The following is a 57962-nucleotide window of genomic DNA, read 5'->3' as shown; positions in this document are numbered from 1 at the left end:
ACAGTTTGTTTTAAGAAGTTTCACAGAGTTAGTAATAGAGTAAAGTAAAAGCTAAAACTTTTTTATTTAAGTAGGCATCTATTTTAGTTTGTGTTGCTTTTAAATTTCAACTTTTAGATATTTTTTCCAAACATGTTTTAATGTCAAATTTAAATAAAATAAAAAATTGGCATTTTTTCCTAGTTATTTTGTATTAATACATAACCTCACTGTATTCATTTATAATGTATCATTATTGCGTGACATTTGTGTCAATAATCGTCAAGCACAGGTGACTTAGTGGGAGGGGGCCCCCAAATCAAATTCTGCTTAGGGCCCCCAAAAGGCTCGGGCCGGCTCTGCCCGAACCGAAGCAAACAGCAGACAGCAGGAGCGGAAGAAGAATCAAGAATGACAGCTCATTAGTTATGCAACATTCAACGATCTAATAGGAAAATTCAACTGCAGTAGCCACTATTCAACCTGAAGAGGGCAGCACTCAAACGTGTTTACAGCATATATTGTAGAATTAAAACACTTTATACCCCAAAATGTTAAAATATACTAGAATCAATGAACAGCACTAATAAACCCCCAGTTTTACAGATCATTAACTAACAAAAAAGTTGTTTTAGGGTTTAGTTGCCCTTTAATAACAAAAAAATATTTTTTGTCTATCTAGTAATTTTTCCACTTATTTCAAATTAAATTCATTTTTATTAAGTTGTATTTTGACAGGATTTGATTTCAGAGGAAGGGTTCTGACTCAAATAAGTGGATAAATTACTTAAAAAATACATTTTTCAAATTAAATTCATGATTTTTATTTAGTTCAGTCAGAACCTCCTCAGAGAAGGGAGAAAATATTGTTTTATTTTTGGGTGAACCATTCCTTCGAAACTTAACACAATTTCCTTCAAAATATTGCTTTGACTTTAATTTTATGAATAAAACAAACACAAAATTAAATAATATTTGCCAGAGTTCTTACATGTACCTTTCTCTGCCTTCAGCATGGCAACTCCAACTCCTCCAATTCCAACTCCTCCAACTCCAACTCCTCCAACTCCTCCAATTCCAACTCCTCCAACTCCAACTCCTCCAACTCCAACTCCTCCAACTCCAACTCCTCCAATTCCAACTCCTCCAATTCCAACTCCTCCAACTCCAACTCCTCCAATTCCTCCAATTCCAACTCCTCCAACTCCTCCAATTCCAACTCCTCCAACTCCAACTCCTCCAATTCCAACTCCTCCAATTCCAACTCCTCCAACTCCAACTCCTCCAATTCCAACTCCTCCAATTCCAACTCCTCCAACTCCTCCAATTCCAACTCCTCCAACTCCTCCAATTCCAACTCCTCCAATTCCAACTCCTCCAATTCCAACTTCTCCAACTCCTCCAACTCCAACTCCTCCAACTCCAACTCCTCCAATTCCAACTCCTCCAACTCCAACTCCTCCAATTCCAACTCCTCCAACTCCAACTCCTCCAACTCCAACTCCTCCAATTCCAACTCCTCCAATTCCAACTTCTCCAACTCCAACTCCTCAAACTCCAACTCCTCCAACTCCTCCAATTCCAACTCCTCCAACTCCAACTCCTCCAACTCCAACTCCTCCAATTCCAACTCCTCCAACTCCAACTCCTCCAATTCCAACTCCTCCAACTCCAACTCCAACTCCAACTCCTCCAATTCCAACTCCTCCAATTCCAACTCCTCCAACTCCAACTCCTCCAATTCCTCCAATTCCAACTCCTCCAACTCCAACTCCTCCAATTCCAACTCCTCCAACTCCAACTCCTCCAATTCCAACTCCTCCAACTCCTCCAATTCCAACTCCTCCAACTCCAACTCCTCCAATTCCAACTCCTCCAATTCCAACTCCTCCAACTCCAACTCCTCCAACTCCAACTCCTCCAATTCCAACTCCTCCAACTCCTCCAATTCCAACTCCTCCAATTCCAACTCCTCCAATTCCAACTCCTCCAACTCCTCCAATTCCAACTCCTCCAATTCCAACTCCTCCAACTCCAACTCCTCCAACTCCTCCAATTCCAACTCCTCCAACTCCAACTCCTCCAATTCCAACTCCTCCAACTCCTCCAATTCCAACTCCTCCAATTCCAACTCCTCCAATTCCAACTCCTCCAATTCCAACTCCTCCAACTCCAACTCCTCCAACTCCTCCAATTCCAACTCCTCCAATTCCAACTTCTCCAATTCCAACTTCTCCAACTCCAACTCCTCCAACTCCAACTCCTCCAACTCCTCCAATTCCAACTCCTCCAACTCCAACTCCTCCAATTCCAACTCCTCCAACTCCAACTCCTCCAACTCCTCCAATTCCAACTCCTCCAACTCCAACTCCAACTCCTCCAATTCCAACTCCTCCAATTCCAACTCCTCCAACTCCAACTCCTCCAATTCCAACTCCTCCAACTCCAACTCCTCCAATTCCAACTCCTCCAACTCCAACTCCTCCAATTCCAACTCCTCCAACTCCAACTCCTCCAACTCCAACTCCTCCAATTCCAACTCCTCCAATTCCAACTCCTCCAACTCCAACTCCTCCAATTCCAACTCCTCCAACTCCAACTCCTCCAATTCCAACTCCTCCAACTCCAACTCCTCCAATTCCAACTCCTCCAACTCCAACTCCAACTCCTCCAATTCCAACTCCTCCAACTCCAACTCCTCCAATTCCTCCAATTCCAACTCCTCCAACTCCAACTCCTCCAATTCCAACTCCTCCAACTCCAACTCCAACTCCTCCAATTCCAACTCCTCCAACTCCTCCAATTCCAACTCCTCCAACTCCAACTCCTCCAATTCCAACTCCTCCAATTCCAACTCCTCCAACTCCAACTCCTCCAACTCCAACTCCTCCAATTCCAACTCCTCCAACTCCTCCAATTCCAACTCCTCCAATTCCAACTCCTCCAATTACAACTCCTCCAATTCCAACTTCTCCAACTCCTCCAACTCCAACTCCTCCAACTCCAACTCCTCCAACTCCTCCAACTCCAACTCCTCCAACTCCAACTCCTCCAACTCCAACTCCTCCAATTCCAACTCCTCCAATTCCAACTCCTCCAATTACAACTCCTCCAATTCCAACTTCTCCAACTCCTCCAACTCCAACTCCTCCAACTCCAACTCCTCCAACTCCTCCAACTCCAACTCCTCCAACTCCAACTCCTCCAACTCCAACTCCTCCAATTCCAACTTCTCCAACTCCTCCAACTCCAACTCCTCCAACTCCAACTCCTCCAACTCCTCCAATTCCAACTCCTCCAACTCCTCCAATTCCAACTCCTCCAAGTCCAACTCCTCCAATTACAACTCCTCCAATTCCAACTTCTCCAACTCCTCCAACTCCAACTCCTCCAACTCCAACTCCTCCAATTCCAACTCCTCCAACTCCAACTCCTCCAACTCCTCCAATTCCAACTCCTCCAATTCCAACTCCTCCAATTCCAACTCCTCCAACTCCAACTCCTCCAATTCCAACTCCTCCAACTCCTCCAATTCCAACTCCTCCAATTCCAACTCCTCCAACTCCTCCAATTCCAACTCCTCCAATTCTAACTCCTCCAAGTCCAACTCCTCCAATTCCAACTCCTCCAATTCCAACTTCTCCAACTCCTCCAACTCCAACTCCTCCAACTCCAACTCCGCCTGCATTTCTGACTTGCAAGTGTGTTGCAACCAAGTTGAGCCAGCGAGCCCAGAGCTTCACCAAGGGACGGAAAATTGACATTGCACGATTCAAAACCCAATGTCTGAGTGCCCTTTCTGACGGGTCAAAAACTTTTTTAAATAAAAAAGATGGATTTACCCCAGAGTTCGAGGAGGGGGTAAGCACGTTCTTCAGAAATACACGATATCCAATTCATACGGACAGATCTATTTGTTTGTTGGCCCTGGGACCTTGAAATTCAAAACCGTTCCACTCGACATCACAGAGGAGGCAGTGATGCAGGCCAAACATGCCCTGTGTCCGGCTTCCCCACTGATGAGTGGTGAAGAAAACGACATTTTTTCACAGGGAGGATACCTCAGCCTCCAGGGGACGATCACAGAAGTGAGTATATTTTCTATCCGTCTAATACATTTTGCAGTATCTAATATAATGTACTAAATTGACATCATTACCTCCTCATCATCCAGTTACAAGTTGCCTAAAACAGGAAATTTAATACAAAATTAACAGTGATAAAGTGATAATGACCGCAATACCTGTGCCAAATTCACTTATATTGCTAATTTTGTATTTGTGAGCTGAATAGTCTCAAAAACATATTAAATCAATTACAACATTGTATTATATAAATTTTGAAATAGTTTGTGCATCTAATGGGTGATTCAAAGTTGTCAAAGTTGTGAAAATGTCCAGAATGTCCAGAACTGTATTATACTCACCCATAAATTTAATTTTTCCAGTTGCGTGGCGTGAGGATGACCCGCACAAACGTCCCCATTCTGGACATGCAGCTCCAGTGTGGAGGGAAGTCCTTAGATGTGTCGCTGTGGAGGGATGAGGCGTTGACTGACCTCTACGTGCGGGATGAGGTCGTGCTCACACACCTTCGTCCCTGCATTTTCACGAACGGCCAGGGAAAACTCCACTCCTCAGCCTACACGTCTGTGCAGGTACATAATGCACAACACTACTGCTGCCATAGTTTACACTGCAACAGAGGATTTACAAACATATTTTGGAGATGTAAATCTACATTTCAATTAATAAATATCACATGAACAAAAGCATAACTGTTCAGAATATCAGCATGACTGTAATCTGATAATAGACTAGAATTGTAAGTGTGTTTTCTAATACAACAGGTCAATAAACAAGAATTTAATATACAGAAAAGCAAAATTGTACAAAAAAGAAATACTTACAGTGAGGTGTTTTTATTACTTATACACTGACATTTCCCACACTGGTTTGTTTCCACAGATCCCTGAGGAGCAGGTCCAGGAAACTGAGGCATCAATTATTGGAATCTCTGAGGTCAACGACACCTGCCACTTCCTCAGCAGTGAGTCAGAGGTCTTCATTGTGCCTTCAGCCATCTTCTCTGGCAACCCAGACGACATACTCCACAAACTGCCAATGAAACTTGTGCTGAAGCACCTAAACAGACGGGTCCTGCAGATCCGCTCTGTTGACGAGATGGAGACCTCATCAGAATAGCCAGCTCCCTCAACCATTTTTCATAATTTATTTAATTTGTTTGTTTTCTAAGAAATGTTGTAATTGTTCTTGTTTAGTTTATATACTTTGTTCTAGAATAAAATATAATTTCACATGTTTCAAAGTGTTGTCTTCTCTATCATCCGTATATTTTTGACACCAATGGATACCCCCTAAAAGTAACACTGTTTTGCTTACCTGTTGTGATGCAATGTAATGAAAGGTTCGCATCTTGGATCTGAGGTGTGGCCAGAAATTCGTGGACCTTTGTTACCCATGTGAATGCAACACTGTGGGAGAATTGAAACAGAAAGTTACAATCTTTAACAAGTGTCAAATTACACAAATATAATGCAAAATACATTAATTGAGATATGTCAACAAACTCATACCTTTGTCATGCATTATATAGGATGTAGTCCCTTTCTTTCCCATTAACTAGACCGTGACGACCCGCCACAGTCGGTCTAAACATATTAATCCTATCCTGATTGTTTAAAACTTGTTTAAAAGTGAAGCTTGCACTGTAAATCACATCGTGTTCCAGTGTTTCCCGTGACTCAGGACAGCGTGGTGCAGGTATGAAATTAAAAACCCCGCCCCTCTGGTTCCCTCGAGATTTTTCTGTGGAGTTTTAGAATGGGGTTTGTCCAATTTAGGAGTAAAATTACATATATTTTTAATAAAATTACATAAATTACACAGACCCATACCAAAAACAGGAATTTTAAAAGCACCGGTTGAATCTCAATGACTCACTCATTAAAAGTGATTTGCTGCCACCTAGTGGCGGTTTTAAAATAACATTTAAATTTTAGTTTAAATTAGAAATTAGTTCACAAGTAAATTATTAAACATTTTATGTTTAAAACGAAGCATGAATAATGTCCTTTACTAATTAAGTGATTACTCATTCCCTGTGAGCTGCATTAAACAATGCTATTTCAGATGCTGCTTCTGTTTTTCCTTAGCATTGCACATTTTAATTTCTACATTGATTTCATCTGCTCTATTGTGTCTTTTCATTGTAATTCAATTTATTGTCGTTTCTTCGTAACTTCATAAAAATCATGAATTTAATTCAGAAAATAAAATTGTCTTTCAGAACCGATCTCAGACCAAATCCTGTAAAAGTAAGCCGTTATTAAACCATTTATCAAAAAATAAAGATCTATTTTTGTATACAATTTTTGATTATTCCAAATAAAGAATGTATGGGGGGTGAAATTGTGTTTATGTATTAAAGCCAATGCCAAAAGTACCTGTTGGTGGAAATTTGAAAGTATGATGGGAATTTTAGATATGTTATAATATACAATAATTGAAAAAGCTTGTTGTGGGAAGATATTCCAGATGGAGTTTTGATTTTTCAAATACAGATGAAGCCAATTTATTTTAAAAGTATAATTTAAAGAGCTAAAATCAATCAAATTTAAACCACCTTTGTTATAATTGTTTAGAATGACCGATTTCTTCATATAGTGGTTTTTATTTTTCCAGACAAAATCTGTCAGATCTCTATCAATCAATTTACATGTGGACTTATCAACATAAAGAGATTGGGCCGCATAGAAGAGACGGGAAAGCCCCTCGGCCTTAGTGAGCAAAATCCTTCCTTTAATAGACAGATCCCTTTGAAGCCAGCAATTAAGTTTTTTCTTTGTTTTTGCAGTAATCGGATTCAAATTTGTTGCACACCTATTTTTAACTTTAGTTATTTCTATGCCAAGATATTTTACAGTGCTTTTAACAGCTATGCCACATATTGAAGAAACATTAAAATTTTTGAGGGGCAATAATTCACATTTATCATTATTCAGACTTAGACCAGATGCTTTAGAGAATGACTGAAGAATATTTAAGGCTACAGGGATTTGAGAGGAGTCTTCTAAAAACAACGCTGTGTCATCGGCTAATTGACTTATGATTAATTTTTTAGTTCCTACAGTGATGCCTTTTAGGTTGCTCCTTGTAATATGCAAATTAAGAAATTGTACTGCAATTAAAAATAAATAAGGAGACACTGGACAACCCTGTCGAACACCACGATTAAGGAAAAATCTGGCGTTTTTTAATTTTATAGAACTATTTCCATTTACATACAACATTTTAACCATCTCACGAAAAAAATCACCAAATCCTATTTTTTTAAGAGCTTGAAATAAAAAAAACGTGTTCTAACGTATCAAAAGCTTTGTAATAATCTAAGGAAAAAAATGAAGCTGTCATTATTAATTATATCAGAATAATCTAAAATATCTAATATTAATCTTATATTGTTAGATATGTGTCTATTTTGCATAAAGCCAGACTGTGCTTCATGAATAATAGAATGTAATACTGCTTTTAATCTTTTGGCTAATACTAAAGCAATTATTTTATAATCATTGTTTAGTAACGTTATAGGACACCAATTATCTATTAAATTAATATTTTTATTTGGTTTGGGAATTAAAGTGATCAGCCCTTGGCATAAAGTAGGAGGGAGAGACGATTTGTTTATGCTTTCCTTAAACAGGGTTCCTGCACACTTTTTAAAGTCAAATTTAAGGCTTTTTAAGACCTTTTTAAGACTTGAAGAATTCAAAATTAAGACCGTACATTAGGGGTGTGCAATATTGACAAAAATATATATCTATATTTTAAACGTTTTGTTGATAATAATTAGATGATATTTTACTGATTGTGTTTTTGTGCTGGTGCAATGGCTGGTTTAGGCCTGTTGTTGACAGCAGACTCACGAAGATATTCATATTTTTAATATTCTATGCAGTGGTCAGTTCACAGCAGTGACAGAAATGATTAATTAACGTGCAATATTTGCCACCTTAAATTGATTTCCAGGGGCATTTTCACCTATATATGGACATTTTTTCTAAACTTATTTAGAGTTCTGCATCACCTTTTATGTCAAATACTAACATACAAATTATTCAAATTAAATTAAACAGTAATTATACTTATTTATACAATAATACTTAATTACACAATAATTATACAGTACCACCGTTACCAGTCAAATTAAATCATTCAATCAAAATCCATCTTTGCACTTCAGAGGTGACACAGAAGCAGCATCAGAAGAGGCATTAATATTTACACTCCATTTACAATTGCATAAATAAAGCTATGAGATAGTTTTAAAAAAAAAATCCATATTCAATATTTAAATATGAAATGATTTCTAATTTTAACGTTTTAATTAAAGGGTACTTTAAATATGAAACTAAAACCGCCAGTAGGCGGCAGCAAGTCACTGTCTTAATACCGTAAGTGAGTTGAGGGAGTCATTCATTCATTCAACCGATTTGTTCAAACGGCTGATTCATTCGGGAAAGAAACAAGTGATTGTTCATTTAATCGTTAAAATGACTCGTTTAAAACGTGGATTTCAGTCAAGAAATCATCGGTGTCTGTTGCATTAGACTCTGCTACGGTTTCATTTTGAAATTCTCATCAGCGAAATAAAGGGAAAACAAATAATTTTGTCAATATGGTGTCTAAAAAGTAACTCACAATGTTAATTTATTTTTAATTTAACTATTGTATAACAAAATATCACACTTGTGCACGGGAAAACGGCACTCTTACTGATGTGATAATCTAATATAAGAACATAATATAAATATAAGACAAAAACTAATTTGGGGACATAGGGCTACCTATAACTGCACTGACACATCACGCAGTGAAAGCACGAGAGACAAATGCGATGTCAGCTCACAGTGCCTCGTACATCGTTAAAACAATGATTACAATATCATAGTAGACAATACACATCGCACACCCCTACGCACAAAGAATGAACTTACTACTGAACTGACATTTGCCAACTTTCTTCTTCCCTCCTCTCTCGCGTGCAGGAGACAGACGTTATTCTGCCGGCCGCGAATGTGATGCGAATTGTCACGTGAACAAGCAAATCCACAAAGATAGAATAATATAGAATAATACTACGCTAATTAGATAGTTTTAATTTGGAAAACATTTAGATATGTCTAAGTCGAAGTGTCATCTAAAATTTAAGACCTTTCATAAGTAAAAATAAGACTTTATAAGACTTTTTATGGCCTTAAATTTTAAAAATCTAATTTAAGACTTTTTAAGACTTTTTAAGGATCCGCGGGAACCCTGTTAAAGACATTTAATAAGAAAGGAGTAATATTTTCACTGAATATGTGATATAATTCTGACGTTAGTCCATCTGTATCAGGTGACTTGTTTGTTTTTAAAGATTTAATTGCTTCATCAATTTCTTTTAAAGTAATGGGAGAATCACAGAAGACTTGATCAGCATTACCTAATTGATTAATGGAAAATAACGAATCAAAAAAATTATGAGCATGTTGCTTGCTAAATTTAGATGTGTAGAAGTCATTCTAGAATTTGGCACAAAAATTAGCAATGACTTTTTGGTCTTCACAAAGAAATCCATCAATCATAAGCTTTTCAATCTGATTTTTTTCCATTTCCGTCTTTCCAATCTAAAGAAATAAGAAGAATTTTGCTCACCTTCCTCAATCCATCTTTTCCCTGATCTAATAAATGCCCCCTCAGCTTTTTGTTTATAAACCTAATCCAACGCATTTTGATGATGAGCAAGCTCAACTTTTTCACCATCAGATAGAACCAATTTAGATAGAAGATTTGAAATTTTACAAATTATAATACTCTCATCATTTTTTTTCTTCATTTTAGCCAATTTGCTACCAAGAGAACGTATGTATTTGCCAATTTCATATTTCACTAATTCCCAATTACTGCAACAATTGTTTTCCTTGTTTGCTTTTTCCCAATAACTAGTGATTATACATTTAATTCTATCTTTTACTTCCTTATATTTAAGCAATGAATTGTTCAGTTTCCAAAAGGAGGTACATCTTTGAAAGTTAGCAGTATCTGAAAGAGGAATGAATATGGATATGCATTTGTGATCAGAGAGAGGCGATGGAGTAATATCAGAGGATACATTATTTACATCTCTAGAGATAAGCCACATATCGATACGAGACTACTTTGAAAGAGAATTGTTGCTCCATGTAAATTGTTTTTGAAAAGGATGAGTTTCTCTCCAATTGTCGAGTAAAGAAAATCTCTGCATAAACCTCTTTAGGTACAGAATCGAGTTATCAGGTGACTTTGGAGGCCGTCTATCTAAAACATTATCCAAAGCCACCTCCAAAAACTAAAAAAGAATTTGGGTATTTAGTTAGTAATTTCAACACATGTTCCTCTACTTGATCAATAACTTTTTCGTTGTCTTTTTGTTGATTAAAACCATAAATATTAACAATAATACCCGTTACATTCGAAATATCCAGTACGAGACAGATATATCGACCATCTGGATCACAGTCAGAGCATACAATCTTCCCATTAAAACGGTTTTTGAGAATACAAACACCAGCTGAGTTACTTGTACCATGAGCCATCAAAAAACATAATCCTCTTTGGTTCAATGGCATTCTTGCACAAAACAAAAGTCAGATTTAAATTGTTTAAGAAACAGAAAAAATGCTTTCCTTTTTATAGTGTTTCTTAACCCTCTAGTATTAAAAGAAATTATAGAAAGAGACCTAAAAAAATTATAAGCTATAACCTGTGTTATACTATAGAGGAAAATTGAACCGGTTTCTGAAAATGTGTTAAAAATACACAGAACGATGAGAACAGCAAACTCTACTAGTACAAATGATATAGTGCAAATCAGAATTCAGATTTCAATATTCATAACATATGAATAATCTCTTCTTGTAGTAAAAATATAATTTCTACAGTGCAAATGCAGAGTCTAGAATAACATAGCTAACAAGAGCTAACTTCCCAGTTTTGTTGTCTTGTCTCTCTCCATAAGGAGCGAGATTGAAAAGAACAAATTCCTGAGATTAGGATGCCTCCCAAAAAATAACTAGCCTAAATTATACTTTTCTTCTTTCCCTTTCCCCTCTTTTCGTAAACAAATTAGATAAAAAATCTTAAGGCAGGCAACAATCTCTCGAGGTTAAACAAACTCTCGTTAACCCATTGTTACAGTGCAAGTTGCAAACAGGCTTCATGTAACGTTGTATCCATATCAACTACATAACGTTTCAGGCTGGAGGGAATATTTCAATTCCATCTACAAACGCCCTACCTCCAATAAAGTAAGCACGTTTGTTGGTTTGTCTTGCTTTTTCAACTACCGGCCGCAGTTTGTTCCTCCTCTCTTTATCTGCTGGAGACAAATCCTCTGATATCTTCAATCCATTTTCCCTGAGAAACGTAGACTCCTTTGCTGCACGCCACACAACGTCGCGATAGAAACGGGAGGCAAATTGAAAAATAATACCTCTGGGTTTATTCGGTTGCTTGCGACCAAGCCGGTGCACAGTATCTATGGCATTCGTAAGTTTGTCCTTGTCCTCTGGCAGGAGTTGCTGACACACCTGGATGACCTGTTGTCTAACATCTTCTCTCTCCTTCTCTGGGACTCCGTAGATTCGTAAATTCCACCGTCTCGAATAACTCTCCAGATGCGCTAGTCTTCTCTCTTGCTCAATGGTAGTCTGATCCACTTTGCCGACCTTGGACTCAACCACGCCATACTTGAGTTTGAGACTGTTAACTTCCTCGCTCATGAATTCTATGGCTTCCTTGACACTCGTGATTTGCTTGGTGTTTTCGTTTATTACTTCCTTCGTGTTGGTAATCGCGCGTGTATTTTCTCCTATCATTTTTTCCAGGGAATCAGACCGAGTATTTATTAATTGCGAGAGTGCTCCAAGTTGTGAGAGAACGTTAGCCATGTCCGAACCCTCAGTCTTCCGTTGTTTGGCGGCAGGAGATTTGCTCGGCGTATTTAAAAGTGCAGGAAATTCCTCCTCGCACAACATGAATTCGTCAGAAATTAAATCCAGGTCTGTCTCGACATAATCATCTAGATTCACTGAAGCGGGAACTCTGGAAACCTAGAGCGTTTCGCTATCGGCAATGTTAGCAGGCTTAGCAATCGCCCGCGAAGCGTTCTTGCTTTTCCTTTTCTCAGTCTTGCCCATTGTGTAACTCTCTAGAAGAGGGATGCTTATCAACTGATAGACGTTAGAAGTTGAAGAAAGTGATAAAGTGTTTTTCTAACTGCACTAAAAGCCAATTATATGTTTTGAGTTTGCAGAGCACATCAACTTACATGTTGTCAGAGCGCCATCTTGAACCGCCCCGTTAATCTTGCATGTCACGTGAGCATCTTTAACTGTAATGACTTTTTTATGTTTTTGTAATGACAACACTTTTTTTTTTTCACATTTCACCTCAATAGTGAGTCGTGATAGATTCATTTTGATTGTGTTGGAGATATTTTTTAAGCATGTCGAATATGCCGTTTTGTCCATTTTAGAGGGAGCAATTGTGTCTCAAAATGTAGCAACTTCATTTCCTCATTTCCTTCACCTGGTTACTGTGACAACGCGCGTCCATCCCCACATTAGTTGTGTGATTTTCGTATTATTACGAGTTGTTGCTATAAAAGTTATGATGAAATTCTATCTATCTATCTATCTATCTATCTATCTATCTATCTATCTATCTATCTACCTATCTATCCTATATTTCTTTCTAACTCTATCTTTCTATCCATCCTATATCTCTTTCTAACTCTATCTATCTATCTATCCTAAATTACTTCAAACTATACTTCAAACTTTAAACTACTTTAAACTTTAAACTATTTAAAACTTTAAAATGCTTTAAACTACTTTAAACTAATTTAAACTTTAAACTAAATTAAACTTTAAACTAATTTAAACTTTAAACTAATTTAAAATTCAAACTAATTTAAACTTTAAACTACTTTAAACTAATTTAAACTTTAAACTAATTTAAACTTTAAACTAATTTAAACTTTAAACTACTTTAAACTTTAAACTAATTTAAAATTCAAACTACTTTAAAATTCAAACTAATTTAAACTTTAAACTACTTTAAACTTCAAACTTCTTCAAACTTATTGGTTAAAACTTTCACAAGCCAACTTAAAGTTTGTCTCGACGAACTTTTTCTAGTTGTGTGTGTTCTTCCTTTCATTACTGGACAGTGGCAAAGTTTGGAATGACACCTGGGAGCCAGCACAACAATATTCATGACTCCATGGCAACAGCAGCACAACAATATTCATGAATCCATGGCAACAGCAGCACAACAATATTCATGAATCCATGGCAACAGCAGCACATGCAGAAACTGGTGGCTCCGACAGTCTTGGCACAGTTTCTTCTTATAAAGAGCATGCTGTCATTTATAAATTGTTTCTTCATCATTTCATTGATGTTCACTTTTGAAATAAAGTTGATTTTTTTCATTAGAGTCGACGTGTGCTGTTTAAGCATTATCAGTTTTGATAAGAATGCCAATCATGATAAAACACTGCCTGCGCTTTTATAAGCAACATGCCTTCACTGCCAGTTTGAAAACAGTCTACAAACACCCTGAAATAAGTTTTAGAAAACATGTTACATCTACCGCATTTCAGAGTTTATTTGTTATGTTTTGTTAATTTGTTGATTTTCGCCACCTTATCGTTATGCACATACATGCAGGTAAATGGCTGGTAAAACTGCCCTTGTTAGAATCACAAATGATTTACTTTTAGCTTCGGACCAAGGCTGTATCTCAGTACTAGTTTTACTTGATCTTAGTGCTGCGTTTGACACTATAGATCACACAATACTCTTAGATCGACTACAAAATTACACTGGTGTTCAAGGAAGAGCATTAAGCTGGTTCAGGTCATACTTATCTGACCGCTACCATTTCGTCTACTTAAATGGAGAAAAATCGATTATAACTTCGGCAAACTATGGAGTGCCGCAGGGATCTGTGTTAGGCCCTTTATTATTCTCAATATATATGCTGCCACTTGGTAATATTCTAAGGAAACATGGAATTAGTTTCCACTGTTATGCTGATGACACTCAAATATATATTTCATCACGGCCAGATGAATACGCTAAATTATCCAAATTGACAGATTGTGTTAATGATATAAAAGATTGGATGACGCGTAATTTTACTTTTATTAAATCCAGACAAGACAGAGGTAATACTTATCGGTTCTAAAAACCGTCCACAAAACCCTTCACAGCACGACTTTAACATAGTAGGATGCCCTATTACTTTATCCGCTACAGTAAAAGACCTGGGTGTTATACTAGAAGAAGAAGAAGAAGAAGAAGAAGTTTTATTTGTATAGCGCCTTTCCAAAGCTCAAGGTCGCTTTACATGGTACCTTTATAATACATTTAACACTGACGCACAACTTTACAATCACAAAGGACACATATAATCACATTTAGGCGAAGTACATGTTAAACAGATATGTTTTTAGCTGTGTCTTGAAAGCAGTCACTGATGAGATATTTCGAAGTGAAAGGGGCAGTGAATTCCATAATGTTGGCGCATTAACACTGAATGACCTTCCACCTACTGTAACCAAGTTCAGTTGATCTGAGAGAGCGTGCAGGACGGTAGGTGAAAAGTAGATCAGACAAATATGGGGGTGCAAGACCGTTTAATGCCTTATATGTTAAAAGCAATACCTTAAAGTGGATACGTGATGAAACAGGCAACCAGTGAAGGTCATGAAGCACCGGAGTAATGTGAGCAGAACGCCTGGTGGAGGTGAGAACTCTTGCTGCTGAGTTTTGGACGTACTGCAATCTTGCAATAAGTTTTTTGGGAAGGCCAAGAAATAAAGCATTGCAATAATCCAGACGTGATGTGATTGATGCATGAATTAAGAGTTCGGCGTCAGCTAAAGTGAGAGATGGTCTTAGACGAGCAATATTTCGAAGATGAAAGAAAGAGTTTTTAACAATGGAAGAAATATGAGAGCCAAAAGACAGAGTTGAGTCAAATAAGACACCGAGGTTGCGAGTCAGTGATGAAGGCTTTATATGGAAACCATCAATATAGAAGGACTAGGCCGCAACCTGTCTTTTGAAAAGCATATTTCATATGTTACAAAAACAGCCTTTTTCCACCTTAGAAACATTGCTAAGCTACGTAATATGCTATCAGTCTCTGATGCAGAAAAGTTAGTTCATGCATTCATGACCTCGAGACTAGATTACTGTAATGCTTTATTAGCTGGTTGTCCTGCATCCTCAATAAACAAGCTACAGTTAGTCCAAAATGCAGCCGCTAAAGTTCTTACTAGATCAAGAAAATATGATCATATAACACCGATTTTATCATCACTTCATTGGTTACCTATAAAGTTCCGTATTAAATACAAGATATTGCTTTTGACTTATAAAGCTCTAAATGGTTTAGCTCCAGTCTATTTAACGGATCTTCTATCGCCTTACAATCCATCGCGCTCTTTAAGATCACTAGATTCGAGGCATCTGGTCATTCCTAGGATATCCAGATCCACCAAAGGAGGCAGAGCATTTTCACATTTAGCTCCGAAGCTCTGGAATAGCCTTCCTGATATTGTTCGCAGCTCAGACTCTCTCTCCCAGTTTAAAACTAGACTGAAGACGCATCTATTTAGCCAGGCATTCATATAAATTTTTATCTTACAGTTACTGTAAATTCGGCCTCTAGTTCATAAACGCCAAAGGAGAACTGGCCCCCGACTGAGCCTGGGTTCTCCCAAGGTTTTTTTTTCTCCATTGGGTCATTTGATGGGGTGTTAGGACACCATTAGGTCACTGGATGGAGTTTTTCGGTTCCTTGCCACTGTTGCCTTTGACTTGCTCAGTTGGGGATATTCAAATTAATTAACCAATCATACCATTGATTAGCTTTACCAAACTTGGATGTCTTTTTTTCCAGTAATAAACAAACATTGTTAAGTTGTTTTGATTGATACTGTGAAGCAGCTTTGATACAATCTGTATTGTGAAAAGCGCTATATAAATATATTTGACTTGACTTGACTTGACTTGATTGGCGTGGGGAGACCGGATAAAAGCCGGGCGGTACGGGAGTTCGAGGAGAGAGAAGGACTGGGGACTTGTACACGAATGGACTGAGTTGCTTCCTGCTAAAAGGACTGTTTATTTTACCTGACGAGTGCTGTAGTTTACCTATGGTGAAGGCGCCCCGCGCAACTTTCTTTCCTTTCTGTTTATTTTTCTAAATAAAGTGTACAAGACCCAGTCACACCGACCCTTGTCTTCTTCCATCCTCACAACACTGAACCTGAATATCGTTACAATGAGTTTTTAAAGGTTTTTGAATTCTTTGCACAGTTATGAATATTGATATTTTATGTGTAACAATAGCATGCTCAGGCCCAGTGGCCTTTCGCCTAATTTTAAATGCTTTTTTCCCCCCAAATTATATGATTTAAATGGTGATGAGTAAGGGTGTCACGATTTCGATTTTAAATCGAAATTGATCGAAATTAATTCACAATCTCAAAAATCTAAATAAAAAATGGAATCGTCGATGCTGCCACGCCCCCATGTCGCGCCCTTGATGGAAAGTTCGGATCGTTTTACTGACTCTATTGTTCAATCTCGAATCAAAATTAACTAAACTTTTTTCTAGTCATTTCAGGGGCTTCAAATTTTATACTTTTAACTGGCAAATTCCCCGAACACATCCACCTACGCAATATTGATAATATTCTGAATTAAGAAATCATTATAATGCAGTCAAAAATAATTTATAGGGAACATTAATAATTGCTTGACCTTCCGAGTCTTTTGTTCATTTGTCGCGTGACCGAGGCAATGGATGGATCGTTAATGAAAGACTCATCAAAGCGCGGAAAAAAAAAACACACTTGTTGAAAGGCTGTGAGTCCTCTAACTTAGATTCTATGCCAGAGCCCGAACTTGGCCCAACCCGGGCCGATATTTCCCGTCACTATCCTCGGGCCGGGCTCTTGATCTATAGACGTGCACTCCAAACGCAATAGAGTGCGGCGCGGGACTAGATTTGATGGCCGAGTGCGAGCGCGGGCGGTAACGGCCGTTTCACACAGCAAGCGTCAGCGGCGCGTGAGCAGCGTGTATTTTTTTTCATTTTTTTCACCCAAATTGTATCGGCCAGGTCTGCTTATTTTGCACAGATAATTGATAATAATCAGAACCACCCAAAACAATTGTTTTATTCTATTAACAAACTTCTTAAATGTAATAGTTATTCAACTGCTCCAGCTTCGACTCACCTCTGTAATAGGTTTCTTGATTTTTTTAGCTCAAAGATTGATAACCTCCGTAAATGTATAATTTCTACTCTTCCTTCAGCTTTTTCTCACACAATCACTCCTGAATTTTCTGGTACCCCTCTATCAAATTTTTCCATATTGGACCTTCATTCTCTTTGTAATGAGGTTTCAAAAATGAAAGCTGCCACTTCCATAGTTGATCCTGTACCAACTTGTCTGTTCCAATCATGTTTTGTTATTTTATGTCCTATTGTGCTGAATATTATAAATGATTCTCTTTGCACTGGTGTAGTGCCAGAAACATTTAAAACTGCTGCTTTGACTCCTGTACCAAAAAAAAAAAGACACAAACGTTGACAATCTAAATAATTTCCGTCCCATTTCCAATCTTCCCTTTCTTGCCAAAATTTTAGAGCGAATTGTTGCTATTCAATTGCACTCCCATTTAGCTGCAAATAATCTCTATGAGCCCCTTCAATCAGGATTCCGTAAACTACACAGCACTGAGACAGCATTAGTTAAGGTTACTAATGACTTGTTAATCGCTTCTGATTCCGGCAGTCTCTCTATTTTTATTCTTCTTGATCTTAGTGCCGCTTTCGACTCTGTTGATCATAATATTTTACTTGCTCGGTTAGAATCTGTTTTTGGTGTTTCTGATACTGCGCTAAGCTGGTTTAAGTCCTATCTTTCTAATAGAAAGCAGTTTGTTGCTATGGCTGGTTTCAGGTCTGCTATTGGTGTAGTGCATTCTGGTGTCCCTCAAGGTTCTATCCTGGGCCCTATACTTTTTAACATATACGTTTACCCTCTTGGTCAACTTTTAAAATCACTTGGACTCAGTTTTCACTTTTATGCAGATGATACCCAGGTTTATATACATTCAAAACCTGATGTAAGTGTGGCTGTGTCTCATCTTTCCTTTTGTATCTCTGAGATAAAAGAATGGATGTCTAGAAATTTTTTATGCCTAAACAGTGACAAGACGGAAGTAATGCTCATTGGTTCACCTCACCAGCTACGGAAGGCTGGTTCCCCCACTTTTAGTGTAGAAGGTTCTACACTTAAATTTCAGACTAAATTAAAAAATCTGGGGGTGATATTTGATAATAATTTGACTTTTGTTCCTCATGTTCAGAGTACTGTCAGGACATCATTTTTTCATCTCAAAAATATAGCCAGATTACGTCCCATGTTGTCACTCCCTGTGGCTGAAAAGCTAATTAACATTTTTGTATTTTCTCGTATCGATTACTGTAATGCTTTGTTGGCTGGGGTTTCAAAAGCTACCCTTAACAAACTTCAGTTGGTACAAAATTCTGCCGCTCGAATTCTGTCTGGAAACAGGTCAAGGGATCATATTACTCCGGTACTTGAATCTTTACACTGGCTCCCTGTCAGATTCCGTGTTGATTTTAAAATCTTAATGCTTACTTATAAGGCCTTGCATGGACTGACACCTCATTATCTAACTGAACTTTTAACACCCTACACACCAGCACGTGATCTCCGTTCTTTGGAAGCTGGCCTTTTAATTGTTCCGCATACCCGACTAAAATCCATGGGTGATAGGGCCTTTTCGTCGAATGCTCCAAAACTCTGGAATTCCCTGCCTATTGAGATTAGGCAAGCAGAAACTCTTAGTGTTTTTAAATCATCACTTAAAACTTATTTGTTTAGGGTAGCTTTTACATAATTGTTGAAAATTGTTGTATTATTATTATTACTCCTATATTTCATAATGTTTTTATTTTGTATTTTATTAAGTTTTTCTGTCAGTAATGCATTGTTTATTTGTTTGTTTTATTATGTTCTTGTGAAGCGCTTTGAGATACTTTTTAAAGGCGCTATATAAAATAAAGTTTATTATTATTATATTATATTATATTCCTCTGTGATTCTTATAATGGAAGTCAATGCTACCCTCACTTTGAGAGTCATAAAAACATACTGTATACCGGCAAAACAATAAAACCTCAATGTATCATCAGGTGCCACAGGTATTGATTTTGTTCCCGGTGTATGTTTCCCTTTAAATTAATATTTAAATCGTTGAAATACCTGTTTATCCCTTAAATTATCTACATTACTGAAGAACTATCAATTAGGAGCTTATTAGTTTGGGGAAGTTGGAGATGTTTATGGCACTTTTTTGTTTTTTTTTCCAACAGGAGCTGTAAGGAGTAACCAGTCCTTTACCGGTGCAGCAGATACTGACATAGAGATTCTTACGCCATCCGTTGGTTTAATCTTGCCTCTGACCGTGGCGGCGGCCGGAAAGAACGTGCAAGAGCCAAAGAGGCATTAACTGAGGTAAATTTCAGATAGAAGCAGCATAAGGGGGGCTTTCACAATTTACAAGCCATCAGGGTGCTTCCCCAAGAACTAATGGAAAGATTTCTCAAAGTCTAATTCAGATGCGTGCAGAACATTAAGCTCACATTCTCTGTGTTCATTAGTTTATGATCTGTCTAACGTTAACTATGAAAAGGTTCCTCCGGTGTGAAAGCCTCCTTAGTGGCAGTTTGTGTTTTTAGCTATTACTGTTTTTCATCAGTATAACATTACAATAGTGGCAAACCCCACTGCATTTATTCTTGTAAAATTACCAAATTAAAAAAAAAATCTGGTCATTTTAATTTGCAGCATAATGTGTAATTATTATGGTAATGGTTAGCATAAGTTGCCTTTAGCATCCAATATAAATATATTTCTGCCTTATGGTGAACAGAATCCCCGTCAGATCGCAATCGGAAGCTATTTCAAACACCCGCTGGTGTCTGAACTAGTGTTGTCAAATGTAACGACTTGAGTACCAAATCGGTACAATTTTATTTTTTCAATTGTGACAATTCCAGCATTTCCCTCTAGCATTTTTAGCGCTGTTGAACAAATTTTTAAATGCCTCTGATTGGCTATTGTGTTCTCACGCTCAACATTTAAGTCTGTGATTGGCCATTGCTCTGACAAGCTCAACATAGGTCTCTGATTGGCTACAATGATCAACGTTTCAAAAGCATGTCATCTTCATTGAGCACTTACACAGTGTTTGAAAGCAGGCGTCTATCAGCGGATCCATATATCAGTGGTAAGCGCTTGGTGAAGACGACATGTTTTTGAAACGTTGATCATTGTAGCCAATCACAGACATATATGTTGAGCACATGAACACAATGGCCAATCAGAGACATAATGTTGAGCCCCATAGCAGTCAGATTTCTCATTTAATGGTAATTACATGAGTATCTACTGTTTTCGTCTTAAAGACTAGTTTACAAATAAAAAACAGCAGTGTCATAATATTACATTATTAGCCCAAATACAGACAATACCACTCAACTTAGCCAATATAGGTCCATTTATAGTCAATCAATAGTCTGTCTCTGAACGCTGCTTCAATTTATCTCAAAACTACCAGCTTTTTTCTTTGTCTTTTGTTTGCAGATGCCTCATGGGAATTAAATGGCACGTGTGAAGGGGTTTGTAGTTCCATGGCTTTCCTACCCTTCTGTTTGGTTCTTGATGGATTTGCAGTTCATGATATTAACATGTTTGGGATGCAGCTTTTTTCTGCCTCTTTGCTACTCAAGAAAAGACCTTGTTTTTTGGGACAAATAAATTCACAAGGCTTATGTTACTACTACACAGCACAAGTATGTAAATGTATTCTTTAAAATATACATTGAGAAAAGTTCTGAGATTGTTTAACTATTTGTGTACCACTGTTTGAAACTTTGTGAAAATGATGTTAGCCCAGCAAGTAGAGACTTAAGTGGTTTATGAACTTTGATTTTAGCTCTTGTGCAAAAATTATTAAAAGAAGAAAGATTCACAGTGGCACTGTTTTTGCATTGTTTTGTGTAATAAATGGAAGGAAAAAATCAAAAGAAAGCCCTTGAATATGTCCAAATTTTTTTTTAATGCATGATTATTGTGATGTAGTGGCTGTGAATTAGTGCTAACACAGGTGGTATTTTAGTGTAAAGTGTACATTGTAGTGTAAACTTCTATAGCAGTACTTTCAACGCCTAAGCATTTCATGTTAAAACCTAACAGAAAAAATATCAGTGGCATAAGACTATAAGATATTAGATCATGTGAGAAGATTCTTGAAATTCTAGATATGTGTACTTCTTAAAGAGAGAGCGAGTGTGTCTGTGTGTACAGTCTACAAAATGAGCTGGCCCTGATCCGGCATGATTCTGGACCAGATCCGAAACAGAGCTGGACCAGATCTGGCCCACATCTGGGCCAAATCGCCATAAAGAAATCCCAGTTCTGGTCCAGATGAGGAAAAAACGGAACCGTGCCGGTATTGGCCCGTTGTGCCAAAAGACACCGGCCCAGGTCCGTTGCACGGATCTGGCCCAGAACTTACGAAGTGTCTGGGCCAGATCTGGGGCAAATGATTTTTGCTATCTTGGGCTTCAGTGACGATGTAGTTGCGCTGACGTGCGCTCATGCTTGCGGTGTGAAACGGCCGTAATGCACTCACTCTGTGTGTGCGGGAGAATAAAACGATTCGCGGGACTCCCGCAAACTAGAAATATCTATGAATAAAACATTTAAAAACTAATACACATTTTTATTTATCTGTTGCAGAAAAGCAACAAGAACAACTAAAACAAAATAGAAACGATTTACAGGCCAGAGTTTCTATTTATAACATGTTTGCAGCATTGAGCGATTTAGCCAATTACAGACATATGTGTTGATTTCTTGAACGCAATGGCCAATCAGAAGCATTTAAGAATTAAGACCATTTAAGACTCTCCTCACCGCTCAAAACTGACTTTTTGTTCAGTGCTGAATTCTGTAAGCTGGCAAATCCTCTAATTATAACAAACAAAGTGTAGGCTATATATTATGAAAGATTCATTGTGCAGTCAGCTTCATTGATAATTACAGAGATTGCGATGAACTGATGTCAGCTTTTTAGGAGCAACAACAACCTGTGCTTAAAAAAAAAAAAAGTAAAAATCGAGAATCGAATCGAACCGTGACCTTAGAATCGAAAATGTAATCGAATCGAGGATTTGGAGAATCGTGACACCCCTAGTGATGAGTGTACTGATTTGATGCATGATGATAGATATTCTTCAATCTTTCTGACAAAGAACAAAATATAATGTGAATTACAATATGTGCAATTTTTTTAAATTTATAAATTGTAGTGCACAGTATTTATTATAAGGGGTAGAATCCGCAGCTCAGTACACACTACTCACTACTCATGAGTACTTTTAAATAAGCTACTTTTTTACTCTTACTCAAGTAGTTTTTTGGACAAGTACTTTTTACTCTACTCACACTACATTTTTTGGAATGTAATGATACTTTTACTTGAGTATGTTTTTTCAGTACTCTTTCCATCACTGGAGATCCCAGATAACGCATGATTTACATGAAGAGAATGCCAACTCCCAGATAACGACAGTGCCTAATTGGTCAGAACTCATCCAAGAGGCTGGACAACAGCTGAGTTTAAAAATCTTAGGACCCGAAAAAGCCAGTAGAGTTTTTGTTGAATTGAATGGAGGTTTGGTTTGTGAATTTGTTTGCTAGAGCAGATTTACAGAAGTCATGGAGAAGCCATTACAAACCGGACAGACGAGTAACCATGTAGACCAGCAGACAAAAGAACCCAAAATCGAGATCGGAAGAACATGGGTTTACAGCTTCATTCAAGCCATCTAACAACTCTCGTCTCACTTTTCTTTCTTAGCTTTATTTTTCTTTTCCGTTGAGAGTCTCGATTCTAAGTTAAGTTTTGCTGCAAAGTTTCGTTTAAACGATTCGACTGCAAAGCCCGCTTTCCAAGTTCAAAACTTTCATCCATTCGCCAACACACCACGTGATTGACCGCCCAGAGACATCTATCCAGGCACAAGGAGACCGCCAGCCAATCAACGAACCCGGGAAACACCCTTTTGCAAAGGCAAGCAAGTAGCCTCCAGACTCTAAACTGAACTGGTGCTTTTATATAACATTTAATAACCCCGCCTAAGAAACGATAGAAATTAATGGTTGATGGTTCGTTCAGGTCATGTCTTATAAGTGCATATAGAAACTTGGGATTTCACTATTTCACTCTTAAAACTCATTCTTTCCTCACTCTCTTTCTTTCTGCAACTCGTATGAATGTGTGTGTGCGTCTGATTGTGTTAGATATTAGTTTTATGTGTAGGAATAATCAATAAAGTCTTCTTTGTATTTTAAAGTTAATTGTTCTTGTGTTACGAATTGAATGTTCTATGTGCTTACGAATTGAATGTTTTAAACTGCTGATCAAAGTTACCTTGCTTATATATAGTGTTTCACTATAGTTTGGATGTTTATATCCGTTTTAGAGCTGATAGTTACGGCCGGTTCAAATGAACGCTGGACGAGTCATTTGCTCGGCCGTTTAAGTGATTCTTTTAAGATTCCCTATAAGGGTGATTCTTCAATTGGGGGCAATTTGGCCATCTTACATTTTGATTAATGAAATTTGGTTGTATTTTGTTAGAATTATGTCAAGACAATGTTTACATGCTTTGATGTAAAGATATAATAATGGCCACAAATGAGCTTAAATATAATTTGAGTATTTTGTATCTATTAGCCAACTGGTACTGCAAAATGTCATTCCCATCACAACATCAAAAAGTCTCATAATGCAAAGAATGTATCAAGGAGAACATTTAAACTCATTTATCTCACAAACATTGTTAACCTTCAACAATACGCAAAAAAAACAAAATGTTTCCATTCAGCGAATTACATATATTTTCTTGTTCTTACCATCAAAATGTGTTTTTCTGTGTTCATCAAAGCACACTTTTGTTTAATTTCTGGAAAATTAATTTTAGATGTTTTTTCTTTGAGTAGCTGGATGAGTATTTCATTAGGCTTTTCATGTAGCACACCTCAAGATTGAACATAAAACAGTTTTAAAGGTATGTTTGCTGTAAATTAAGCAACGTGGCGGTAATGACATAGTGTTTTGGTAATGACATAAATGAAAAGTGCACTGATACATAAAGCAAATTTAAAGGGTCATTCCACCGGTGGAGACATGAATATGTATTGAAAGTGTGTCATATATGTAGTAGAATAGTATCATAAATTTCCAATTTGGGACCTTCTTGGCCTATAAAAGGCAAAAAATGACTTTTTAGTGCTTGTGGATTGTAGACAACAATCCCCATAGTGCATTGCAATGCTCAGCTGCGCAGACCACTCCCACTACAGTAGCTAGCTTAACTGCAAGATATTTGTGCAATGAACCTGCCACGTTAGCGTGTTAACAAAATGAAAATAAACTTACTTTACAGAAAGACGACCATTTGACCCTGTAGGCTTTGGCTGACGTTGCCAGTTGACCTTAGGTATTCTAAAGTAGGTCTCCAGGACGCCGCTATCCATATGGGGTGCGAAACTCGGGTGAGCAACAACACACACATCCGTGTCATCCTCCGATTCCGTGGCACAGCTGGAATTCTCGGCAGCAGACAGACTCTTGTTCTGTGTCCATTGGCGCACAGTGAGAGCACAGGCACCACCAATCTGCCCCAGCTCGAGCCATTGCGGGCTCCTCGTCCAGATCGTCTGCATCGGCTGTGGTGGCAGCAGCTTCAGCCATCTCCGGTTCCTCCATAGCCCTCAGCTGCTCGTCGCTATACTGTGGCTCTAATTATACTGTGGCTCATAAAGGTAGCCACGAACATCCGTTTCTACCATAACTTCGCCAAAATCCAGATCCTCTATAATGCATCCGTCTGCGTATTCAGTACCTTCGTCCATATTTTCAAAAAGTTTCTCCCGGTGAAATCAGACGCACTGGCACTGATCTGATAGGTCTGTTAGCGCATTAGGTCCAGCCCCCTATGGGCGGGTTTGAAAGGGTGGGAACTAGTGCTTGTAGTCTTCACAGAAATCCCCCCCTTTTACACTTCCTCCTACAATGACGTAAAATAACGATTTTTGCGTCATTGTAGGAGGAAGTGAAAAGGGTAAATAGAGGATTTCTCTCGTCTCAGGGGAAAATGAAAGAGTGTTGCACGACCATTCAATAGTATGACTGGATTTCTAACAATGGAAATCTTAATGCAAATGGGTGGAGTGACCCTTTAAAGGCTTAAATAATGACTTCTGGTGAGTGTTGTTGAAAGAAATGGACAGATGTGAGGAGATATATAAATATGACAACCATAAACTTGAACATGTTTATTTCAATCATGAAGAAACCATAAAATATTTTCTAGAGAATCAATTGTCACAATGAGATAAAACAGCATAAAAATATCCTTCATAAACATTTCATAAGTATGACTATTACCATTAGGTGAAATATTATATGTTTGGGTTAAAAACTCATAAAAGTTGCATTGGGTTAAAACTAACAATGCATAATGAAATGTGTTTGCTTTCAAACATGTATTTGAACATTCAAAATGTGAATTAGAGATGATAAAGGGAGATGGATGGGATGTGGAGAGAAAGAGATACTGGGCCCTAGTTTAAATGACAGGCGTAGTGTACTCCCTCAATGAGCAAATTGTCCTGAAAATGAACTCCAGCCATGCCATTGTGTGTCATGTGGGAGTATTGTGGTGACCCAATGTTTTTGCTTAGGATCTTGCACATGGTATTAAAATAAGCTAATTTAATTTCATAAAGAATTGTCCTTGTTATAAAATTAGGTTTTATTTAGAATTTAGACTTTGCACTTTTCCTGCAATTTAAATTAGGGACCACTGACAGAAAAAGAGGTAGTAAAAACATTGAGGGAGAGAGCACACTAGTTGAAATAACATGAATATCCAGAACTACATATATCTTGACAGATCTCTTATCAGTGGGAGAACAATTTCTCCCAGACATCTACTGGCAGCATCATGTGCCTTTTCGTCACTGGCTGAGGTGGTGGGATAAGACACAGAACATCATGCGGCTGATACCACAGAATATCATCCCTCATAGGCCAAAAGAAGCGGTTCTGGCCTACACGACTCAAAGATTTAACAAGAATGAACCTTTCAGTTGGTCTGTGATTTCAGTGACCCTAGAAAAACCTGCTTGTGCATCCATCAGAGGAACATCTATGTTTGAAGCTCCGTTGGCTGTAGTGGGCCCTTTGCACATTGTCACCGACTGTGGATCATTGTTAGCGTTTCTGTCTTTGCTCCCGTTTTGAAAGTTGTGAGATTACTTTAAGCTTTCCTGTTTCTTTTCTTCTTTTGTATCTTTCCTTTTCTCTGTCTACTTTTCTCTGTCCTTTTTTCTCTGTCCTTTTTTTTCTCTGTCCTTTTTTTTCTCTGTCCTTTTCTCTGTCTACTTTTCTCTGTCCTACTGCTGATATTTTACAGGATCTTCCTTCAATTTTTTTCTATAATCTCTAGACCTTTCAGTTGATTTCTTGGGAGCCATTCTGGTTAAAAAATAAGAAAAAATTGTTTTAGGAAGTAAGGCATCCCACTTAAGTTTCATTGTAAAATCACACTATTATGCTTCTTTAACTTAATTTATAAACACATAATATGATATAGATAGTGACAGAACATTACCACCACCACTTGTCATTACCATCACAACAAGTTGTGTGTTGGTAATGACGTGTTGTGGTAGTTACATTTTTTATTTTTTTTTCAGGAAAAAAGATGCTAGGTCATGGTTTTGCTAACATTACTCAACAGCTAGTACAAAAATAATTTTAAATACACATAAATCATGTGAATATATATATATATCAAAATATTGCTGCTACAGCATTTATGGTAATGACGCTGAATAAGTCTACTCCATGATCAGAAGGAATTCATGATTAAATTACTTACTTTTTCAGACATCAAATTTCACTGTTCTTTCATGGCTGACATGTGCTCCCCTGCTAGTCTTCATTTCCATGGTTACGGCATAAACAAGTCTTACCCTCAAAAATATTCTTGTTGTAATCATAGACTGTCACGGTAATGACAGTTTTTTGTTGTGGACAATACTAAATTGTTAAAAATATTCACAAATTACACAGATATGAACCCGAATTATGCATCAAGTGCCTTTTTAAGTTACTTTTTAAACATATATTGTGATTTTTTAATGAACTGATAACATTTTATCACATTTTCAAAGCAGATAAGTTTTAAGTTTCAAGTTTCAAGGTTTTTTTCTCCATTCTGTCACCTTCTCAATTTTCTCCATTCAACACCTGATGTAGTTTTGGTTCCTTGCCACTGTCGCCTTTTTTCGCCTTCATTCGCCATTGGCTTTTGGCTTGCTTAGTTGGGGACATTTAACATTTAATTTTGAATTTAACAATACTATTACAACTTTACTTTCCTGTTATCTCTGTAAAGCTGCTTTGAAACAATTTGGATTGTAAAAGCGCTATATAAATAAAGGTGACTTGTCTTTAGACTAAAATAAACGGTAACACTTTATTTCAATAGTCCACTTTAGACATTCTACTAACTATAATAGCAGCAACTAACATTTTATAGAAATAAAATCAGCAGTTTGAATTATTTCAGCAAATTCTTATATTAGAACTATATGTTTAGAAAGTAACGAAACTATCTATCGGTTTCATATTTTTTTATTGACAAAAAAAATGTCTATGGTAACATCCTCAAAACACAAAGTTTTATAAAATGATAAACTTCACATTTTAACCATTTTAACCGGATTGATCAATATTATTATATTCTTAATACATTATTATCCAAATTATTTAGATTTTGAGAATGCACATTGCATTCCCTTTCCCTTAAAACTAGATTCACCTTTAAATGTTTTTAATAGTACTAGATTTTCAAAGCACTAAACCGAGGTAGCTCTGCATGAACATGTGGATTTATAAAAGAAATGTATTAATTTATCGTTTTAAAGTCGTTCTAGTAAACTGACATCTCTTATGACATCCGCTACAAACATTGCAATGCTCATGTTGAAGAATAAGAGGAAATGTCAGAAAACTAAGAGACAGAAACTTTCATTGAGAAAAAAATTATATTCAGGTTTCCACCACACTCATCTACTATTATGTACGATTGCAAGCTTGTTTGTTTTTGTGTTAGTGGACATAAAAAAGGTTTATTATATTGGCAAACATTTATTCTTTTTGATAAAGCTCTTTCTAGAAAAAAAGTAAAATTGTTTTTGTTATTGAAAAAACTTCCTGACCCCTTAAATGGTTTCTGCACACAAACATCTGGTAGTGTTTAGCCATTAACAGAATCTCACATATTAGACGTGATTCAAACTCTTTCTTGGCAGTTACTTTTATCCCTTCATTCACCTTCATTTAAATATGTATTTCACCAAGAATTCAAAGCCAAATAAAAGTCCTGTTTACAAGCAAACAAAGGTTTATATTTGCATGTCGATTTCTATGCACTCCTGTGATTTCAGCGTGTGAACAGGACTTTTATTTTGGCCTGTTGGTATGACGTCATAAGGCTGCGCTGCATGTGTTGTGAATCGGCTGAAGAAGAAAGGTTTGTGTGCAAACTATTCACGCAATTTCATAATTTTTAACAAGAACGGTTAAATGAATGTTTGATTATTGAATGTAACAATTTAATGCTTTATCTAAAATTAATGGTAACTTTTACTAATCAGCTTCTAATGTTAGTTTTGAGTGTTTTTGGTCTAATAAGGTGATTTAAGTCCATTAAGTCTCTCTCTCTCTCTCTCTCTCTCTCTCTCTCTCTCTCTCTCTCTCTCTCTCTCTCTCTCTCTCTCTCTCTCTCTCTCTTCTCTCTCTGACTGACTCTCTTAACAGTGCAATGAACTACTGAACTAGAGCTGATTGAGACAGACTCAGAGATTTAGTTTTGAGTGTTTTTCTTTCTGTTAATTATTCTCATCTTAAATAGGACGAAGTGTTCATAAACAGAGGAAAAACTCCTGGTGAAGTGACTGAGAGCCAAGTGACACATTATTATAAAGATGGCTTTTATAAAAGAGGAGAGTGAAGACAAAGAGGAGTTTATTAAAGAGGAGAGTAAAGATATAAAGATGGCGTTTATTAAAGAGGAGAGTGAAGACTTCAAGATTGAAGAAACATTCAGTTTGAAACAAGAAGAAACTGAGGAACAAACAGGTTGGTTTCACGCTGATCTCAGTCATTTGATCCATATTAAAATGTCCACCTCTACAGTAATGAGTGATATATTTTTGAAGTGAGTCTTAAAGTGTTTTTATTTGACATGATGCAGGAAAGGTCGCCTCATGTGGACAGACATGTTGAGATCACATGACCAAACAAATGTATTTTTCATAAAAAAAAAATCCGATAAAATTATATTACTCATAAAAATAATAACAAATTTTGGGTCAATGATGTAAATACAAAAATTAATAATACCTGTTGCAATTGTTCAAACATTAAGGATGTTGCGTACACATAAATTCATATAAAATTTTTAATTAAAGTGATTTTAGTTTCTTCATCTAGATGTATTGGCCATAGCCTTAAAGAAATGTTACGTGTTGCGACCTGATATAGATGCAAATCTATTTTAGAAATACAAGTATTGTATACATAACATTTGGGGTCAATAGTTTTTTTAAAGTATTTAATACTTTTATTAATGAAGGACACATTAAATTGATAAAAAGTGACAGTAAGTATATTTAGGCTCTAATGTTACAAAATATTCTATTTCAAATAAATGCTGTTCTTTTGAACTTTCTATTGATCAAATAATCCCGACAAATAAATCGAATCAGTTTCCACAATTTCCAGTAGTAACAAAAATAGTATAACTAAAATCCTCAATCCGAAAATTGAGCGTTAGATCTAGATCAGCATAGATAATAATAATAAATGTTTCTTGAGCAGCAAATCATCATATTATTCAGATTTTTGAAGGATCATGTGACACTGAAGACTGGAGTAATGATGCTGAAAATTCAGGTTTGATCACAGGAATAAATTACTTAACTATATATTCACATATAATACTGTAATAATATTTCACTCTTCTCCTAGCAAGGTGCTCCGCTCTTGCTGCAAGGTCAGAATTTTTACTTCACTTGGCAGTGGCATCTGGTAAAATAGTTTTAAATAAATAGGCAATAATAAATACATTACTAATAATAGCATAATTACTAAACTGAAATTACATGCTCTAAACATTTTTTTTTTACATTTTTCTCATATTTTACGGAGTAAACATAAACCATCTGAAATATAAAACAAAAATCCCAAATTGCATAAAAATCTATTCAAATTATACTAAGTTAAAGTACTCTGTATATAATCCGTCAATTGAATATAAATGCACAAAAACAGCATATCTAGGATATATATCTATCATGGAAAACAGTCTGCGGTGGTCGCACCACATGATATTTGGTCGCACCACATGATATTTCATAAAATGGACGACATCAGACAAAGTTTGTTTATATATTATGATGGAAATATAACTACAAGTGTTTAGATTTTGTTTTACTGGATTACAAAGAGTGCAGAAAATAAATTTGAGTAATTTCAAAGACGTTTTTAAAACCGAAGTTAGGGCAGGACGGTCTCACCACATGACATTTTGACACTTTAAATAACAAAACAATTACAAATAACTAAAGTTTTTTGAAAAGTTAAAGTGAGTACATACATGGGAGAGGTACTACAAAAATACAGTATCTTTATATGCATTTAAACCCGTTTTTACCAGAGATGCACTGATTACAATTTTCTAGGCCGATTCAGATTTTTCATGAGTTTGGCCCACCGATACTGATTTAGCCGATTCCGATTAAATTTTTTCTAACCACTTTACAGCAAACACAAATATTTATTTTCTATCTTTTCTTTAATAGAAAATTCTTTATTAGGAAATTCACACAAAAGTGCAGTGTTATGGTATGGAAGAACCATTTTTACTTCCGATGTTCAACTAAAGAAAATGTGATATATTTAATTATTTAGGAAACTAAACTTCTGTATGAAAACAGGTAATGGCAATATATAAATAGCAAATAAAAATAAATGTAGCCTTGCAGTATAAAGATATTTCTCAAAACACACACAGGCCTATTGCATTCACTTGTACATCAATGGCAAGTTTTATTCCACAAACAGTTCTTCTCTCGTCTGCCACATGTCCAGCCAGGCTAAACAAGCACTAAGCTCAGGCAAAGTCATTGACCCATTTATTTACAAGTGCAGGGCTTAAAGTATTCCGGCACCGTGCCGGATCTCCGGCGTGTTGCCGTGAGGGAAAAAAAAAAAATATATATATATATATATATATTAGAGGTGGGCATAGATTAATTTTTTTAATCTAGATTAATCTCACTGTAATCTTGGAATTCATCTAGATTAAAATGGCTCATTTGTATTCTGCCGAAGGCATTGAGAATATGTGTGCTACCCAAATAATGACTAAAAGTAAGTCTTTGAGAATAGTTTGCCTCGCGTAAGGATGTGAATTTCTGCCAAGATTGCCATTCGACAATAGAGGAGCAAAAGTCGAATATCATTCGAGAAAAAAAAACGCACACTCACAATGACAGAAAGGGAGGTCAATTTCATCTTTAGTGATTTGTCATCAAACAAACTGTTTATTAATTGAACAAGTAACATGTTTTCGTCATTTTTTTTACATAGTACGCTAATTCGAAGAAGAAAAAAACAATAAGCACAACGTAGCTACAGTCCGTTTTTGCATCGCCGAACCAGATGCTTGTTAGATCAAAAAATAATGTCATATGTCATAATGATTTTATGTGAACCTGCCTTTACCGGCAATAGCCTCCTCCTTTTTAAACAAATTAGTTTTCAATCAATGTAAAACTATTCGTGTGACAACTATTCCTGCGCAATACACACACATTACCGCGGGATGGCGGGTGTTCATTTCATAAACTGTACACAATGTAACGTTAGCTTATTTAACCTGTTAACCTTTGCCAGTGAGCCGACGCTCTGAAGCGTTTTTTTGTAGGCTATAAATTAATGTATGTCCAAAAACGGATAATGTCATACTTTTTATTAGTGCTATCGTGGCGTAATAATCTGTTTGGTTGTAAAATGTATTACCTGAATGAAATGAAATCGAATGTATCGTCCTGTGGAATCATTCATTCACAGACAGCTTACGAAGATGTTCAACTAATAAAGATCTTCATCGCTGGCAAAAATATTATGCATTTGCATCTTTGCTTTCACTAGACTAAATTGTAGATCCACGGCCACTTCATCCAACGCTCTTGATGTTCTTAAATCTTCCTGTTACGAATCCAAGTCGAGTGTGATTGAATATTTTTTTTATCGCCCGGTAAGAGTCTCACGTTGACGCTCACGCAGCACGTTAACGCCGATAACGGCCCACCACTAATATATATATAAATTTGGGAACCTGCGCATGCGGTTTAATATTTTCGAGTCAATTTATTTCACCTACCAATCATATGAGAGGAACGCAACTCTAACTAACGTTACAAGCCTATCAGAAGCAGAGAAGGGTGGGTCCTGGCAACACAGTATGATTGACACCCATACGTCAATGTCACGTTAGCGTTGTCGGCGAAAGAATGGAGCGCAAGTTTATGAAGCCTGGGGATGATGTCCTAGCAATCGATAAAGGACTCAAAAATAAATGGCGCTGGGCTTGGATTGAAGAAAGTAGAGATGGCGAGCCGTTTGGCAGTTGGTGCCAGAAACTGAGAGAGCCCGGGGCTTGTTTCTGCATGATTTGCTCGAGGAAGCTACTGTATGCCAGCAGCAGTAAGAAAGTGCTTGCTCGTCATGATTTAGACTCCGGTCATTGAGCCGCTGCCCGTCCACTCAAACTTACCACGACATTGCCGGGAGCAAATGTTACAGCTGACACACCGTTGTCTATGACTGACCGTGTCTGCGATTTAAAAATACGTGTGTGCACATTTATAGCAGAACATGATTTGTCATTCAAAATTTCGCAGCCACTGGTCACCCTGTGTAGAAAACTAGCAGAAGACAAAAAAGCGTTAACTAGACTTAAAGATGTCATGCAGACTTATGGTCTTGAGTGGAGACAAGTGACCAGCATCCTCCTTGACAACTGTGCAGTCATGAGAGGAAAAAAGTCTGGCCTTGAAACTCAAGCAAGGAAGGAGAACCCTCCTTGACGTATCTGGAGACACCGTGCATATGGTTTCCAATGCTGCCAAGGCCCTCATGAAGTCTGTTCACCTCAGAAGTGGATAATTTCTGCTCCGATGTCTATTATGATATTGAGAAGTCACCAAAACAGAAGGAGATTTTCTCAGAGTTTCAGAGTCTGCTCCATCTTCCTTCCAAGAGCTTGATAAGACCAATTAGCAACATATTTCTTAAGATGCTGGGGGTGTGCAACAGGCTGAATGAACTCATGGATGTACTGGTGGTGCATTACTTCTATGTGCTGGATCCAAATGAAGAACACATACAGGTAATGCTAATCATTTTGTAGTATAAATTAAGTATTTTTTAATGTGCTGTCTCTGCAGTTAACTATTTGTATTGTATTATATTGCATGTAGAGTGATGTGCTGGTTTAGAGTGTGGTTAGGTTTTATGTAGGAATAAGCAATGAAAATAGCCACAGTGGTGTGTGTGTGTGTGCAGGTGTATATATGTGTGTTTGTGTGATACAGAAGGCTTCTTAACGAAGTGCTGAAAAGATATGCACTAACAGTTGAGGAAAAGAGCAGAGTAGAAATTCTTCAACAAGAACAAGCCACAGCATCCCGATTGGAAACACAAGTCAACCTTAACCGGAAGGCACGAATCTCTGTGCTCTTTACAGAGTTTGACTGATTCAAAGTCATGATCGACATGTTCAGAGGTATCTTGTAGTAGGCTAACGTGTGTAGGTAAAAACTGTAGGCTAAATGTAATGAAAGTTAATAACAGTTGTTGTTTTTTACAAAGGGAACAGCCAGGTCTCCACTAAAGCAGTCATAACCAGCTTTAGAAGTTATACAGAGTTATATAGAAGTATTCAAATAAAGAGCAGTTTATTGTTAAAAAAAAGTGAATAAAGTAAAATTATTTTTAATCAGTATATTATTTCCATATTTCAAATGCAATGGAAAGATTAGTCATTCAATTCCAAGGCAAAATATTAACATACTTTATTAAGTCTGCATTTTTTACCAGGAAATGAAGAAAAGGAATATTTATCTTAAGAAAAAAAATCGCAGTGTTGAGAATTTTCTCTTTTCTCTTCAGCCACAAACACTTGACACACTTAAAACATTTTAAAGATTTAACTCTACTTTAATTCACTGAACTAATATGTAGTTGCATAACCATTGTTTTGATAACATCTGATTATGATCTGATTAACATCTGACAAAAACAATGATTATGCACCGAATTATTACTTCAGTAATTTAAAGTTAAATCTTGAAAAATGTCTTAAGTTTATGTCAAGTGTTTGAGGTTGAAGAGAAAAATCTCAACACTGCGATTTTTTTTTTTTTGGAACAGATTAATATTACATTTCCTTTGCTTCCAGTAAAAAAAAATATATATATATATATATATATATATATATATTAGGGCTGTCAATCGATTAAAATTTTTAATCTAATTAATTACATACTCTGTAATTAATTAATCTAAATTAATCGCATACACAATCTTACAATGTTTACATGGTACAATTTCTGGTAAGCTAGGTTTTTATTATTATTGCTTGACACAAATTTCACGATTTCAATTTAATTTAATTATTGTGATTTGATGCAATATTGACTCATTTGGATAAATATTAGGTACACAAGATAGGCATTCATTTTTCTCAAGAAAAAAAAATCTCACCCAATGCTGTAAAAATACAGAGATATTACCATATCAGCTGGTAGTATTTAAGGTTAAAAATAGCTCCAATTAAATAAAATGCGTGGTTATTACAAATAACAACATTGATATAAGTAAAAATATAATACATACGTAATATAGTAGTAGGCTACATACATTTTGAAAAATACTCTCTATAGCTCTTTTTTTATAGCCAACTATAACATGCTATATGGTCATGAAATGGCTTTCCTGAGGTAACTTAGGGCTAAATGTTATGTGACATAATTGTTCTCCAGCTGTTTTATTGACCTCTTTTCGCGGTTGAAAAACACTGATTGATCGAGGAATATACATTTCGGTAAGTTTTAGGCTGCCCTACTGTATCTTTCAACATTGGTCATTCGTGTTTATTTACAATTAGCTAGAGATGATTTACAAGACGGTATTGTTTGATTTTCGTAATAAAATTAACAGAATCTGAGAGCTGAGATTTTTTTAATATCATAAGTAACGTGCTCTGTCTTGTCTGTTTCCGTGTCCTCTCTTTGGTGCGCGATTTTTCTGTGCGTGAGAAAATGGTTGTGTGACGTGAGAGCGCGTGAAAAGTTACAACACACACACACACACACACAAGCGCGCTTTCTCGGACACACTCATCGACTCACGCACAAACTCCTGGATGCTTTGCATTTATGTGGTACTTTAGAGTTTGACGAACTCCGTTTGTTATAAGTAAATGTTCCAAACAATGATCCAAGCAGCGCGTTCTTGTCTCCCTCCTTCTTTTTACACGAATGCTAGAACGCCTCCGCAAAGGTCAAAACGGAATGGATTAATCTGCGTTATTTTTTTTAACGCGTTATTTCTTCTAAGATTAATTAATCGAAATTAACGCGTTATTTTGACAGCCCTAATATATATATATATATATATATATATGCAGACCGGGTCAAATTCGTTAATAATTTGATTTGGAGTAAGTTTTCCATTACATCTGATATATGGAAATAAAAGCTATTAAAAGTATTTATACTTTATTCACTTTTTTAAAACGCACTGCTATTTATTTGAACTGTATGTAACTGTTGTCTTTAATTCTGTTGTCTTGTTGTGACAAGTTTTTTTTACGCATGTGAAAATAATGTCAAATCAAAGTAACATTTTGTTTTATGTTTTCAGGCGTACTTTCAACTTTTCAGGGATTTTTGAAAAAAATGCAACATGAAAAACCAATGGTGCACTTGCTGCACGTGGAGATGGTGGCTCTAGTTTGAGAGCTCCTCAGCAAATTTATGAAGCCGGAAGCCATCCCACTGAGTGCAAAGACATCATCAAGGTTGATGTCCGGAGTAGAGATTTGCAACTTTCAGACAAAAGGTTGTCTGTTGGAAGATACTGCTACTCTGCACTGAACAAGGCCCGGCTGGAGAGGAAGATATGGGTGAGAAACATTTACAACTCTCTCAGAGAAGGATACATGAAGTCATCTGAGTTCCTTCTCAAAAACCTTCCTCTGGACAACAAGATAATCACCTCACTTTCTGCACTCACTCCCTCTCTTATTCAAGATGACTCCATCTGTGGGGCTTTTATCACATTTGGAGAGGCCTTGCCTAATGTGGTCGCACCAGAAGAGATTGGTTAACTAGAGGAAGAGATACAGGTGTACCAAATAGAGGTCGACCTTGTAACGTGTGCCCAGAACTACACTGAAGAGGAAGGCCGAGTTGATGTAGACTGGTGGAGCAGAGTTGTACCCATGAAAAATCCAGAGAGAGGTGTGAGATTTCCCATTCTGGGTCAGCTGGTCAAAGCACTACTTAGCATTTTCACAGCCCCCCTTGTTGAGGGATCATTTAATCTCATGGATGATATTCTTGAAGCAGACAGGTGCTCCATGAATGTGGAAACGTATGAGAGCCTTGCAATTGTAAAATCCACGATTAAAGCAAGGGAGTGGACAGCATCGACAATGACAATAGACCAGCCATTAAGGTGGTCTTGCCTGTCATCGTATCAAACATATTAAAAACATCTGCAGAAAAAGAAAGAGGCACAACAGGCACAAAAGAAGAAAAGGTTGAGTGAGGCAGCAAGGATTCAGCCATCAGAGATGGCAAACAAACTCGTACGGCAGGCCAGGAATACCGCTGGATCAGCCAAACGCCTCCTCTAGACGAGCCAAACACTAATTTTCCTCCTCTGGACCAGCCAGTCCCTCAGCCAGTCCCTCAGCCTCTTCCTCTGGCCCAACCAGACCCTCATCCTCCTCCACTGGAGCATCAAGACCCTAACCAACCTCCTCTGGACCAGCCAGACCCTTAGCAGCCTCCTCTGGACCAGCCAGACCCTCGGCCTCTTCCACCGGACAATCCAGACCCTCACCAACCTCCTCTGGACCAGCCAGACCCTAACAAAACTCCTCTGGACCAGCTAGACCCTCACCAACCTCCTCTGGACCAGCCAGACCCTTAGCCTCCTCCTCTGGACCAGCCAGACCCTTAGCCTCCTCCTCTGGACCAACCAGACCCTCATCCTCCTCCACTGGACCATCCAGACCCTCAGCCTCCTCCACTGGACCATCCAGACCCTCAGCCTCCCCCACTGGACCATCCAGACCCTCACCAACCTCCTCTGGACCAGCTAGACCCTCACCAACCTCCTCTGGACCAGCCAGACCCTTAGCCTCCTCCACTGGACCATCCAGACCCTCACCAACCTCCTCTGGACCAGCTAGACCCTCACCAACCTCCTCTGGACCAGCCAGACCCTCATCCTCCTCCACTGGACCATCCAGACCCTCACCAACCTCCTCTGGACCAGCTAGACCCTCACCAACCTCCTCTGGACCAGCTAGACCCTCACCAACATCCTCTGGACCAGCCAGACCCTTAGCCCCCTCCTCTGGACCTGCCAGACCCTCTTCAACCTCCTCTGGACCAGATAAAGTCACCTCTGGACTAGCCAAACTCTTTCTCCCTCCCTCTGGACCAGCCAAAGCCTCATCTTCATCCTCTGGACCAGCCAAAGCCTCATCCTTATCTTCTGGACCAGCCAAAACCTCTTCTGGACTAGCCAAACTCTTTCTCCCTCAATCTGGACCAGCCAAAGCCTCATCTTCATCCTCTGGACCAGCCAAAGCATCATCTTCATCTTCTGGACCAGCCAAAGCCTCATCCTCATCTTCTGGACCAGCCAAAGCCTCATCCTCATCTTCTGGACCAGATAAAACCTCTTCTGGACTAGCCAAATTCTTTCTCCCTCCCTCTGGACCAGCCAAAGCCTCAACCTCCTCCTTTAGACCAGCTAGACCCTCAGCCTCCTCCACTGGACCAGCTCCATCTTCTGGTCCAAATGTCTTAAAAAGAAAGAGTTTGCAGGACTTTGCTTACAAACCGGAAAAAAATAAAAAATAAGTGATAATGGCCTTGATTTTCACTTCTAATCTTCAGTTTAGCAGTTCAGTTCTTTAGCACTTTGAGCACTTGTTATTTAAGCACTTTAAGCCCTTGCTGTTGTTCAGAAGAAAACACTTTATTTGACAGTACTTTTAAATAAATGGTGCAAAGCGCAATCATTGAAGAGAAGTGAATCTGTCCATCTCAGTCTCAGTTTACCAGTTTTTTAAGCACTTTAAGCTCTTGTTACTGTATTTTTGTTATTATCGTCAATATTTGAAGATAAGTCAGTCTGTGCAGTTGCAGTTTGTTTTTTCACTTTACCCCCTGCAAGTGTCAAATTTGTGATTTTTATTTTTAATGTTGGTTAATGCTGGTGTTTTCTGCAGGTTTGGATTTATACAAAATAATTGTTTTGTTTAAGCTACACTGTAAAAGATTGTGCTAGGGCTGGCCGATAAAACAATAACGATAATTATCGCAATATAATTTTTCTCAGTAAATGATATCAAGAGTTCGCTAAATGTTCGATAATGTTTATGCGCCAAAAACGGAACGAAACTCATTTGAACCGCGCGCCACACGGACCATTTATCGGTTAGCTCGGCTCAAAGTCCAAACGGTGGTGCAGCGCGAGCTCACTAGAGTAGATGCAATTAACTCTCTGGTTTCTATAACTTTCACTTAGGAGCAAAAATCTGCCTAAAAATTTGACATTGTGATAATTATCGATATCGACTGATGTAAAAAAAATTTTTTTTTTTTTTTTTTTTGCCTTATCACCCAGCCAAAGATTGTGCTGTAAAATATCAGGAAACACTGGCAGCTGTGGTCCCCAGTAGTTTGCAGCTTTCCAACAGTAATCTACTTCACAGTATATTACTGTAATAATGTGTAAATGAGTATATTTAAAAAATGATTTGGAGTAGAAACACAATTGAAAAATAATCATTAGATTTTGAAGTCAATACTAAACCTGCATAATATGCAATTAAATGTATGTATATATATATATATATATATATAATATCTATATCAACTGAATGTAACCTTAAATAGTATAGCGCAGGGGTGCCCTGCCTACGTCACCAACCACCCCTTACGTCACGAACCACCCCAAACATCCAATAGGAAAATTCAACTGCAGTAGCCACCGTTCAACCTGAAGAGGGCAGCACTCAGGTGTTTTTAAACCATATATTGTAGAATTAAAACACTTTATACACAAATGTCAAAAAAGTTACTGGCATCAATGAACAGTACTAATAAAGCCCCATTCTTACAGATCATTAATTTAAAAAAGTTGGTTCAGGGTTTAGTTACCCTTTAAAGTGTTCACCCAAAAAGGAAATTTCTTTCATTAATTCAAAGAAAGGTAGTTGAGAGATTGTTAAAATAGTCCATGTGACTATACAGTTGAGGTTGAACTCAACAACAATTTAAATATTTCTAGTGTTGTGGAAAATTTTGACTTTCATTGACTTTCAGTGAACATTGCAAAGGAATGTCATATGGTTTTATCATTTGCAGTCTGATGTGAGAAGGAAGGAGGAACTTCTCTGAAATTAATGTATGGTATTACACCTGGGCCCGTATTCCTAAAGAATCTTAATGCAAAAAGTAGCTCCTAGTGACAAAATTCTAAGAAAATTCTTAGAAATGTGGGCGTTTACTCCTAACATTAAAGAAAAAATCCTAGTAAAGAAAAAAGTAATTCAGAAAGCATCTTAACCCTTAAAAGAGGTCTTAAGGTCAAAATTGTTAGGAGCACGGACGAGGACTTTTAAGAGGCTTAAGAGTTTTTTTTAGCAGAGGAGAAAATGGCAGAAAGACGAAGAGGGAGAAGAAATAGTAGACAATAGATGACAGTGAGTTAATAAGACACTATAGATTAGATCGTGCAGGGATCATGTTTATGACCGATTTTATTAGAGACACAATAACATCTCTGACACAGCGCAGGAATGGCGTAGTGCCAGAAATTAAATCACTACTGTACATTAAGATATTTGGCAGCTGGGAAAATGCATCAACGCAGCAGTGATGATTTGGGTCTGTCACAACCTTCTGTAAGCAGAATGATCACAAACAATTAAAGCATTCCAGAACCTCTTATTGTGTCGCAGTTCATTTAGTTTCCACTGGACATTCCCACATTGCAATCTCAAAAAAATGCATTTATGAATATAGCAGGCTTCCGCACAAGGAGGGGGAATGAACCGTAAATAATTTATTATTAGCCGCTATAATCTCCCACGTCTGCTTCTGTGCTGTGACACCCGGCCTGATTTTCCTTTAAGGATGGCCTTGTGTTCATCCACTAACTGGGCTCACAGTAAACACTGTTCCTCTGTCCAGTTGAGCTTTCTTGTCCTTCTTGTTTTTTATTCCATGTTTGTTACATTAAAACCAACATTCAAACCACCACTTAAATAGACAGTGGAACAATTTTTATCATTCTAATCTAATCAAATACCTTATAGGAAATTAACAGTACGGTAAATAAAAAAAAGGATTTATATACACAAATATAATGTGTGTGTGTGTGTGTATGAGAATGGTCAAATTGGAAAAATTACGCATGTAATTTCAAAGTGAAGGCTTAGAATAGACCCTAATCACTCTTTTTTTCCTTCTTGGTCAACCAACCAATCACAGTCTTCAAAAGATTGAGTCATACATAGCAACGGGGTCAGCCCCGCCTCCTCACTAAGATAAAAGTTTTTGTCTTTTCCTTACTCAGAGTTGCTCTCAGATCGGTCCCGAATCACTCTTAAGCTAAGACTGCTACGTAAAAGTTTTTAAGCTAAATTAAGAGTTTTCTAAAAGGATTCTTAGATTCTTTAGGAATACGGGCCCTGAAGTGCAGGAGCGAGACACTCTAGAAAACAGATGGGGAAGGACCTCTGAGGTCAGGAGGTCATCTAGTTGAGGGGGGGCTTAAAGGGTTTAATGTTAATATAATGGTTTTCTATTTTAATATATTTTAAAATGTAATTTATTCCTATATCGGCAAATCTGAACTTTTATCAGAATCATCCTAATTTGCTGATTTGGTGCTCAAGAATCTTTTCTTACTATGAAATATTATGATGAACTCTGGAAGTGTTTTTATTTATTTATTTATTTTTATCAGGATTCTTTGATGAACAGAAATTGTAGAACAGTATTTATTTGAAACAGATATAATTTTTATAATGGCATAAATGTCTTTACTATAAACAATTAGACTACCGTATTTTCCGCACTATAAGGCGCACATTCAATGAATGACCTATTTTAGAACATTAACTGTATATAGGGCGCACCGGATTATAAGGCGTATAAAATACTGCAGTCAAACGTTTGACTGGGTTTGCGTTATGTATCCACTAGATGTGCTAAAGGGAATGTAGCGAGTGCACGGCGCCGTAGGCGAGCCGTTTATTAGTAAGCGTGAGCGCACTGGGGCGGGCACGTAACTTAAAATCGCAGCCTGACTCATACGAGTATTCATGTGCGGCAGCTCGCTGACAGCAACTGCTGGCTGTTTTGAATGAGATGACCCGGTTACTGTGAACGCTTTATGAACATTCTCTGACGTGCGAGTAGCGCCGGGGACAGTGTGTCTGTTTCATATGTCTGTTAGTAAGAGTGAGCGCATGTGAGCAGGCACGAGAGCGTTATTAACCAATTGGTCCAATTAACCAATTGATCCATATATAAGGTGCTCTGGATTATAAGGCGCACTGCCGTTTTTTGAGAAAATTAAAGGCTTTTAAGTGCGCCTTATAGTGCGGAAAATATGTTACATTTTATTTGATAGGGGTGGTGAGGGACCTGGATAAAAAGGGGGCTTTTACACTGGGCTCGTTTGCTGTGGTCCGAGCGCGATTGTTCCCAGCACCCCCCGCAGCATTGGTCTGGTTTCACACTCAACTTGATTCTAACAAACTCTGGTGCGTTTGTGTGCATCTTACGTCATCGCAAACGTGCAAGGCGCATGTTAGAAAACACTACACGGGTCAATATATTGTATTTTTTATTAATTTGATGCTATTATCCATAGCTGAGTAAACAACACAGATTTACTGTGTGTGTGTGTGTGTGTGTGTCGCATAAGGTGTCTTTCCGCTGCTTGCAAAAGGAGACAGTGGATTTCCATTAATTTGTTGCCCTGATAGCACGCACTACGTGCGAATACATTGCAGGATCACTCTTGCTCATATCCAAGGTAAATCATCAACACTATCATCCCTTACATGTGTTTTATTTAACTAAATACATCATAATCGTCTAAAACGCATGCGCAGGATACTTTTATTCCTGAACAAGTGCGTACCTGAGTCCGTGTTGCTTTCACATACACGCGAACCGCAGCACGGTTCGGGAGCAACCGAACTCAGACCACCTCCTCCAGGTAGTCTTGGGTTCGGTACCCCAGTGCGCACCCAGGTCCACATGACACCCTTCACATTAGTGATTTTTCATACGAACCTTGCCCCGTTCCGAACTAAACTGCCCGTGTGAAAGCACCCTGAGTGGGGGAAGTATGGGACCACTTTGTGAACCATTGGTATAAATTTTGCTATATGTGTCGTGTAATGCCATTAAACTGGAGTTACCTTGTATTTGTCTCTGTTCACCTTAGGCCTGATGCCACTGAAAATGGAAAGTCAAGTATTGAATGAAAAGGAAGAGAAAGATCATGAAGACCTAACTGAAGAAAAATCTTTTAGTTGCTTGCAGACTAAAAAGACTTCCACAGTAAAAAGAGGTCAGAAGACAGGAACTAGAACTTTCACCTGCTCTCAGTGTGGAAAGAGATTCAATCTACATGGAGACCTTAAAAGACACATGAGAATTCACACTGGAGAGAAGCCTTACACCTGTCAACAGTGTGGAAAAAGTTTCTCTCATAAAGGAAACTTTAAAAAACACATGAGAACTCACACTGGAGAGAAGCCTCACAGCTGCCAACAGTGTGGAAAAGGTTTCACTGAAAAATGGAATCTTAAAGTCCACATGAGAATTCACACTGGAGAGAAGCCTTTTACCTGCCAACAGTGTGGAAAAGGTTTCACTGAACATGAAAAATATAAAGTCCACATGAGAATTCACACTGGAGAAAAGCCTTTTACCTGCCAACAGTGTGGAAAGAGTTTCTCTGGAAAAGGACACCTTAAAGGCCACATGAGAATTCACACTGGTGAGAAGCCTTTTACCTGCCAACAGTGTGGAAAAGGTTTCCCAGTAAAGGGAAAACACAATATACACATGAGAGTTCACACTGGAGAGAAGCCGTTCACATGCCAACAGTGTGGAAAGAGTTTCACTCAAAAGGCAAGACTTGAAGTCCACATGAGAATTCACACTGGAGAGAAGCCTTTTACCTGCAAATTGTGTGGAAAGGGCTTTACTGATAAAAGAAACATTAAAGTCCACATGAGAATTCACACTGGAGAAAAGCCTTTTACCTGCCAACAGTGTGGAAAGAGTTTCCCTGGAAAAGGACACCTTAAAGGCCACATGAGAATTCACACAGGTGAGAAGCCTCACACCTGCCAACAGTGTGGAAAAGGTTTCCCAAGAAAGGGAACACTTAATAGACACATAAGAGCTCACACCGGAGAGAACCCTTACACCTGCCAACAGTGTGGAAAATGTTTCCCAAGAAAGGGAACACTTAATAGACACATGAGAGTTCACAATGGAGAGAACCCTTACACCTGCCAACAGTGTGGAAAGAGTTTCAGATTTAAAGTTGGCCTTAATTGCCACATGAGAATTCATTAAAGAAAGGACTGTTATATATGTCATCATACGTCATTTTACCTCAGTTCACACTGGAGAGATTAGGCTTGTTTGAGATGAGCAAAATTTTGCGCAGAACCGATCACCGGTGATCACCGCGAGATGCATGCCAGTTAGAAATGTATCCGAGTGCAGTCTGCCTTGCTCTGGTGTCATGCTGACGTATGTCAAAAAACTCTCGCGACCACAAGGCGCACGTGTCGGATTCTGCAGTCGCGCGCAGTTGCTCTCCACCGACTGCGCTGATCAAAAGAATGATGGGAAACGACTTGCTGACGGCACAGCTTAATGCTCATTGGTGTAAACCACCGTGATGTATTGTTGTCTTTTAAAATGTTTGATTTTAAAACTCTGATATCATGTTTTATGTGCATACGCATGTTGTGTGTTAATAAACTTTCCATAGTTCCATTTCCTGCTTCCTGTTCCATTCTGTCACTCACCCTCTTACCCGTGTATGTATATATGTGTTTAGATTAGTTATGTTTGTGATTTAGTTAATTAAACTTGTGCACAATAAGTATTTGGTTCTGATTCTCTGCTTGCAACTAAGTTTACCTTACGATTTAGGTTTTGGCTACAGGCTCTCAGTACTGTACAGTAAGAAAGACATTTCCCTTCCCCAGAAATGAATGTTTCTTAGAATTAATAAACAATTGTTCACGAGTGTTCACGGGACGAACAGGTGGGTTGATTGTAACGTTAATTTTACTACATTAAGTTAATTATATTAACTGATCCAAATATTCATAATCAATTATAACCAGTTATTATTGATTATTAATATTTAATAGAGTTAATTCGCTACATGAGAATGAACCCCATTGATTCTTGATGAAGCACAAACGTGCTGCGTAACATGAGAATGAACCTCATTGGATCTTGATGAAGCTAAAAAGTGTAGTGTAACATGGGAATGAACCCCATTGATTCTTGATGAAGCTCAAAATTGTAGCGTAACACGAGAATGAACCTCATTAGTTCTTGTTGAAGCTCATACGTGCTGCATAACACGAGAATGAATCTCATTGGTTCTTGATGAGGCTCAAACGTGCTGCGTAACAAGAATGAATCTCACTGGTTCTTGCTGAAGGTTAAACGTGCTGCATAACACAAGAATAAATCTTATTGGTTCTTAGGAGAATAAATCTTATTGGTTCTTGCTGAAGCTCAAACGTGCTGCGTAACACTAAATCTTATTGGTTCTTGCTGAAGGTTAAACGTGCTGCGTAACATGAGAATGAACCCCATTGGTTCTTGCTGGAGCTCAAAAGTGGGCTGCGTTCAGCCCCGACAAAACGTTGCACAACGTTTTTTAAACAGAAACAGTGATGCGTTGAACACACTGTACCTGCAAACTAGTCGCTTTTCGGCGAAAATGTCATCCACGTTAATCCTGTAGATTCGAAGAGTTTTTATTTGGGTGGGTGGGGGGGATGGCGTTTTCAGTAAATGCGTTTACTGAAAAATTACGTGGTTCACGTGGCGGAACCATGTTTATTCATTTCCCATAAACATGAGTTTCAAAAACCAACTGCGGTCTTCTTCAAAAACATCTTTGGTACATCACGCGAGTCATTTGGCCAATCACAGTCAAGATAACGGCAGCGTTGTCTTTGAAAAGCCCCTGGCTGCAGCTTTCCCATGGATTGAGAAATTCTCTGGTGCTACTTTGGACAGACATTAGTTTTGAGTTAAGTGTTGTTATCTGCCAACAATAAAATTGTTTTCTCTAACTTTGTTGTTAGTTAACATGTTTAACATTAACGTTATAATGGAAAGTAAGCTTGTCGGCTAGTCAGCTAACGTAAGATCAGCAAATTGTGTCCTAACGATACAATGTTAGTTCAATGTGAAGGATTTTGGCAAGGCTATCTCCTCCACTGCATTACAGTGTTAATTTCGTTGACGAATAATTTTCAACATTATTTTCATCAAAGATATTTTTCACAGACGAAAACGAGACGATAACTAAATTATAAAAACTAGTTTTGAATGACAAAAACTATGATGAAAATCTATTGGCATTTTCGTCAACAAATACAAACTACATGAAAATGTTAGATAGTGACGATTTTGGAAGCGATCCAGTCAGAACTGTAGCAACTGAGACCAATCAGACACAATTATTCGTTATGGTTAACAGATAATCTTTAAAACTCACTCTGGGACCTGGGGCCCCATCCCCCTAGTGGGTGCAAGAGGGGCCTTTTGGTTACCATGGATACGATCAGATAAGGTGCTTTTATTGCTTTCAAGGAATGTGGCCACATGCGCAAGAAAAAGACAATGGGAAGACAGAAACAATCTTTAATACAGATGTAGTATTTCCCTTCTATGTATGTGCGAGAAGGAAGGAGACCGGGGTCGGCTGGCTGAGGCTCGTGGTTATTTTTATTTAATAAACTCAGATCACTCGCGCCACATTCGCTCGTCAACATAAAACTCATTCACAGTATAAAGTACTCAGTAGCTTTTCAAATACAGTCCTCTTTCCTCCTTGATCCCACGAGTCCTCAGCCCTCTCTCCCCGAATGCTGGTTTCCGTCTGACTTTATACGGTCTCCCCACGCCAATTACTGCAACGAGACACAGGTGTTAGTCATTTTCCACTTGACCCACTTACCGCCGCTCGTCTCGCCACTCTCTCTCTCGTCGCAGACCTCGCTGAACCACGCCTCCCCCGCCACAACAGACTTTGCTGCAGTAATCATAGACTAACTGATCTATTACTGAACCCGCATTCCAGAAATGTGTGAATGATTTTCTGTCTTGTGTACTATTATGTATATACTATGGTATGTATTTTATTATACAACCATCCAACTGTCAATGTAACCTCACCTGTATCATGTCTCCTACCTAATTAATCTTAATTTAATGACTCACACTTTGATGTACATCACCGTCTCTTAGAATACAGTGTGGATTTGTTATATCTATCTGAACATTAATGAACAGGAAAAGGGTAAGGCAGAGGTCTAACCACACTTAGGACAAAGACTCATAAATCTTGCCGACAGAGGAAACTCCCACCAGAAAGTCCTCTCTTATCATTGGTAAAGCAAACTTGGAGGTTGTACTTTTTCCTCAGGCTTTATTAGAGACAGTCCACAGTGACCTGTCTCTCTTAGTTTTTCTCATTCGGCCGCAACACTGCTTCTGCTGATACTGGGGAATCCCCCTTCACTGGGGTCCAAGGGCCCAGCAGGCCGTGAGCACCGTCGGCCATGCTTTCACGCTCCCAGAGAGAGTCAGACTGCCTTTTCTTCAATCCAGAAAACTGCAACCTTACCGTCATTGAACGGGCAACGATCAACTCTTGTTTTGCTGGACCTCCGGGCTGCTTACTTCGGGGTGGGTGTCTGAGACCCCCTCCCCAAAACTTGTCTTAAACAGTTGTGAGTGTATCGGATGTGCATCAGATTCAGTGCAATTCTGGAGCCGCATATCGTTGGAAATGATATGCGCTGCCCTCAGGCATGGGGGCAGTCATGGCCTAATGGTAACAGAGTTGGACTGGTGACCCAAAGGTTGCTGGTGGGTGACAGTGACAGTGGGTAATAGCGTGTCCTATTGATCAAGCAACAAAAGGAAAAGAGAAAGGCATTCACTGCTCGTTAATAGCCTTAATAAGGTTTAATTATATTTAATTCATACAAATAAATAAGAATAAAAATGATGTATGCAGGTAGTTATAAAGATTGCATATATCATTCATTGAAAAGAAGACTGTGTTCTACTTTATGAAAAGTGGTTTTATTTAATTTTAAGATATTTTTTAAGTCACTTTAGTTACAGCTGTGTCTGTATTGCATGTTCAAACTCTAAAATCAAATTATATTAACAGGTTAATAGATGTTTTATCCGGGATAAATGAAGAAGAAAATGTTGTATTTTTTGGGGCGGTGTAAATGTGTCACCTTTTTCAGGTATGGATGACGCAAGAGTTGCAACTATGGCAGCTGAGAAGGCCATCCTTTTTTGTGTTCTTTGTGAAGAATTTTCGGAGCCTGATGAAGTCGGTATAAATATGTGTTTAATACTACAAAATATGCCCGATGTTACAGTTACTGCACTTGACGCCCAGAATACAAGAGAACATCCCAATAGAGTGAAGGGATTTGTGGAAACTGTGGTTCCTAATTATTGAGATACAACATTAGCCTCGCATTTTAGGATGAAAAGACAAACATTTCAGGTGAATGATAAGCCACTTCTTACCTCCGAGACTGTGTTATGATCTGCATGACCTTATTTTGTTATTGCTTATCATTATTGCTGATCACTGTTGTTTTGCTATATTATTGTAATATTTACCATTATATAATCAGAGGAGTATAGAAAAGTTTATGAAATTGTCACTTCACAATTAAAAATTGAAAAATAACCTCTGAAATGATGACTTCTGGTGAATATTGTATGCTATCATACATTATAGAATATTATAATACAACTTATTAGGCCTATATATTTATAGAATAGCAAAATAGGCCTAATCAATATACAAGACTGAACCACATATATAAAGGCCATCATGATCATTTTGCCAACAATGAACCATGGATTTGTTTAGTTAATCATACGTTTTATTTTTTACTTAAACAAATACAACATATAACATTCAAAACTCATCGGCTTAGACTGCATTTGAAGAAAAATAAACAATATTTTTAATTTAATTAGACAACATTTTAAGCAAGTGTATTGCAAATATCTTTATATAATTATATGTCACAGTTCGAACAGAGGACCCAAAAGCAGAGGTAATGCAAATAACAGAGTTTATTTCTTTGTAACTGGAAATAAGGAGACTGCCGTCAATGGACGCAGATCTGACAAAAACGAAAACAATAATCCTGTCCTAGTAAATAGTTGGTTCAGGCAAGGAGGCGAGCAGCAACTGAGAACTCCTCCTGTGTCCAATGTATGAAACTCACGGATGGCAGGCAAGCTGGTGATCCTCAGACAGCAGATGAACTGGGTAGAGAACAATGGTGAATCTCCAAACAACTCTCACACACCTCGACAGGACAGGACAGGACAGGACAGGATGCAGAAACTCGTGAGAGAATATATTGGTAGGTATGTAAACGAAGAGACAAAGCGAAAGCTCAACGTATAACAATAAACTGACAAGGAAGCAGAGAAAACAGTGACTAGAAGTAGTCGAGTAAATTAGAGAGGGAGCGAGCACAGGTGAGACAGGATCAGTGTAAGTGTTAATTGCTATGGGAAACAGCTGCGAGAAGAGAGATAGGGGAAAACCATGAATGGGAGCAACTAAGTGTGTGTGCAGCGCGAAGGCTGAGATAATGATGAACAGCTGGGCGTGTGTAACACTACGGAAATAGAGAGGAAATAAGCTGATTCATGACATTATACTTCCATTTTAGTTAACTTTCTTTTCACCGGCTGCTCGGAGGTAGTCATTTTTACATTTCCCGCTGTTGTCACTTGTTGTCATCGTTGCTACGATACGTGACTCACAATGACTAACGACCAATTAAAAGGGCATTCTCTGATGATGTTCCAAGATGTTAAAAACGCTACGCGGCTGATCATAGACAAACAGGGGGAGAAATTAGTATCTACCGCACCGTCAGGTTTTTTTTCTTACTATAGCCTACAAATGTCTTTGTCTTTGTTTGTTGTCATGGATTTGCACTGAATTGATTCTCAAAAATACGGAACAATGTGTGTTCCGTATCAGTTCAATACGGAACAAGACTTTTATGTGTCAAATACGGGACGATTCGGCCTCGATTTTTTCAAGGTCCTTTGTACACTGAGTAACCAATACATTCAATGGCCCAGAGAGGATGAGTTTGCAAACCTGGCAAATAGCTTTCAGGACAAAACTGGCTTTCCTGGAGTCATTGGATTAATCGATGGCACACACATTCCCATTCTAGCACCCACATTCCATAGAAACAGTTACATAAACAAGAAAGGACATGCAAGTATTCAACTCCAAGCAGTGTGTACATCACAGATGAGGTTCCTGAATGTTTACACTGGTTGGCCAGGGTCTGTGCACGATGCTAGAGTGTTTCGAAACTGCCCATTAAATAGCCATCTCCAGGATGTGATGAGAAGTGACTACCACCTGCTTGGAGACTCTGCATAACCACGCAGCACATCTCTCATTACACCATACAGAGATAATGGGCACTTTTCCCAGAGACAGAAAAAATTTAACACAGTCCACAGCTCCACCAGAGTTGTGATAGAAAGGGCATTTGGCCTTCTAAAGGGGAAATGGAGACGACTAAAATACTTGCCCATGGGAGACCTTAAAAAATTCCCAGTGATTATCACAGCTGCGTGTGTTTTACACAATTTCCTCTTGAGGGAGGAAGGCCACCAAATGGAGGATTGTGAAGAGGTGGATGGCAACAATGACAATGTTTGTGAAGCAGGATACCCTGAAAATGCTTCAGGTCAAAGAAAAAGGGATGAACTTGCTTTATTTTTGGTGGAGGATGATGAAAGTTTCTGTTTAACTCATTCTTATTGTGTACACCTAAGATCTCTCAGCATATATACTGTACATCATGTAATTAAACAAACAAAATACACTTGCAATGAAGCTAAAAATATAAACAACTACATCATTATGTTGATATCCTATATTTTACAATAAAACTTATGACAAACATGTCTTCTAATATCCTCAGTTGTTGCGTATACCGAGCTGCATTCGAACGCATTTGTAAAATACTTTCTTTGAAGCCATTGTGCGAGTTCACTTTAATACTGCGTGCTTTATATACAGGTCCTTCTCAAAAAATTAGCATATTGTGATAAAGTTCATTATTTTCCATAATGTAATGATAAAAATTAAACTTTCATATATTTTAGATTCATTCCACACCAACTGAAATATTTCAGGTCTTTTATTGTTTTAATACTGATGATTTTGGCATACAGCTCATGAAAACCCAAAATTCTCAAAAAATTAGCATATCATGAAAAGGGTCTCTAAATGAGCTATTAACCTAATCATCTGAATCAACTAATTAACTCTAAACACCCTTAAAAGATTCCTGAGGCTTTTAAAAACTCCCAGCCTGTTTCATTACTCAAAACCGCAATCATGGGTAAGACTGCCGACCTGACTGCTGTCCAGAAGGCCATCATTGACACCCTCAAGCAAGAGGGTAAGACACAGAAAGAAATTTCTGAACAAATAGGCTGTTCCCAGAGTGCTGTATCAAGGCACCTCAGTGGGAAGTCTGTGGGAAGGAAAAAGTGTGGCAAAAAACGCTGCACAACGAGAAGAGATGACCAGACCCTGAGGAAGATTGTGGAGAAGGGCCGATTCCAGACCTTGGGGGACCTGCGGAAGCAGTGGACTGAGTCTGGAGTAGAAACATCCAGAGACACCGTGCACAGGCGTGTGCAGGAAATGGGCTACAGGTGCCGTATTCCCCAGGTCAAGCCACTTTTGAACCAGAAACAGCGGCAGAAGCGCCTGACCTGGGCTACAGAGAAGCAGCACTGGACTGTTGCTCAGTTTTGCATGTCATTCGGAAATCAAGGTGCCAGAGTCTGGAGGAAGACTGGGGAGAAGGAAATCCCAAAATGCCTGAAGTCCAGTGTCAAGTACCCACAGTCAGTGATGGTCTGGGGTGCCATGTCAGCTGCTGGTGTTGGTCCACTGTGTTTTATCAAGGGCAGGGTCAATGCAGCTAGCTATCAGGAGATTTTGGAGCACTTCATGCTTCCACCTGCTGAAAAGCTTTATGGAGATGAAGATTTATTTTTTCAGCACGACCTGGCACCTGCTCACAGTGGCAAAACCACTGGTAAATGGTTTACTGACCATGGTATTACTGTGCTCAATTGGCCTGCCAACTCTCCTGACCTGAACCCCATAGAGAATCTGTGGGATATTGAGAAGAGAAAGTTGAGAGACGCAAGACCCAACACTCTGGATGAGCTTAAGGCCGCTATCGAAGCATCCTGGGCCTCCATAACGCCTCAGCAGTGCCACAGGCTGATTGCCTCCATGCCACGCCGCATTGAAGCAGTCATTTCTGCAAAAGGATTCCCGACCAAGTATTGACTCTTGAGTGCATAACTGAACATAATTATTTGAAGGTTGACTTTTTTTTTTGTATTAAAAACACTTCTTTTATTGGTCGGATGAAATATGCTAATTTTTTGAGGTAGGAATTTTGGGTTTTCATGAGCTGTATGCCAAAATCATCAGTATTAAAACAATAAAAGACCTGAAATATTTCAGTTGGTGTGCAATGAATCTAAAATATATGAAAGTTTAATTTTTATCATTACATTATGGAAAATAATTAACTTTATCACAATATGCTAATTTTTTGAGAAGGACCTGTACATGTTGCTGCTGATTGGACTGCAGTTCTGACACACCCACCAAACAAGAGAAAACGTATCTCAAACCCTCGGCCGTATAAGTGATTCTTTTAAGATTCCCTATAAATTAATTAATAATACCTTTTGAGCTAAATTGACATGTCTAACCCAGACAGTTACTTATAAAACAATACATTGATTTAAATTTTGTAAAACACTTTTTGTTTAGAAAGGCAATATGCGAAAGGGGCGTGGATCATGAGTAATGCTCTGATTCACACCTGAGAAGACAAAAGACCTGCTTAATGAGCCTGTATAATGAGCTTTTCACACAGGTGTCACTGAGCCACAAGAAAGAATACAAGGACAAAAGAAAAAAAGAGAATATATATATATATATACAACAAAATTGTGTAGTTAATTCTCATACTGTATTTTCAGAAAGTTTTGGATATGTATCCTCTCCCCAAATTTGTCACTAATAAATCACAATAAAAATAATTTGAAGAGAAGGCTCATATTGACCTTTTAATATTTTGTTTACATCTACCTTGTAAATATATTCTTTGCTATTTTATTAAAAAGGTTACAATTACAACAACAATTAAAATAACAACATTTCAAGTGTAATATTTCTTTGTAAAAACTGAAGTATACATTTTATTATACGTATTTCAAAGTTAAGGATTCATTAGTTTGAATAAAGCCTACATTGGAACAAACACTATAATAACATCTTAGTTGATTATTTTTTTTGACAAAACAAACATAGCCTAATATATTTAACATTTGAGCAGAAATTGGTGAACAAAAGCTTATTTGATGTGGCAGCAGTCTATTTTACAGTAAAAACTTTATAATCTATCCAAAACTAGTCAACGAAATGTTGTCTTTCATATTTCGTCTATAACATAGGCATATCGTTTGTTGTTTTTATAATATATTAGGGCATATAAATATTAATTTGCAGTTTAATACGTTGCTTATACAAAGACATTTTATGTCAACATATTTCAGTCAATTTTTAGTCATCTCAGTATAGCAATATAGTTTGGTAAAAGCTGTTCAGTTCATTCATTCACACACAGATTCATATTTAAACAGTCTTTTTGCGGTTTACATATATAGGATATCACGATTAGAACAATAATTTAAAAAAACATACTTCTCAGATGGATCCGTTGCTCCTCGAAATGAATTTAAACCAGCACTTCTGAGGTAAATTTCCCAGGATTATTCGTCACAGCCTTGCAAGACAACGTAAAGTACTGTAATCTGATAAAATTTGGTGTGCTGATCTCATCTGATGGGTGTTTACACGTTTGCATGTGTTGCCTCGGATAATTTGCATTTGAATAGCGTGCGCTCTCCGTGGGCGTGTCAGATAAAAAGATAATGAGATTAAATGAGAGACTGACATCTCTCTCTTTTCATATAGATTACATAAACAGAGAATGTTTGTTTTTGTTATGAATTAGATCATTTAAAAGTACAAACGTAAACGATTATAAAGATATATTGCTCATGCCTGGGTGAATAGTAGTCGCTGAGTTTTGTTTAAGTTTAGAGACGTGCTCAAAAAAAAGCTCACTGTGACGGAGAGCCAGGAAGCACATCCTGTTTATTTTCTTTATTTTACAAAAGCACAATGTTTTATTTCGATTGTAATTGGACACATGAAAAAGTAGACATTTAACAGTTTATTTTTTCATATTTCTTAAGTCTGTATGATCAAAAATGACGGAGTATTTAGGTCTATTTTGCTGCTATTTGAAATAAAACGCCGTCAAGCGCCGGCGCGTTTGTCGACCCCAGAGGGTTAACTGCATAGTTACTAGAAATGTTTACCTTGGATATTATACAATTTGCATGCATACAAAATAAGTCCTCACATTCTTTCTTGTCATTATGCAGGTCATTGTCTTCTCAGGTGTGAATCAGTGCATTATTCATGATCCACCACACCCCTACGCATATTGCCTTTCCAAACAAAAAGTGTCTTACAAAATTTAAATCAATGTATTGTTTTATGTGAATGATTAGGCAGGATGATTTTCAGATCATTTTGAAGCAAAAACTCTAGGCGACAACACCCATTAGTCAAAAGTCGCATGGACACATATTAAGTATGTGTTTTGGGGCCTAATTTCATAAACTTAAATGACAACTTTGCGATTAATGTGTTTATAAGCAACTGAAAAAAGCACTAATGTCAGGGCATGTCAAAACATCTCAAGGACCCCAAAAACACCTTAGACCCCAGAGGGTTAATGTTTTTTAACCAACTTTAAATGCAGCTCACCATCACAACCTGTGATTTTGAGGACATGGAGAACAACATAAGGGCTGCAGTGTTTAATGTGTGTGATGAACTTCGTTTACAGGACAAATACACTGATTTTATTATCAGAGTTTATGGCATAGCATTTAGAATACACAAAATTAACCTGTGTGGCTGCAGTCTTTATTTTAAGTAAGAAAGCGGTGTGGAGAATGGATCAATGGGTGTCATCCTAGTAATATTGTATACTAGTGCACAATCTTTTTCTGTGTACGCCTGTGACCATGACAACTGCAAGACCATGGCAGGTAAGTTTAATTTGATCAAGTTCATTTGTTTAATTGTTTATTTGTATAGTGTATTTCACAATATATGGCGTTTCAAAGGAGCTTTAAATCAACCATTAAAGCAGCACTATGTCGTTTTTGCGGTTTTTGCTCTCGGGGTCTCCCTACAGTTGGGAAACAGTATTGTCTTCTACTACTGTCGTAAAACCTGTCATAGTTACACCAGGGGATACACGTACATTTGTTGACAAGCCGATACCGCTTTGAGTTCTCACGTCTTGGACAGACTGCCAGTGTTGCGTGTGAAATGTCTTCATCCCAGGTACATTGGCATATATTTCAGCATGTCATTTGAATATAATTTCATGGGTTTTATTTTTTTTTTTAAACGTCAAAAGATCGCGTAGCTCACGTTTACAAGACAGCGTCATTATAGTAGCCTATTGTCTACTGTTTTACATAACGGATATGCTAATTCAATTCAATGTTTGTGTGTTAGGTAATAGCCATATATCGTCAATATTATAATATCAAGCTACCATAGATGAATCTGCAAATTTGAAAATCGATTTGCATTATAGCCAGAGGCAAGACACTTTCACCGGAAAAATAAATAAACAAACATCACTATCAGCCTGCAGACATTAGGATAGTTATCCTGAAAGATTATTTATTATAACCATCGTAAACTAGCTGTCACGGTATACTTATTCTTTGGTTCCTTCTCGTCTCGTGTTTATGTTGTTGAACGAGTGCACGTGGGTAGTGGGCGTGATTGTATGTCATTACCTGATCCGCTCCAGCTGTTCATCATCTCATCACCAGCTGCAGCTCATCTCATCACCCTTTATATACTCACCGTTGTTCTACCCTCTTTGTCAGGTCGTTGTTTGATGTCTCCTGTGTCGGCGTTCCAGTCCTGTCTCCCTGCTTTCCAGTATTCGTGTTTCCTGTGGATTCGTCGTGTTTGCGTGTGGATTATTCGTCATCTTTGTTCACCTCTTCACTGTTTCCGTCTTCACCATCTGACCATCAAAGCCCCTGTGCCAGCCTTTCTACGCCCGTGTCTTCACTTATTTGTGAATTACAATAAATCTGAGTTACTTGCATTTTGCTTCCTGTCTTTCATTCGCCAGCATGACAGAACGATCTGACCAAGGAATGGAAGCAGCGAGTGTTTCATCGACGGCGTTGGAGGAATTCATTCATCATAGCATACGAAGAATGGACTCCCAAGAGAGGAATTTGAATGACACGGGTCATGCGGTACAATCTTTGGTGGCGCAGGTGTCCGAGCTTACCCAGCAAATCCAACTTCTGCAAGCTCCCACTGCGCCGCCCACATCAGCTGTTCCCCCCACACCACCAGAAGACCATCCCCAGTCAGAGCCTCGTCTACCAGTGCCGGAAGCCTATGCTGGTGAGTCCGCTTTTTGTCGGGCATTCTTGACACGATGCTCTATGCATTTTGCTCTGCAACCTAGAACTTTTAGCACTGAACAGGTCAAAGTGGCCTTCGTGTTAACCTTGCTGACTGGGAGAGCGGCGCTATGGGGAACGGCGGTGTGGGAGTACCAAGACCCGTGCTGCGCCTCGTTCCAGACACTCTCCGCCGAGATGAGACGGGTATTCGATCGTGCCGTGGCGGGGAGAAAAGCTGCCAGGGTGTTGGCCGACCTACATCAGGGAGAGAGGTCGGTCTCAGGCTTTTCCATCGAGTTTCGGACCCTGCCGGCTGAATGTCAATGGAACGAGGAGGCGCAGTGGGACATGTTCCTGCATGGGTTGGCTGATCGCATCCAGAGAGAGATCTACCCCCTGGACCTCCCAACATCGTTAAACGGACTCATTGAGTTGGCCCTGCGGGTGGACGCTCGGCTTTCACGAGCCAAGCGACGAGTCTCGTCCACCCGCACACTGGGAGGAGCCGAGGGTCCACGGTCCAGCGGCAGGGACATGGTCAGTCCCATCTACGATCATGAACCCATGCAGGTGGGACGAGCTCGGCTTTCCCGGGAGGAGAGGGAGAGGCGGAGATCCCAGGGCCTTTGTCTGTACTGGAACGGGACATTACACTTACAACTGCCCGGTAAAAGGGTCAAGCCCGATAATAAGTTTGAAGCTACTATCGGGTGGGATCTCTGCCAGAAGACCTCATCCACATCTACACTCCTCCCGGTGAGACTAAGAGACTTTTTGGAGCTCCGTCGAATTGATTCATTAATCGCTGATTTTCTTCTTTACCACTCATTTATAAACAAGCACTTTCTATTTTTATATCATGTGAACTTATCCTCGACACTATTCCTTATAAAAAACAATCGGATTGCTTTGATATCGCTACTTAGATCCAACTTTCCGAATCTCGGCTACTAGCCCTTAGCCCGCTAGCATTTCACGCGTGGCCTCGCGCCTATCGACCCTCTCATTTTACACCCGTTTGACTGAAAGGATACGTGTTATATCCATCATTTCAGTCCTAAATTAGTAGTGATATTGGTAGTATCACTACTAATTTACTGTTCATCTGTTATAATGGCGAACATATCGGATGTGTGTCTAACGTTACCTCTGAGTGCAGGTGAGGACACATTCGAGCTGGTTTCGGTACGATTGGAGCTGGAGTCGGTGGAGAAACAGATCCGCGTTCTGCTGGTGAAGCAAGCCGAGCTGCGAGATCGGCGATCAACGCTTGAAACATCACGCGCCGATGCTCACAAGTCAGTGGTTAGTAACTTTTTGACTCCGACTTCGTCTACTCCGTG

At 38.3% G+C, this 57962-nt stretch overlaps 1 protein-coding gene and 3 pseudogenes across 2 annotated transcripts; 3 read left to right on the top strand and 1 right to left on the bottom strand.

Annotated features, from left to right (window-relative positions):
- Window positions 1-457: 457 nt before the first annotated feature.
- LOC143718546 (uncharacterized) lies at window positions 458-3743 on the bottom strand (annotated as a pseudogene).
- A 24991-nt stretch (window positions 3744-28734) lies between these two features.
- On the top strand, window positions 28735-44909 carry LOC143718331 (uncharacterized). Its single transcript, XM_077209397.1, has 3 exons — window positions 28735-28817; window positions 29199-29425; window positions 43130-44909. The coding sequence occupies exons 2-3, from the start codon at window positions 29272-29274 to the stop codon at window positions 44272-44274; spliced, it is 1299 nt and encodes a 432-aa protein (XP_077065512.1). The 5' UTR covers window positions 28735-28817; window positions 29199-29271; the 3' UTR covers window positions 44275-44909.
- On the top strand, window positions 33727-37308 carry LOC143718449 (uncharacterized; annotated as a pseudogene). The gene is made up of 3 exons (XR_013196389.1): window positions 33727-33743; window positions 33949-34139; window positions 36281-37308. The product of XR_013196389.1 is annotated as an uncharacterized LOC143718449 (transcript).
- LOC143718447 (uncharacterized) lies at window positions 37396-38789 on the top strand (annotated as a pseudogene).
- Window positions 44910-57962: the final 13053 nt, after the last annotated feature.

Source organism: Siphateles boraxobius, unplaced genomic scaffold, assembly GCF_051911475.1.
Source record: "Siphateles boraxobius isolate OS27281-9 unplaced genomic scaffold, OSU_SipBor_1 61, whole genome shotgun sequence".
Lineage (NCBI taxonomy): Eukaryota > Metazoa > Chordata > Actinopteri > Cypriniformes > Leuciscidae > Siphateles > Siphateles boraxobius.
This window is presented reverse-complemented; position numbering and strand designations above follow the sequence as displayed.

What these genes read in the sequence shown, in the direction of transcription:
- LOC143718331 (XM_077209397.1), top strand. Translation starts at nt 29,272, where the DNA reads ATGGCTTTTATAAAAGAGGAGAGTGAAGACAAAGAGGAGTTTATTAAA. An exon ending in AGAAACTGAGGAACAAACAG is followed by an intron (nt 29,426 to 43,129) that starts GTTGGTTTCACG and finishes TGTTCACCTTAG; the next exon opens with GCCTGATGCCACTGAAAATG.